This window comes from Pomacea canaliculata, linkage group LG8, assembly GCF_003073045.1.
Source record: "Pomacea canaliculata isolate SZHN2017 linkage group LG8, ASM307304v1, whole genome shotgun sequence".
In the NCBI taxonomy this organism is placed as follows: Eukaryota; Metazoa; Mollusca; class Gastropoda; order Architaenioglossa; family Ampullariidae; genus Pomacea; species Pomacea canaliculata.
The window spans coordinates 199,682-262,222 of NC_037597.1; the positions used below are offsets into that span (position 1 = coordinate 199,682).

Consider the following 62,541-nt stretch of genomic DNA (forward strand, 5'->3'; position numbering starts at 1 on the left):
AAGTTTGCGCCTGTGAAAAAGAGGTGCATTACTGAGCGTCCTGATACCGCGTGGTTTACTCCAGAGGTACGCCGAGCCAAGAAGGTCAGGCGTCAGGCGGAGCGCAAATGGCGCAAGAGTAGACTGGAGGTGGATCGTCAGATTTATCGCCATACAAGGAGCCAGTGTTCAGCCATCATTGTCAAAGCTCGGTCGCGGTATGTTATGAATATTCTAAGCTATGCAGTTTCTGATTCTCGCAAGATGTTCGCAGTTGTGAATGGTCTCCTGGGTAAAGATGTGACTCAGCCTGTTCTTCCAGAGATGGATGACCAGACCGCTGCCAGTATATTAAGTGCTTACTTTGAAGACAAGATAAAGACCATAATGGACAGCTTCAGTGACTCGGTTGATACTGTGGAGCAAACCAGTGACTTGTTTTGTGGCACGCCCCTCTCTAACTTTCAACTAGTGACAGAAGATGAACTATTGAAATTAGTTCGGCGTTGTCGCCCAACCACGTCTGTGGATGATCCTATCCCCACTAGTGTTCTTCTCCAGCACCTTGACATTCTGGTTCCTGTACTAGTTCGCATAGTCAATGCTAGCCTTTTCTCTGCCTCTGTACCCAGACAATTTAAAACAGCCGTGATCAAGCCTGTCTTAAAGAAGCACAACTTGGACCCGAGCTCGTGTAAAAACTATAGACCTGTGTCAAATCTGCCTTTTGTTTCGAAACTTGTGGAGCGTGTCATTGCTCAGCAGTTGACATTCCACCTGGACCGCTACAGCTTATTGGATAAATTCCAGTCGGCGTACAGACCCAAGCACAGCTGTGAGACAGCCCTTCTGTCTTATGAACGATCTTCTGTGCAGTGCGGATGCAGGGAAAGTGACTCTTGTGGTCCTCCTTGACCTGAGTGCGGCCTTCGATGTCATTGATCACTCTACTCTACTGACTCGTCTCCAGATGGAGGTGGGCATTGGTGGTTCCGCCTTGCAGTGGTTCCATTCCTACCTCAGTGACCGCACACAAAGGGTGATGGTTAATCAAGCTTCTTCAGTGACAGTTCCATTGCTGTGCGGTGTCCCACAGGGTTCTGTTTTGGGCCCGGTTCTATTTTCTATTTACACATCTCAGCTTGGTCCTCTCATTGAGAAGCATAATGTGAACCGTAAGATGTTTGCAGATGACACTGAACTCTATTTTTCATTTAGTACTGACAGTGAGTCGGTGCGTGAGGCAGTTTGTGCTGTAGAAGATTGTTGTTTAGAGGTCAAGTCATGGATGCTGAGGAATAAACTCAAGCTTAATGATGAGAAGACAGAGGCGATGCTATGTGGTTCCAAGCTTAGCCTTAGTAAAGTCTCTCTAGACTCCATCCAAGTGGGTCAAGCTAGAATTCCTCTCTCCAGCTCCGTACGGAACCTTGGACTCTATGTCGACAATCTTCTAACTATGTCTGATCATGTCAGTTCTGTAGTCAAGGCATGTTATTTCCATATTCGCACACATGGTCGACTCCGACCCATTCTCAATAAGAAGACTGCAAATGCAGTTGCTGTGTCCCTCATCGGTTCTAAATTAGACTATGCCAACAGCTGCCTCTGGGGGATTTCAAAGAGCGAGTTGTCGAGGCTTCAGCGAGTGCAAAATACGGCTGCGAGGATAGTGGCAGGAAAGAAAACAACTGACCATATTACTCCTGTACTACGTGACCTACATTGGCTTCCTGTGGAGAAGAGAATTGTCCACAAATTGTTAACCTTAACCTATGGCTGTCTTCACGACCTTGCGCCTGTCTATCTACAAGAACTCATTCGCCGTTACCAACCTCAGCGGAACCTTCGTTCAGCAGCACACTTCAGACTTGAACGACCGAGTGTTCAGTCAGGGAATACAGTGTTCCCTCGCTACTTCGCGGTTCATCTCTCGCGGATTCACTACTTCGCGGTTTTTTTTTTGAGTGAAGTATCGATCGATATTTTCGTGCTGGGAATTATCGTTGTACAGAATACCATAGATACTTCAACAGGAAAAAGACGAAAAATGTAGCTGTATTAGTATTTCTATTAAAATACCATGGTTATTTTGTAGATAGAAAGAAAGAAATAATTGTGTATGAGAAATCCATTGCTATGTGTAAGCGACGAGCCATGATTGTTATCTCCCATCTCGCAGCCAGTTCGTATCACTTTTTTGGGTTTCTCTGAGTACAGTTATAATTTTTTTTACACTAATTTGTTATTGTACTGTATTAATACCATGATTAATATATTACTTTACACTCACATGATATTGTTTTACATGTATATATTATTATTGCATGTATGTCCCTACTTCGCGGAAATTCGTTTATCGCGGCTGATCATAGCACCTAACCCCGCGATAAACGAGGGAACACTGTACTAACAAGAAGACTGCGGGTTTTAGATCCTTCTCCAATGTAGCCCCGCTTTTGTGGAACTCGCGTCCCCTCTCGACCAAGGAGTCTGATAGTTCAAGAAAAATCTTAAGACTCACTTGTTTATATTTGAAGTTATCATTTGACCTGCAGTTTAGTGGCTGCTGGGATCACCGCGCATTGAGCGCATCTTTGTGATGCGGATACTAGCGCGTTATAAAATTACATCATCATCATCATCATCATCATCATCAAGTAGTCGAGGCACATGAAATTTGAGTTCTGTGACCAAGAACAAAATATATTAATTGTGGATACATCACCCTACTTAAAATAAAACTAGTAAAACAAACAAAAAAGGAAGAAAAAAAATAGTAAAACTTACCTCCAACATTTGGTTCGCCGTTTTCCTGCTCATTAACTGCGTTTCCTGGCCAGTGAGTCTGGACACGAACTTTGAAAACTTCTCGTTCTCCAGCATGAAGAATTGACGTCTGCTTAGCTGACGGTACTCTTGTGTTCCACTTTGAAGAGCTTCGAGACAGAGGGTTGGTCGTCGTCTTCCCTTTTCCGCTTTCGTGACGTTTCCAAGTCTTGAGTCAACTGCCTGGCAAGCAGTGGATGTTTCCTCTAAAATAAACACATGAAAATGAAACAAAATTTTAGAAGTCCATTCACAATCACAGCAAGTTTCTACCAAGCTAATTGTCATATTAAATTACTAGCATTAATATAAAATCCTTCAAGCCACCATACTGTTCAAACGTCCTCCATGCTCTTTTCATACAAACAAACCAAAAAACACACACACACACACTTATGAAAAGACTAAATAGATAGTACAGAAACGGTAAAGACAGCAGTTTGATCAGTCGTCGCCCCTGCGGTAATCACGTTGATGCAACCCCTTACCTTTCCACAATCTTTACAACATGTACACTCCTCTATTCCAAAAGCAGACAAGCAAGAACATGAAGAATGAAGATCGATGAAAATCTCAACGAACTTACCTGCAAGTGCGTTCTCAAATTAAACGCCGACGTCTTGTTCGTTGAGTACTTTTTCGTGCTGTCGCACCCATTCTTGCATTTGAAACTATACCCACTTTTTGTGGCTTCGCAAAATGTAAAAAAATTCAAATAAGGCTGGAAATTGATGGGTACGTCCATCTTCGTTTTTCAAATCGCTCCCGCCACGTGGACGACACAGTACTTCCGGTTACTGAGCGTGCGAGACACGTGGTGTCTGGCTGTCACGACACCGAGCAGTGAGAGCAGTGGCTGTCGTCGTCTTGCTGACACGCTGTCGACGAATGTCAATGGTCGTGAAAGTAGCCAACATGTAGCCAAGCTACAGCTACTTTCTAAAATGTAGCTACGGCTAAAAGCTACTTTTTTTTAAATTTGTAGCCGGCTAAGCTACAAGCTACAAAATTTGTAGCCAGCTACAGTAGCTCCCCATCCCTGGTTTTCTCTTACAGTCACACACTCACATATAGTGTCTCCTTTCTCACACGCTTTTATATATATAATCTATATTGCAGTGTTGATTTTTTGTGAGTTTTTTCCCATGATACTTTGTCATTTTGATATTCCGAGCATCAAGCATACGTTTTGATTGTGCGTCTCACCCGCGCGGGACGATTATAGTGGCCGTGCACGCGTGTTGTGTCTACTGTCTAGCGTGACTTATGGTTGTGACGTTCTTACTTTTTATCTCTTTGAAAAAAATTGGCAGAAGTATTCATGTTTAGACCACAAGCTGATTTCATTGGATATTTTGAATTTTGCGAAAACAAACTTCTGTGATTGTCAGTGGTTGATATAGAGCAGTGATGCCCAACCTTTTTTGGCCTGCGGGCCATATCCATTTCGGACAGCCTCGTCGCGAGCCACTTCACCGCAAAAATACAAAAAAGAAAAAAAAAATAGAGCAGATACCATTTTTTATTAGAAACAAGTTGTACTTACCATTAATTATGTAGTAATTAGTGGGATGTTTGAAGTAGTTTTCACGAAACCAACTTCTGAATGTCCGGCCTCATCGTAGAGACACCAAGTCGGAGCACTGAATCGAAATGTTCGTCCATCGAAAAAAAGATTGAGAGACGCCCCTACGTGGGGATAAATACGTCTTCTTCCCTTTTTTCGGTTTTTTTTTTATAAAATTATTATTACTAACATGCCGATTTCCTGCACTGTGGGCAGAAGTTTCGCGGGCCGAAGGTTGGGCATCCCTGAATTATAGAGCATCGACCATAAGTTACGTCCCGTAGTCTCTATCGCTCTCTAATTGAGGAGTATAAAATAGTATACACTATCTTTCCTTTTGTTGACTTCGGTGTAAGTATTCGTATTTTTGTGCAATCTGGCATTAATATTTGCAAGATATCACATCTTACGTATTTATTTAGCTCTAGTCTTATCGGAGGACTCCGTGCAAATTAAATTCAGGTCTGGAAATATTTTTAAAGCAAACTTTTTAAATCGATAGTTGGGAGACGAGCATGAGAAGACCGTTATAAAAGCAGACGCTTGAGCGACAGCTCCGGCCACTGTGTCATCGATGTAACATTGTTTTGCGTCTTAGTCTTCGGATGAAAAATAACTGTTTCTGGAACTGATATAAATTTGCATCAATATGCCGCCGTATTTCACTGCAAATTACTGTTAATATTGTTAAAAGACTCCTATTATGGGTTATAGTTACTTTGTAAATCTATGCATATTTTGCAACTTATATTATTTAAACTACTAACGTCATTATCACAGTAATCCCACATTTTATTTCTCTGCTGTTTTTTGCACTTCTAAATTGCAGCGCATTGATCAGGATGTCTGGTATCAAGCTTGTACCAGAAGGAGGAGGGGAGGCGATTCCTGTGCCAGATGATTCCACAGTTATTGGTCGTGGTGCATTTCTCAAGGTGGGTGGCGTATGACGACTAAAATAAAAACTTAATTTGAACTCATTTAAAGCATTATAAGGTGACACAGTGAACGTGATTACTATGTTTACCTTAAATAAAATAAATAATGGATTATAAAATTATAAGATAAGTACACATGCATATGTACAGATTGAGTTGCTCATTGCTTCCAGGTGACAGACAAACGGGTATCACGGAGCCATGCAAAGCTGCAAATTATTGACGGAAAACTGTACTTGACCCCTGTAAGTAACTGCAACATACAAATACTGGACTGGAGGTTTTAGCGTATCTCTGTAATTGCAGAGTAGAAGTCTTTGCTGAGAGGCTGCAGATCATCTCTATAAATCACTGCAAAATAGAAGTATTTGAAGAGAAGGCGCAAAAAATTGCTGTTATAGTAAGCCTGTAATTACAAAATGGAAATAGGTTACCTCTTTCCCCTCAAATGTGTGTTACCTCTTTTTCCACAAACTTTAGCATGAATCATAAGAATAAGTATGGGAATTGTCTCAACTAAAAATTATTTTTAGTTGGACTTTTAAAATACAATTTTTAAATTTTCTGAAATAACAAATTGTCCCAGACCACACCAACCCATGTTTTCTTCGCCGTGGTGGAAAAGGGCGCAAGAAGTTTTACAGCGTGACATACGACAGTGTTTAGAAAATGGCGATGTGTTTGGGCTGCTCCCAGACCAACTCTTTTACACAGTCACCTACTCTGATGCACCTGTCAATGGCGTTGAAAGGTTTGTAAAATATTTTGTTCGTAACTCTTAATATTTCTTAGGCAATCATAGTGATAAATCAGTCTTACCAGATAGCTGGAAAGGGGCAACAGTGGTCCCCATTCCTAAACCATGATGATGATGATGATGATGTAGTTTTGTAACGCGCTAGTATCCGTATCACAGAGATACGCTCAATGCGCGGGGAACCCAGCAGCCACCAAACTGCAGGGCAAATGAACAACTTCAAATAATGTTAAACAAGTGAGTCTTAAGATTTTTCCGAAAAGATGCAATACGATCAGACTCCTTAGTCGAGAGGGAAAGCGAGTTCCACAGAAGCGGGGCTACATTAGAGAAGGATCTGAAACCCACAGTCTTCTTGTTGGTATTCCCTGACTGAACACTCATGAAAAACCATGAAAAACTGAACCTACAAGCTATAGACTAGTAGCCTTTACCTCTATCTAGGTAAAGTATTTGAAACAATTATTAAAAACTGACTCAACTATTTCTGTGAAGTGAACAATATCCCCCAAAATAGAGTGGCTTTACAAAAAAAGCATAATAAAATAGACCACATTACAGTCCTACAGCAAGAAGGAGTAGGAAACACTGAAAAATATGAAGCTATATGGTTTATTCTTGGTTATATAGAAGTTCTCAATGTTCTCTGCTCTGATGGCCTAATCCAAAAACTACACAGAGCGGGTGCTTTTAATGAGATACTTAACATAATAAAGTCGGGTTTAATAAGGTAGTTAATGTAAAAATGCCCTAGCTGACAAGCAGGAAGACACATGTGAGGGTAGAGGAACAAACATCCAAAGAAGTTAAATAATAGAACTTCCCAAGTAAGAGTTTTGAGCCTTTGATTGGTTAATATCATGATTACTGATCTTTCCCACAGTATCAAACATGTACAAATTAAGTTGCAGATAATTCTTTTTTCCTTGTTAGGTAAAGTAGAAATGTGTAAAACCAGCAACCTTAAGAAAACAACAACAACAACACACAACACAAAAATTACACTTTGCTAACAGTGGCCTCCTGTTTGCCCATACCAATTACATTTGTGAATTGCTCTTTCACACATAATTTAGCTGTGATTATCATCATTATTTTTAAATGTAGCATTCAGAAAGTGCAAGCCACAGAGTGTATGTAACAAACTAACTCCACATTAGTATAAGGAGTCTGGCATTATCCAAAAGTAAAGTTCCACATTAATGTAAGGAATCCGGCATTATCAACAAGTTAAAATGCAGAATGTACTGCTTATAATTATGTCCTTACATCCTTTCGCAATTCCCTGTAAAACTTTGATGGTGAATGGGTGATTTGTAAATTTATGGGTGTTTTCTTTAATAGAAAAGAAAATAAAATAGTTGTGCCTTTTCCTTATCTTGTCCACCATTTATTCGTGATGTGTGATGGAAAACGTTTCCTTGCAAGGTATTTGGTATTTCAGTTTCGTTTTAAAAATGATTTGGTTACTAGAGTAACTGACATGCTTCTTTCAGTAATGTTAGGAATTATGCTTGTTTATGTTAAAAATGGCGAGGAAGCTGTGTTTATGTCAGAAGTGCAGAGGGATTTTGTTTATGTCAGAAACGCATAGGGATTTTGTTTATGTCAGAAGTGCAGAGGGATTTTGTTTATGTCAGAAATGGGGAGGGGGGATGTTTATGTTAGAAACGGAGAAGGTTGTTTTCTCAGAAATGCTGATGCATCCCACTCCATCCCATCACTCCTCAGTAGTGAGGATACTTTGTTTTACACCAGGAATAGTGGGGATCTGTGTTTTTCAGAAGTTGCTTCTTTTTTTTTTAATTCTGCAACAGTGCAAGAACTTGATGTCTGTTTCAGAAATGGAGATGCAAAAGACAACATCAAGAGCCAGCCCTTGAGTCCAAGTTCAGTTAAGAATGGAGAAAATGATAAACAAAATGAATCTGTCAAACATGGTGTGTAATACATTTCTTGTTGATATTTCTTGCAGGTCTATATGGGAAATTCTTCTCAGTAGTAAATCAGGCTTTTTAGACATTGTAGCAAAATGCATGTCACATTGTAGTTACACATGAGAGAGAGAGAGTGATGTCCTTTCACCTGACTGGCTATAGTGTGACTGCTCTGTCATTTTTTTTGTCTTTGCTGGTTGATCTACATCCAGTTTTGAGTCAGATATTGATCTGTGCATCTGTTGCACCATTTGCTATGTTCCTGGATGGATTTTTGTGTCTGCACCACTTTCCTTTTTTAATGGACCGTTTTATTTCTATTGCCACCTCTGCACTATCTTGCTGTTATTTAGATTTTTGGTCTATGCTTCAGCAGTATTGTTTACAGGACTGGTTGCTTTGTGATAATATTGCATTAGTTGCGGGCTCTGTATAACATACAAATCTTCCCCTCACCCCTACTTCAGCAGTCAAATTGACTCTGATATCCTCTGTCCACCCCCACACCTTTTTTTTTTTTTTTTTGTTGCAATTTCTCCAGAATGTTGAGTTGTGACCGTTAGCACGATGCTCTTAAAAAAAGTTGTAATGAAACAATATTTCTGTCAGCAAAAGTTAGGCCACTGTACCAAAGATTATGAATTGAGCTTCCATATAAACATTATAATAACTTTCAGGTACTTTTCAAAACATTATTGACCTATCGGATTCCATGCAATGTCAAGGCTGCATATTGTATCTATGCTGATGGCATACACCTTAACATGAGTAGCTACTGCATGTGACAACGAACCCTTTACTTTGAGACAGTTTCCATCATCATCATTATTATTATAATTGTCACCAGAACAACAACATATGACTACAGGTTGTTTAGTTATTGTACATCAAAACAATGGAACTCTCTCCCTTTCCATATCCACCACCTACCCGCTATTGAATCCTTTACATGTGCACTGAAAACACACCTCTTCCTTAAACATTACTCCTAACAACCTTTCCCATAATGCTAGTTCTTTGTCACACCCTTCCTTTTGCAGTATCATGTTACTCTCAGCTCTTGTTCTTGTTATTTGGTTCGTCTTTGTGTTTTCTGTATTTGATTTTATTCTTTGTTTAGTATGGTTTTATAGTTCATATGTTATTTGTTTGTTTTCCTGTCCCTCGTATCCTGTCCATGTTTTGTTCTTGTTCTTAAGAGCTAAGAGCATGCTCCTTAGGAGTGGGAGTATGTGCTTTACAAATTTTGCATTTATTATTATGTCTGTATGCTGTTTTTGTCACGCACTTTGAGACACCCTTTGATGGTATGATAAAGTGCTCTGTAAATCAACTTTATCATTATTTGTGCAGCTGTTGAAGTAAAAATCATATGCTTGCTAATGAAGTTCCTAATGGTATGCTAATCATCTTTTGCTCTCTTTTTGTTTTGTTTTTCTGTTGATATATGCACACACACATGTATACATATATATAAATACATCTCTTCAGTTTGTATCAAGTCTTCTTGCAAAAAAGCAGGCATCGTCTCTGTTTTTCAGAATAATTGAACCTGACTGATTTGAGCAACCAGGCTTGTTTTGTCAGCAGTTTTATTATATAGTGCACTTTTTTTTTCAGATGGCATTAAGGAGGAGGAAGAAGAATCAGAATATAAAGAGGAAAGCAAGGAACAGGTACTATGTCAGAGACAGTCTGTGATGTGTACTCATCTCATTTTATGTGTGAGAGCTTTTGTCTAGAAGCCCCTGTGGACCTGGCTTGTTATGACAGACGTGAAAATCAGCCTCAGTTTTATCTTTCCTATCTTCTGTCTACAATGGTCTTTCTCCTATCTTCTTTTTACATCATGCCTTTCTTTTGATGTATTTCTTTTCTCTTTGGCCTTCTTTAGGCCCCCATCCTTCTTTAGGCGACCAGTGTCGCGAGGATGGGAGATTGAGGTTCCTGATGGATTGCGGGTCCATCACCAACACATCTCTTTGGCCTGGACTTCTCCTAGACAGGAGGTTGGTGTGGCCAATCCATTGGCTGGTCATGCATTGCCCTAGATTTGCTAGAAGACTGGGGCTGGGCTCAATCTGGTTTTACTTTCTGAAGGCCAGAATATATTTCTTCTATATCCCTGATGCGACCCTTTGAAAATGGCCTAAGTGATGCTGCTTCGTTGCAACCCCTTTTTGGATTCCGTGGTGAGTTGGAAGCAGAAGGAAGGAAACAAACTTTCATTATGGCAAAAAAAAAAATCACAACTTGGGAAGCACATGCCTAGCATCAATTTTTTTTGTTTTTGATTTGGAAAAGGTGTATGACGCTACCTGGGAGCAATGTGACAATGTGAAAGCAAGGTATTTTGTTGGACCTTCATGCTCTTGGCTTCTGGGGTCATATGCCACACTTCAGCAAGAATTTTCTATCTGATCACCTCTTTCAAGTTTGCATAGGGTCTGTCCTGTCTACCAGCTCCTCCTTGGACCCTTCCTGTTCCAGAGATTCGTCTATGGCTTTTAAAATAGGGGACACTAGTGACCCCATCTATCTTTCATAAACTACTTTCTGACTATCCTGGATTTTGTTCCATCTTTACAGATGGCTCCAAAGTCCCAAGTGGTGGCCCGGTTGCTGCAGCAGCAGTTCCATTGTGCCAACTGCAACTTGCTGCTTCAGTCAGTTTTCACTGGGGAGCTTCACGCCCTCTTGCTTGTCTTGCAGCATGTTCACTGCATTTCGGAGCACAATTTTTTGATTATTTCAGACTCTCTTTCTGCCCTCCAAGCTCTCCTTTCCAATGATTTTGACCACCCTATGGTGGTTCAGTTTCATAAAATTCATGCAGCTCTCATTCAGCAAAACAAGGACATTGTTTTTATTTGGGCTCCTGGCCATGCTGGTATCTCAATGTTTAAGTAGACCAAGCTGTCAAGACTGCATGTCAGTCCCCTGGCAAATTACAGTCACTTGTTTCATCAGACTGTAAGCCTTTCTTCTTGGCCTATGTTCAGTCCTTATGGCAACACCACTGGGACACTCTGGGCCAAAATAAATTATAAGCCACTCTTCCTTGTCTTTACAACCGCCTACCTTCGTTCCATCCTGTGAGGTGGGAGGATGTGGTCCTTGCTAGATTAAAGTTAGGACACACCTATGCCACACACGGACACCTCATGAGGTGAACCACCACCTATTTGTTCATAGTGTAGGGGAAGTTTTAGTGTGGTACATATTGTTTGTCCTGAGCTCAAGACTATCCGTCGGCAGTTTTTTTTACAGAAAATTCTTTGTTTTCTTTGTTCAGGTCCGTCCCATTGGCAGCAGTCTCTTACATTTTTACGGAGGATAGGACTTTATCATCAAATTTAAGAAACTTTATGTCCTGGTAATTGTTTTCTCTTGTTTTTTGGCTTGTTGGTGGCCTTTTGGGCTTCACCACTCCTTTTTACACTTGACCCACTCTTTAACATATTGCTTGTTTCTTGCGTTGACTTTTTAAAGAATGTTACGGTTATACTCGGGAGGTTTTTACCCTAAACTTGTTAAGTTAAGATTACCATTTCTTGTTATGCTAAGATTACCTTTCATTGCTGTGATATAGCCCTAGTTGCTAACATGACATTAAACACAAACAAATCCATCCTGTGGGCAATAATTTTTTTCATTTTTTTGTAGAGTGATGACCTCTTGTCCAACTGGGTATACATGCCAACTGCAATTATTATTATTTTAAAGAGGATTGGGCTTTACTGTCAGATTTAAGGTTTTTATGTCCTGTTAGATTTTTGTCTCAGGTTCTGCTTTGTTGGTGGCATTTTAGGCCACAACATTCCTTTTTTTCATATTACCTACTGCTTTTGTTGTTAAAGATGTTATCATATCAAATGGGATTTTTGTGTCTTAACCTTTTTTTAATGTGACATTTTTTTTTCTAGCCTTAAGTTGCTAGTTGCTGGCATGGCATAAAACCCAAACAATTTTGTCTAGGATGTGTGTGTACATGCCTCATTCCTGTGTATATTAGCTCTTCTTCGCACTGAGAACAATCTTTATTTTTTGTTAATTTCAACTGATTCTTTTTTAAATACCCTGTAACAAGGTGCGGCCACAGATTGTCAGTGTTGTGCGAGCAGACGGCAAAGATATGGCCCTTCCCTTGGAGAAGAAGCGCATTCTGCCTGAGTGGATGATAAAGACAGCAAAGGCAGCACAACCACCCACCAACAAGACCAGCAAGAACACACAGGCAACCAAACCTCAACATGCAGGTGTGTCCGCTTCATCTTATTCGTTACAACCATTCACCAACAAGTACATACAGGCAATGCAGCTTTACCTTCAGTCAGATTTACCTTTGTGCTTACAACCACCCACCAACAAGACCACAGACACAGAAACTTCAAGCTGAAAACAAACATGCAGGTGTGTCAACTTCATTTATTATAGTATATAGGAAGCAGATGACATTTTCCCAGAGCTTACCAATGAAAGGCTAGAAAAAGTATCTGAGTAAGAAAGTGAAAGAGTTTGATATATTGTATTGCTCTATGATTATGCTATCGTTCCACCTCTACTAGGTAGTGCAAGGAATTTGCATACTTTGCACACTTGTGAAGAATGATAATGTAACATATTCATTCTATAATTCATGAGTGTCATATGGTAACAGCTGGCTTGTAATCATTGTACTTAATGTTCCCCTGTAGGATTAAAGTGACTGGCATGTTGTGTTCCCCTGTATAATTATGTTAATGTGGGTGGTAAGAGTGGCATCATAGCTGTAACCCACATTCCCAGTTCCCTAAGACCACTGTTCTCATTTAATGTGAAGACCACATAGGAACATTGTAACAATGAGTGTGAAATGAAACTGGCATTCTTCCAGGATTTCACCACTATGAAATACTCCTATAATTTGTCATCAGTTTTTTTTTTTTTCTTTTTTGTGAAAGGACAGGTCACTTAATGACTTTTGGAGGATGCCATTTTTCTGAAAGTGTGTTTGATGGGCAGTTCAGAATTAATCAATCCTCTCTGTGCCATCTGGCACGTAAGGGAACAACGAGGGACCTCCATCTGGTTCTGCCTGCTGCTGTTCTGGGAACTGTCTCAAGTTAAAGGCCTCTGCTTTTGAGGTTCTTTTCAGTGGCTCGCCTCCATGTCTCTTTGGGCCTCTCTCTGTTCCTCTTTCCCTGTGGTGTCCATTGCAGGGTGTTCTGGGGACTGAGTCTGGAGGCATGCGACTCATGTGATCTAGCCATCGCTGCAGTTGGATTGCTTCTTCCAAACTGTGGATCCCTCAGAGATCTTCATTCGAGATGGTGTTGGGCTGAAAGATCTTTAGCACATGCTGCAAATACTTGGCTTAGAACGCTTCTAACTTTTTCTAAATGGAGGATGAGGTCTTCATGGGTGAACATCCAGCCTTTCTTTGGCTGGGGGACTAAGCTGGCCCACCCCTTTCTCTTACGCTTTTCCTTTTTCTCCTTTACCTGGTCCTTTCATCCCTTTTCTTTTTCTAAACGAACATCTCCCTGTTAAACTACAGTTTTATCTTTCTTTCTTCTGTCTTCACTCGTCTCTCTTCTGCCTTCTTTTTCTCATTATGCCTTTTTTTGACACAGTTTTTCTATGTGGCCTCCTTTTGCAAGTCCCAAGCTCACTGCTTTTGCTGTGGTGGTACAGGCCATATTGCAGCTGATTATTCTCAAAGCACCAAATATGCTGTGACGGGTCTCACGTTGCTTCTTCTAGAGACTTCCCAAAGTGGAAGGAAGTTGCAGCCTCTGTATCCAGATGGACATGACATTGGTTTCTTCTGCAGGGCCCTGTCCCAGTCTGTCAGGCTTTGCCTCCTTCTACAGACTGTGGTGGCACCCACACATAAAGATCCCAGACCACACAATCATTTCAAGCCACAGAAACATCACAGTCCAAGCATCTCTCTTCACTAGTGAGAAACACTGCACGCAAGCAAGCATGCAACACAAAATCACCAAAGAACAAGAATACCACACCTCAGGAAGACAAGAAGACAAAAACAAAATGGCCAGAAAAACTCACCACTCAGCATAAACCATCTGGGGCTGCCACAGTTGTGACATCGGTCCCAGTTTCTTGCCTCTCTTAGCGAGCAGGGGATAGATGTGGATGACGTTTAGCATCGCCTTCCCCATCCTGCTGTCCCCTGGAGGCTCTTCTCCTACCACCTCTTTTTCCTTCAAGGCTTTCGTGTTTTATGTCAGGACTCGCACACTGATGTCCCTTCAGGTGGAACTGGTCTTCTCATTCGCTCCAACCTTTTGTTTAGCCAGATACCACTTTCCACTCCTCTTCTAGAGACTATCACTACAGTCAAATCTCCCTACTATGCCACCTACCGGGACCGAGCAAAAGTGGCATAGTAGCGAGAGTGGCATAGTAGAGAGGGTTCGTAAAAACGGCTTTATTGTTCAAGTTACCCGTCAGTCCAAAGCAGGGTGGGCAATTAATTTTCCCAAGGGGCCGCATGAGAAATTGGGATGGTTTTAGAGGGCGGACTAATATAGTTTAACTCAGTTTTACCTAATACTGTATGTATAGTATATATACTGGCGGGGCCGGTCAGAGACAGGAGTCCTTTGCCCAGGTCTGGTCCAAAGCTCTCAAGAATCGTCAGCTTCGCTAGCTGTCTCCTCTCATTCTCCCCTCACCTCTTCATCTCCACCCCTTCCAACCACATCCGCGCACCTGCATCCTGTCGCTAGTCGACCCCCTCACACCTTCCCTCTGTCACGTGGCTGTCACCCGGCCAGCGACCACCACCCCCCCACATTGCCAGCCTCCACCCTCCCTGTGTGCGTGCTATGTTCCATCCCACCTAACTGCGATGTCCCACACTACGTACAGTATAATAATCGAGCACTGCACGGAATTTCACAACTTGTGTCTTTTAACAGTCACAAAAAAAGTGGCATAGTAGGTAGAGTCTGGGGTGGCATAGTAAATTTTTTTTTACATTGAATTTATAGTCGGGACCGAGCAAAAGTGGCATAATACCAAGAGTGGCATAGTAGAGGGGTGGCATAGTAGGGAGATTTGACTGTATTTGCTATCTGTATCTTCCTCCTTCGTTCGGATATCCCGACATGATCTTGAAGGTCTTTTCACCCAACTTCCTGCTCCTGTCCTTTTGGGGGACTTTAATGGGCACCACCCCTTGTGGGGCGGGGCCTTGGCTGACCCTAAGGGAGAGTTGCTGGGATCTTGCTAGCCTTGCAGCACATTCACCAGTCTTCAGAGCACAATTTTTTGTTATTATTTCAGACTCCCTTTCTGCCCTCCAGTGATTTTGACCACTCTCTTGTGGTCCAGCTTCATACAATTCATGCGGCACTCATTTATTACAACAAGACATTGTTTTCATCTGGTCTTCAGGCTATGCTGGTATCCCAGCCAATGTTTGAGCGGACCAGGCTTCCAAGGCTGCATGTCAATCTCCTAGCAAACTACACTCGCTGGTGTCATCAGACTGTAAATGTATGTTCAGTCTCAGTGGCAATACCAGTGGGCCAAAATGTTACATGCCATCCTTCCCTGTCTTTCCAACCACCTGCTTTCATGCTGCCCTGTGTGGCGGGAGGAGGTACTCCTTACCAGACTAAGGATAGGACACACCTTTGCCACGCAATCGCACCTCTTGCAAGAACCATCAACAGTTTGTCCGTGGTGTCCAGGAATTTTTAGTGTGGTACATGTTTTAATTACTTGTCATGGACTTCAGAGTGTCTGCCAGCAGTTTTTTACAACAGACTTTTTGTTTAAGTCCATCTTATCGGCAACTATTTTTACATTTTTAAGAAGGATAGGGCTCTATCATAAGATTTAAGCTTTTTATATCTTGATGGTTTTGGGTTAGCCTTGTTGATAGCCTTTGTGCCACAACACTCTTTTCTACACTTTACTCACTCATGTACATAATTCTTGCTTCTTATATTTACTTTTATTGATTAAGATTTTGTGATTATATCACTTGGGGGATTTGCCCCTAAACATTTTAAGATAAGATTACTTTATGTCGCCAGGATATTTCTTTAGTTGCTGGCATGGTATAAAGCACAAGCAACCAACCTTCTATAGTATAAAGGGTTTTACAGGATAGGGTTGCTAACCCTACTCCGGCCTTGGGACTGACAATGGTGGAGTCAGGTATAAGAATGCATAACTGTGTTACTTGACAAAGATTTAAAGAAAAGGTATTGTTGGGCTTTGAATTATTATCACAAATGGTGCTTATACCTATAAATGCCCTTCCACTTGCCTAATTCCAAACAGCATAAATGGCTGTGAAGTTGATTTGTCTGCATGAATGACTGTGTCCTGTATTTGCAGCTACAGCAAACCGCAGGCCGGCTATGACAGAATCAAGAAGACAGCAACAAGTGACTGAAGAAGAGGAAGATGAATTTGAAGAAGAAAGATCCATCAAAGCTAACAAGAGAAGAAAGCCTAACTCAGATGAAGATTATGAAGATGAATCTGAAGATGAATCTCCAAGAAGGTCCCGTAAAAGAAGTCGGAAATATGTTTCAGACGATGATGATGATGATGATTATGAAGAGGAGACACCTAAACGAAAGCGAGGAAAGAAGCGAAGGAAAGGTTCTTCAGATGATGATGACGACTATGAATTGTCCAGAAGAGGCAAGCGAGCAGGAACACGAGCACAAAAACATGAAGATGATGATGATGAACCGCGAGGAAAGCGGCCTCAGCGAGCAGCAAAACAGAAGCGGGGAAGTTATGGTGAGTTGTTCTCATGGCCATGTCTCAGATTTAAGTGTCTCTGGCAATCACAATGCAAATAGAGGTCCAAAAGTTCAAAGAATTTTGTGGGAAAAATGGATTTGTTTTTTTTTTCTGGTGATACATCTTAACATAATTGGCGCTGATATGATGCATTTTTTATGTGAAGAACCCACCTTACAAAACAATGCTTTAATCCTCTTTGATCAAGTTTCTCTGGTTTATGGCTTAGATCAGGGGTAGGCAATTAATTTTCCTGAGGGGCCGCATGACAAATTGGGATGGTTTTAGATTGCCGGACTAATATAGTTAACTCAGTTTTACCCAGTACAGTGGTACCTCGACATACGAGTTTAATTCGTTCCGTAACCTCACTCGTATGTCAAATTGCTTGTATCTCAAAGCAATTTTCCCCATTGAAATTCATTGAAATGCCATTAATCCGTTCCAGCCCCCAAAACACCACCTCAGTTATTTTTGTTAAGTGTTTTTGAATAGGAAAAAGTGTATTTACAAGAAGAAACATTTATTTATGAATAACAAATACATATTCTATAAAAACATATTAAATTCTTCGTTTTGTGAAGTGTGTGGGATCTGCTTCAGCAAATCACCGTAAAATCGCTCGTGCCTTCTCACACATGATGCTTTGTGTTAAGGTTCCTCCTTGAAGCTGCTTCTCTGTCACCCACACAATCAATAGTTTCTCCATCTTTTTCATGGAGAGAAGTCCGGAGCTTAGAAATTATTGTAACGCCCTTAGCTGGCGTTGTACCCTTTATCAACTCCTGTTTAAGCTCAGAACATATCATTGATGTGCTACACCCGTACATCCTCGCCAAGTCAATTACTCGCACACCTTGCTCGTGTTTTTCTACGATTTCGCGCTTTAATTCAATAGACATCATCTTCTTTTTCGGACCCATGGTTACAAAAATAAATGGGATAATGTTTTGTAAATGTACAAAAAGCAAAAAAACGCGAACCCAACTTATCAAAAATGCTTCTAAAACGAGGGAAACAAGCACACAGACTGAGGTCTAGTCTGAGGTGGGAGAAACTGTTAGACGCTGCACACGACCCCAACATGTTGGCGGATGTTGGGGTCGTGTGCAGCGGTGTAGTGTGCGATTCCTTGTATCTCAAATCTTGCTCTTATCTCGAAGCAAAATATTGCTCTCTCGGCGGCTCGTATCTCAAAACACTCGTATGTCAGGGCACTCGTATGTCGAGGTACCACTGTACTGTATATATAGTATATATACGGGCCAGCGGGCCAGAGGGCGGGCCGGTCAGAGACAGGAGGTGGGCCGGATCCGGCCCGCGGGCTGGCCTTTGCCCAGGTCTGGCTTAGATGATCTCTCATATTTCTCATCGCCATTTCATTCCTAAAGAAGAAGTGCAGGCAAATCCTTAGAAAAATTCAACACACACACATACGTACATACGCGTTAAACAATTTTTTATATGAACTGTTGAACCTACCTTTTTAGAGGGTAGCTTTGTCCTGTATGCCCATTGCTGATTGTTAACTTTTTGGGTATATGAAATGTCAGTGTGTATGCACCTGCTTGTGCTCTAGTAAGCTTCTATCTTTGAGGCCTACTAAAATCAATATATTTTATGCACAATACCCCACAAAAAACGATTGGCTTATCATGGATTGTAACTTTACAAAACTTTTCATGTTTCCAAATTAAATAGTCTCCCTTAACAAGTGCAATGGGCAATTAAGATGAAGAAGTACAATAGACTAAGTGAAAAAATGTGTAGATATTTCTTACACTTATTTTCTTTTTGATTTTCAAAAAAATGGTGTGTCAAGTATGAAAGAATAATTTTTGCATGCTTAGATCTGTAAATATAATTTATAATTTTTCACCTGTGATATATGTCAAATTATTTGTCCTTTTTTAGTTAAATGAGGGATTTACATATGCGCCACAGAAGGAACATCAATGTGAGGATAACAGAGAGATAAGGGTAGAACCATAAATGTCTAAAATCAGGGCACTTAACCCTTAATCAGGATTTGGAGTTGGAGAGTGATATTTATCACTCCTATTATTATTAACCTTCTGTGTGGCTTTTATATATGCGGTTCACTGTATGTAGCAAATGGCTTATTTCATTTTTATGACTACTTCTGGTCTTCAGTGACTATTTCTCCTACAAAATCTTTGACATTCAATGATATCTAGATTTGATGACCATGTTTGAGAACTCGAGTGATTTTTTCCTCTTTGTTCTTTTGCTACTTTCCAACTGGTCTCCAAAGCTTATTTCACAAATATTGTTAATGTCGGGGTAGGAGGAAAACAAACCCTTAATACTCAAGAAAACTGTAGCAGCCACTGGAACTTTCAGCATGTAGCGCATATGTTTAAAAATGCAATAGTGAAGCCTCCTGTTTAGAAACTCATTTTGCATCGGTGTTTTACACCACTGTCCAGCCTCAAACTTTTCTTTCCTCTTTAAAGAAAAAGGGATTTTGATAACAAGCACACTATCTCATCCACCAGCGCTCAGTGTGTTGACTTTTTGACACTTCAAGAACTCTCATTAAACCACTGACATTCTGTCTGCCCTCATGAGTAGTTATGCTTCAGCCTTAATTCTGTTTGATCTGTCTGCCACTTGCAACACTATCCATCATGTTGTTCACTTATGACTCTATCAGTCTTACCCTTCATGTGCCATGATCAATCAAGATGTTTGCTTGTGATCCTATCAGTCATGCTGTTTATGTGTGACATGATCAGTCACACTGTTCTCTGTCACTCTTCTTTCTCTGTGTATTTCTACCAGTGCACTAGCATGCCATGGTTTGTTGCTTTGATTCTCTTTTGACTGGCAGTTGATGGTCTGTCACACACCATATGTGGACATGAACATTCTTTCTAAAAAAAAAACAACAAAAAAAAAACAGCATGAGATTTCTTTAGCTTGGGGTGTCCCTTTCCAGTGACACAAATAATTATTAAAGAAATCAATTGCAATAACAGTCTTATGACACTTCATACATAAATATTAAACAAATACGAAGCAGTCAAATTATTCAGGCGCAAGTACCAAGACCAGCAATGCATGCAAGCACATCGTCAACTTCCTCAAAATTCATGTGAAGTCTTGTTCAGATGCACAAATATAAATGTAGTAAAGCAATTGACCATCACTTTTCTCAAATGTCACGTGCCACTGTGCACTGAACACCAATATTGACTAATCAAAATCTGAACAAAATCCGTATGACACATTCTAACACATTCTACTCCACTTTATTGAAGCTTGCATCCATGATGTTAAAGACTGAATGGTGCAAAGTAAACGGGAGTTAACCAACCATAAAACAAGGACTGTCTTAAACATGAACAGAAAAAGACTACCTGAACCTATCAGGGTGAGTGAAGGCAACATTGCCTTTGTTTCATCTGTCAGAAATCTTGGTTTTACTATGACTGCTGACATAATCCTTGACAATGACAGACATGTTGTAGCTATCTGTCTGCTTATTAATTATAATATTGCCATGTTCTTTCTGTACAAGGTGCTTGTCTTATCCAAGGGTGATTCTTTTATAAAGTCTAGATAGTAGTGACTCATAGGTGGAGAATGGTAACCAAATCAAGACTGTTACTATGAACTACAGGCTGGAAATGGGATAGGGCTGTCAGTTCAGAGAGCAGACGAGCTGTAGAGCGGTTGATTAAGTTTGTATCTGAAGAAAGGTTATTTCTCTATACAAAGACTGAGTTACGAACTTGAGAAGATATCACAGTGCTAACACCCTTGGCAAAGTTTGGTTACTATAACCTTGCTCTCAGACGCCTGGTTTATTCACAAACTGCAGAAAGTGATGGTCATTTGCACAGTCTTTTACTCACAGCAAGGAAAGGAAGTGGGACTGTGTCAGTGTTCTTGGTGTTGAGCACTGCTTACTCATTCATGTCCCCATTGATTACAAACTTTCAGTGCTCTGCAATAGTTTCTTTTCAAGCTTATGGTCTGACTGTGTCTCTAAAATTATTCCCTCCATTCTGTTCAGAAATGTCTGCTGCTAATCTGATGAACACAGTATCTACTCCTGTTAACAAAATGATAATGTGGTTTCTTCTTTTGCGCTACTATGCAGTAAAATACAAAAGTTTTTCCCTTTCATATCCACTTCATACCTACTATTGAATTGTTAAATATGCATTGAAAACATCTCTTCCATGAGAACTACTTCTAAAATCAACCCACATATTACTACTTCTTCTGCTAACCCCTTCTCTCTCTTTTCTTTGAATTATCTTGATTAGTCTGTCTGTCATGCTGATGTGCCTCTTGCATTACTTTACTCGGTGTCCTAACTGTATTTTCATAATTTACATCTTGTCTTATGTGTCTTCACTGTTTGCCTTCAGTATGTTATTCATATTGTTTTCTCTCCATTTCTTTTGTATACTTTCCACCTGCATCTTGTATTCTTGTCTCAAGCGTAAAGTGCATGCTGCTAAACACCATATATATATATGACACTTCTAAACAAGCATGACTTTGCACCATGTGTGTATATATGTATATCACATTTTTTCTTTTTTTTAATAATATAACATTTTATTTCCATGACATCATAACATTGCATGCCAGAGAAGCAAATTGCCGTCAATACAATCCTATGTCAGCTGAACAAATTGCATACTATGCTTCCTTCCTTCATCATAATTCCTTGAGTATACATGTGGGACATAAGCATATGCATTTATAATTTCTGAAATAAATATGACAGATGAAAAGTTCAACCCACTCCTATGAAACAGAAAGTTAGCCTCTCTGGTAAGAGTTCTTTACAAATATTCCTTGATATATATATATCTCATATTTGTTCTCCTCCTTCTCTTCCTCAGCGTATGGAAACTCCTTCTCTTCCTCAACATTTGGAAACTCAGTCATATGGATTTATCACCAGAAAGCAAACTACCATAAATTTCAGTCTATTGAGTGAACCTGTATATGAGCCACAACCACTAAATTAAAAAAAAATCTCTATTCACAAATAAGCTGTACTGGTTTATAAGCCACAAATATTTACAACTTTTTCAATAGCCAGGTTGATCGCCTTCAGATTGAAAGCTGCATCGTAGGCATTCGTCTCATTTTTGGCTTAATGAGGATGTGTTCTTGAGCAAATGATCTGAATGCTTCAGTTGTATGTGGCTTTGATTTTTAAATGTGAACAGTTAACACTGTAACATGGAGCTCATCAAAAAATTAATTGGAATCTAAAAATCTGCAAACAAGCTACATTGCTGTTTACCCCCTTGGGTTTAAAGCTGGAGAAAAAATGTTGCAGCCTATAGTCCGAAACTTATGGAATATCAGTCTATTTCAACAATCTTCTCAAAATAATCAAGGTCAGTTAGACTGCATCAGTGGATTTGTGTTTCACTGTCAAAATTGTAAATAATTTGATGATTAATTTTGTGTGTGTGTGTGTGTGCACCTGGTTTGCATTACATTTTCTGGGTTTCTGTACCTGTTACAGTGGATGATTTTATGGTGGGAGAAGATTTTGATGACAGTGATGAACCACCAGAAAAACCCGATACTGACAGCGACTTTGAGGTTGATGAAGAGGATTCTGGAAGTGATTGGGAGAGAGGTCGAGGGTCACAAAAGGTATGACATTTAATCAACCTGGGTAAGGTGTTCAAATGTTAAAATGGGACTGTCTTCAACAACAATAAAATATGGCTGATTTCTCATTTCACTGTGTGCATTATTTCATCTACATTATTTGCATGTCATGCATTATTTGCATGTCTGGTATATCATCATCATCTGATATGCAAAGTGTGGACACAAGTTTAATGCACTGCACATGAAAGACAACATGCTGTAGTGTTGTCATGTTAATCAGCTAAAGTAGAGTCTTTGTTAAAGGTAATTGATGAAATTACCAAGGCCACAAAAGTACAGGAAATTTAATTTCAGCTAAGATGAATAAAACACTCACAATCTTGTGCACATCTGAAGCACATGCAGGATAGAACTGGAAACTCACAAATTTTTATCTTTTTTCTTTTCCTGTTCTGTTGATTGATAAAGAAGCGTAACTCTAAGTGTATTTTTTCTTATTGTCATTTTGTCACGGCACGGGTGGCTTAACACACTTGCACCAGACAAATGCGCATTCTTCCAACACACAACAAAGCGATTGCCTGAGGCTGCCCACATCATCTTCATTTCGTTGTCAAGTGGCTCAGGACTTTAGAGACTACAAGACAAATACACATTAATAACAACTCGGCTCAACACCTCGTTCTAAAGGTGACAAACATCTAACGTTAGACACAATGTTCAGGGGACTTCCCCGATCAGTCTCAACTTAGTCCAATGTCTCACAAAGTATAAAGATTACACTCTTTGCACTCTCTTCTAGCAACGTAGTTCCAGTTCTATTTTATTGCTGATGACCGCACTAGCAATCATTGAGTACTTTACTCACAGTTCATCGTCCCTCTTAGGGTCGTCACTCTCCACATGTCCAACAGCTAGAATGCACTAACACAAATACACACACAAAGGCCGTACACACTGGCCGTGTCTAGAATCCACTAACACAAATACACATACACAAAGGCCGTACACACTGGTCATGTCGTGAGGCAGTTGCCGAGGTCACAGCAGGTACTCTGCGGTGATGTCACGGAACTCCTAGCCCACCTGCTGCTGGGTGCTCAACCAAAATCACATCGATCACGGAATGGTCCTTGAAGGCGATTCTTCCTCATCCAGAATGGCTCCAGTTAAATCCACGCATACCATTAAAACCTGTAACTTGAGGTTACACTATACTACAATTCTAAACACTTCTCCAATTCACACATCTTTCTCTCATATGTTTACAACTTTGAAGCATAAATAATAAAAATAACAGAAAAAGATATACCTCGTCTAGGTGAGGTTAATACAAAAACGGGTAACACACCGCATCAAGCGTCAATGGACGCTACCCTTCTACTATACACAAAATCTCAACTAGGGACATTTATAACTCGTGACTCACCCACGTCTTCTCTCGGTGTCTCGGGCCTGAGTAAATTTCCACAACTCATTCCTACCAAAACCTACTGGTGAACTGTGTTCACTTAAAACTTCTGTCACAATTAAACCTTTCCTATCTAACATTTTCATCCATTCAGCCATACATTCAACATACACTTTTAGTCCATGAGCCACAAAAGGGTCAAACACTCCAAAAAACATGGGAGGCACGGATTGGTTCGTGACATTTAGTTACTCATTCCCTGATACTCAAAACCTAAATGTCTGTCGTACCCTCCCCAGTACAAGTGTTTGAAGTCGTGGTTCATGGAATGAAGAATCCTCTCAGTTAAGACCTGATTTTGGTGGATTTGAGCAAGTCTTAACCCTCTTAGCACCACATAAAAATATAACATTACAATGAGTGGTTTATAAGTGAAGACTGTGAAGACGACAGTGGGTGAAGTTTTTTTTTTTTTTATTGCTGCTCTGAGGTAAACATTAGACCAAGGAACCTGTACATTTTTGAGAAGGAGAAAATTTTAACTTTGCAATAAAAGTTATGAAAATTACCTTCCCGTGCTTCCCGGCTAAGCCACGATAATGGTCCATTGTACTTAGAGCAGTGGTTCTTAACCGGAGTTCGATCGAACCCTAGGGGTTTGGTGAGACGGTCTCAGGGGTTCGGCGGAGCCTTCCACCAGAGGTCAAGACACACCCTCAATTCGTGATGACACTAAAGAAGGGTTCGGTGAATGTGCATATGAAACTTGTGGGTTTGGTACCTCAAAAAGGGTTAAGAACCACTGACTTAGAGGGTTAATAGTCAGATTTTGCTGTAATACCACAATTGGATGAAGAATAGGGCAGAACTTTACTCCGGATTATGCAAGATATTTATTAAAGAGAAAGTTTTTGATGCCAGATTTGAAGGCTTCAAAAGTAGGCAGTGCCTGAAAGGAGGGAGGAAGGAAATTGTAAACAGTGAGTTTGTTGACTGATCCTGAGTTCACACATTTGAGAGGCTACTGGAAGGACCTCAGTTTTGTTGCCACCTATTTTCAACTTTCTATACTTTCACAGAGTCTGCTGTATGTTTGGTGTCAGTGGCCCTGTCCTTGAGTCAGTATATCGCAGCCTAATCGAAAGCATCTTAACATTCAATATGTCAATGTGGTTTGGCATTCTCTCTGTCAAAGATAAAGTTTGTTTGACGAGGGTGGTCAAGAGTGCCAGTAAGATCATTGGTTCTCCACAAAGACCTTTAGGTGAACTATACATCAGGGCTGTGAGGTTAAAAGCGGTCAGCATCATCGCAGACCCTTCTCACCCACTACATCGCCATTTCCAAATGTTACCCTCCGGCCGTAGATGGAAGCAAGTGGTCGCAAAGAAGAGTGCCTTTGCCAAGTCATTCTAACCAACCGCGATAGCACTCTTGAACAGGTCTCACAAATGTACCTAGTCTGAATGTGTGTGTGTGAGAGAGTAAGAGAAAGTGTATCTGATAAGTGTCATATGAGTGAGGAAGTTAAGCATGAGTATAACTGCGTGAGTGTATGAGGTGTAATAGTAATCTCTTCAGTTTATTATGTATCTTTTTCTCAGTTGATTGTGGGAGCTCCCAGCAACAAAGGAAAATTTCTATCTCTGTTATGACCAGACATAGACAATAAAGATGCATCGTATTGTATGTTGTGTGGTGGTGCGGGCCTGCTGTACTTAATGTATAAAAGGCAGGCTCAGCATTAATAATTTATTTCATAATAAGAAATCTTCCCTTTCTTGTATAATTATAAAATAGCTCAAATAATATTAAATGTCCTTCCAGAATAAGAGGCAAGCAAGTCGCACGCCAGTGAGAAGAGGGAGAAAGAGGAAATCTAAGGTAGACTCTGATGAGGAGGAGGAGGACTTTGATATGTCTGATGAGGAGTACACACCCAGGCCATCAAGGCGTAGAGGGGGAGGCACACCAGCCAAGAAGGCTGCTCATAAACGTAAAGAGCGAGACTATGAAACGAAGAGAGGAGAAGAGGAAGAAGAAATGGAGGCAAGTCCCACACAAGGAAACAAGCCCAGAACACCATGTTGGTATGGCAACAAATGTTACAGGTAGGAATGTCTACAGTCATTTCATTGGTTTTTTATCAATTGCTTGTGTGAGCCTTCTGCAGCTTATCTTGGCCTGCAGTGAACTGCTTTATTTATAGTAACTTAATGGATAGCTTCCACCACCAGTTGGTGCAACTTACCTTCTGGTGGCTGGTGGTTTGTGCACCTTGTCGATCCACAGAGCGATGTTGGCGGGAGCCTTGTGCTCCTGTCAGGTCTAACCAAGCCAAACGGGTCTGTCAGGGTAGAGGCCAGACTAAAATGTTGCACCCTGGCCCTCCAGGTTGGGAGTTTTGCTTTGGGCTAACAACCCATTCATGTAAAAAAAAAAAAAAAGCTGTTACAGAAACGGCAACAGTACCACAAGAGGGGCCTGGTCGGTAAGAATCCTCTCTAGAGAAGCTTATGACATGTGATGGTGAAAGCCTTAGGGAAGCCAGCTCGTCAGCTCATTTTTTGACAACCAAGGTTTCAACGACCTGGAACATCAGAACCCTCTATAAAAGTGGCAAGTCAGCTCAAGTGGCAAGCGAAATGAGAATATGCAACATCAGGGTTCTCAGGTTATGAGAAACCAGATTGAAGGGAAGTGGCCAGACCAGACTAACATCAGGAGAATCCATTATTTACTCTGGCCACAAAGACCTGGACCATCATCACACCCAGGGAGTAGCACTGCTGATGTCAACAGAGGCAACAACGGCACTGATGGCCTGGGAACCAGTCATGCTGCGGCTCATGTCAGCAAGATTCAACATTAAAGGAAGAAAGATCACCATCATCCAGTGCTAGACACCAACAAATACAGCAGGTGAAGAGAAAAAAGAAGACTTCTACAGCTCCCTGGAGTCTCTGCTTGACCACACACCAAGAAGAGATCTGAAGATCATCATGGGAGACCTAAATACCAAAGTGGGAGATGATAACACCAACAGGGAACTCATCATGGTATTGTGTCGGCACCTGCAATGAAAATAGGAAGCTCTTCACAGACTTCTGCGCTTTCAATGATCACTTCATAGGGGGCATTGTGTTCCCACACAAAAATATACACGAGAGGAGGAGTCTCTAAGATGTGCGAATGAGGACAGGTGCAGATGTTGCTTCAGACCACAAGCAGTCTTCAAGATTAAGCTGAAGTCCTTCATTGATCCAGCAAGCAGACCACACCACAAGTTCCATACTCATTACCTCAAGAACAAGAAACAAGGGAAATTTATAACTATGAAGTTAAGAATAAGTAGGAGGCCCTTTCAGGACTGACAGAAGAATCAGTGGAGGAACACTGGTCAACACTCAAGAGCACGTGGAAGGCAACCTGTACAGATGTTCTAGGGAAGAGGGAAAGAAAACACAAGGAATGGATGACACCAGAGACCGGGGCAAAGATTGAATCAAGAAAGGGATTGAAACAGAAGCTCAACCAGTGTCAAGATCAACAAGAGAAGGAAGATCTCAGAGCTGATTATCGGGAAGCCAACCGCCAAGTGAAGAGGTCTGTCAGAAAGGAGAAGAGACGCTTCACCCATGAACTGACAGAGGAAGCAGAGACAGCAGCTAGACAGGGAAACATGAAGCGACTATAAGAAATAACACGAACTCTGTCAGGCAGGAACATTAACTCAAACAGCCAGTGAAAGACAGAGACGGCAAGACCATAACAAACGACTCAGGGCAAAGAGACCGCTGGATGGAACACTTTGACGAGATCCTGAATCGACCTCAAATTTACCTGACATACCACAGCAACTGAAACATTTCATGTCAACACCACCCTCCACTAAGACAGAAATCATCAAAGCTATCAAAAGCATGAAAAGTGCCAAAGTGGCATACCCCCAGAAGCACTAAAGGCAGACCCGGAAACAACAGCAACAGTTTTACAGCCCCTTCTGCACAAGATCTGGGAACAAGAGCTTGTACCAACAGACCGGAAACTAGGCCACGTGGTCAAGTTACCAAAGAAAGGAGACCTCTCCCAGTGCAACAATTGCGGGGGATCATGCTGCTGTCCATCCCTAGTAAAGTCCTGACAAGAGTAATACTACAGAGACTGAAGGAGGCACTAGACAAGAGACTGAGACCAGAACAAGCAGGGTTTCGCCAGGATAGGTCATACACTGACTACATTGCCACCCTCCGTATCATCATTGAGCAGTCTATTGAGTGGCAGTCCTCCCTCTATATAACTTTTGTGGACCTTGAGAAGGCATTCTACAGTGTAGACAGGGATGTCACCTGGAGGCTGATGATCCACTTCAGCATTCTACCTAAGCTCATAAACATTATCCAGGGGTTGTACGAAAACTCGTCTGCCAAGTTATCCACAACAGCAAACTCACTAAACCTTTCGTAATGAAGATTGGTGTAAGGTTGAATATTATCACACACAATCTTCCTGATGGTTATAGACTGGATTATGTGCAAGACAACAACACCAGTATCCAGTGGACCTTCACCAAACAGCTAGACTTAAGGACCTGGACTTTGCAGATGACATTAGTCTCTATCTCATTGGCAGCAAGATTCACAAACCAAACTGAGTAAGCTAGCCAAGGAAGCATAGAAGACTGACTTAAAGTTCAACAGCAAGAAGACTGAAATGATGAGAATCAACAAGCAGGAACTGAAATCCATGTTCTAGGAGAGAACATGCTGGAATATGCTTTGTGTATCTGGGGAGCACTGTCAACGACTGTGGAATAGACAATGACATCAAAAGCTGCATCAACAAGGCCAGCCATGCTTTCAACAGCCCTCACCCCATGTGGAACTCACGAGCATTGTCCTTCAGCAGTGAGATTGAAATCATCAACACCAATGTGAACGCGGTATTACTGTAGAATAGTATAAAATGAGGCAAAGGATGTGGGAACCACTTGTCCCAAGTGAGGGGTGCTGCCCAAAATCGGGTCTGCTGGGGAGGTGTTGCTGGTGAGCCCTATGCTCCTCGAGAAGTAACAAGGAATAAACAAATGGACAGCTTGATTTATACTAACATCTCATAGAGCAATGAACCACTATATATCTAGTATCATTTTGAAATGCAATGAACAAATTTATTTCTAGCATTATCTTGGCAATGCTGTGATCATTTACTAACAACTTGAAGCTTGTCTTCATGTTACACTTACTAAACTTGTATGTCACAACTTCAATAATGTGAATCAAAAAATTTATGTTTTACAGAAAAAACCCTTCACACTTCAAAGAGTTTTGTCACCCTGGTGATGACAGCTATGAAGATGTCTCTGGGGAGGACAATGGTGATGAGAAACAGGATGAAAAAAGGTGGGGACAAGCCTGATGGCAAGAGTATTTGTGTCTCTGGGCATGGTACAGGCTTTTCCCTTTCATGTTCTGATAGCAAGAGAGTGTGTGTGTGGGCATGGTACTGTTTGTATCATTTGTGTTTTGATGGCAAAAGAGTATATGTGTGTGTGTGTGGTACTGTTTGTATCATTTGTGTTTTGATAGTAAGAGTGTGTGTGTGTGTGGGCATGGTACTGTTTGTATCATTTGTGGTTTTGATGGCAAAGAGTATATGTGTGTGTGTGGGCATGGTCTGTTTGTATCATTTGTGTTTGATGGCAAAAGAGTATATGTGTGTGTGTGGGCATGGTACTGTTGTATCATTTGTTTTTGATAGTAAGAGAGTGTGTGTGTGTACTGTTTGTATCATTTGTGTTTGATAGTAGAGTGTGTGTGTGTGGGCATGGTACTGTTTGTATCATTGTGTTTTGATAGTAAGAGTGTGTGTGTGTGTGTAGGCATGGTGCTGTTTGTACATTTGTGTTTTGATAGTAAGAGAGTGTGTGGTGTAGGCATGGTGCTGTTGTATCATTTGTGTTTTGATAGTAAGTGTGTGTGTGTGTGTGGGCATGGTACTGTTTGTATCATTTGTGTTTTGATAGTAAGAGAGTGTGTGTGGCATGTATGTTTGTATCATTTGTGTTTGATAGTAAGAGTGTGTGTGTGTGTAAGGCATGTGCTGTTTGTATCATTTGTGTTTTGATAGTAAGAGATTGTGTGTGTGTGGGCAGGTACTGTTTGTATCATTGTGTTTGATAGTAAGAGAGTTGTGTGTGTGTGTGGGCATGGTACTGTTTGTATCATTTGTGTTTTGATGGCAAAAGAGTATATGTGTGTGTGTGGGCATGGTACTGTTTGTATCATTTGTGTTTGATGGCAAAAGTATATGTGTGTGTGTGGGCAATGGTACTGTTGTATCATTTGTGTTTGTAGTAAGAGAGTGTGTGTGTGGTACTGTTTGTATCTTGTGTTTTGATAGTAAGAGTGTGTGTGTGTGGGCATGGTACGTTTTTGTAATCATTTGTGTTTTGATAGTAAGAGTGTGTGTGTGTGTGGTAGCCTGTTTGTGGATCATTTGTGTTTTGATAGTAAGAGAGTGTGTGTGTGTAGGCATGGTGCTGTTAGTATCATTTGTGTTTTGATAGTAGAGTGTGTGTGTGTGTGGGCATGGTACTGTTTGTATCATTTGTGTTTTGATAGTAAGAGAGTGTGTGTGTGTGGGCATGGTACTGTTTGTATCATTTGTGTTTTGATAGTAAGAGTGTGTGTGTGTGTAGGCATGGTGCTGTTTGTATCATTTGTGTTTTGATAGTAAGAGAGTGTGTGTGTGTGGGCATGGTACTGTTTGTATCATTTGTGTTTTGATAGTAAGAGAGTTGTGTGTGTGTGTGGGCATGGTACTGTTTGTATCATTTGTGTTTTGATAGTAAGAGTGTGTGTGTGTGTAGGCATGGTGCTGTTGTATCATTTGTGTTTGATAGTAAGAGAGTATATGTGTGTGTGGGCATGGTGCTGTTTGTATCATTTGTGTTTTGATAGTAAAGAGTGTGTGTGTGTGGGCATGGTACTGTTTGTATCATTTGTGTTTTGATAGTAAGAGTGTGTGTGTGTTGTAGGCATGGTGCTGTTAGTATCATTTGTGTTTTGATAGTAAGAGTGTGTGTGTGTGTGGCATGTACTGTTTGTATCATTTGTGTTTTGATAGTAAGAGTGTGTGTGTGTGTGGGCATGTACTGTTTGTATCATTTGTGTTTGATAGTAAGAGTGTGTGTGTGTGTGTAGGCATGGTGCTGTTAGTATCATTTGTGTTTTGATAGTAAGAGGTGTGTGTGTGTGGTACTGTTTTGTATCATTTGTGTTTGATAGTAAGAGTGTGTGTGTGTGTGTGTAGGCATGGTGCTGTTTGTATATTTGTTTTTGATAGTAAGAGTGTGTGTGTGTGTGTGTAGGCATGGTGCTGTTAGTATCATTTGTGTTTTGATAGTAAGAGAGTGTGTGTGTGTGTGGTACTGTTAGTATCATTTGTGTTTTGATAGTAAGAGAGTGTGTGTGTGTGTGGGCATGGTGCTGTTAGTATCATTTGTGTTTTGATGGCAAAAAAGTATTTGTGTGTGTGTGTGGGCATGGTGCAGCTTCTACCACTCATGTTCTTTAAGAACGCAGCGGTCAACCACAGAATTAGGTTGTAGTGGTTTGTCCCTAACCTTATAACTTACACAAATAGAGATAGCTTTTAAAATATGGCAATAAATAACACATAATACATACATTTTTAAATACATACATTTTCATCCTTCCACCCTTATTTGAGGCACATTTCAAACATACACTCGACATATACTAATTTATGTAACATCGATCATATCAGGTAAGCCACACCTACATATCTTCTAGTATATTACATATGAATGTTAAATAGAGGGGACAAAACACAGCCACTCACACACACTTTCAAGTATTTTTCAAGCATAATTTCTTGATGCTGAAGTGAGCAAAACACATCTTTGCGCCGTAGGTGCTCCGTGTGCTTCCTGAAATTGTTTTGGAGCAGAGTTTCAGAGTCAATACATATCTTGTGATTTTCCCATTCTGGGTATCTCCATTTAGTTTTGTCTCCTAATAGGTTTGAAATAAGTGCCAAGTTCCCACTCTAACTGATCCTCACAAACATGTTTGTAAAGCAGTTTAGTGTAAGCTTACGTGGGATTTTTTTACAAGAACAAAATATACAGGGGCCAACATTTATTCTTGACTTGATTGTTAAAAGTCATTTGTAAATTTGCTAAAGCACGATGATATGATGGACACATTGCCTGATTTAAATCATCCAGCATTATTCAGAACTTAACTCAGTCTTTTTACTTTTTAGTTTATTTTTAGTTTATTTGAACAACTTTCTACAAATAACAAAAGAAAATTACATCCAAAAATGAAAGATGGAAAAAGAAAACATTTTTTTTAAATCAACAAAATGGTAGCAGTATTATTCAAGTAATATATAAATCAGTAAAATAGTAATTCTAATATTTGTAATATATAAAGTATTGTACTCTTAGGTTCAAGTAATATATAAAGTATTCACTGTGATGCTCAAGGAATTTCACCCTTTACTGCTGAGTGCATGAGTTGGTTTTTTGTTTATGTGGAATATTTTCACCTCTCACCCAAGTGGCAAGGGAGAGTTACTTTGTGTTTTTCTCTACAGGAATAAACCCAGCTCTTTAAAGGGGGCTAAGCTTCAGCCAGCAGCAGGTAGGCTTAAGAGTCAAGAGGACTGTAGATCAGACTAATCCCACTGACCTTTGTTGACATATTTTGACTGTACTTAGTACAGGGAGGTACATAGACTGCAGATCAGACTGATCCTGCTGCAGTTGACATGTGGTATTGAGCTGTGTTAACACGTGTTGACACATTTTGACTGTACTTAGTACAGGCAGGTATTCACAAAGATCTCTGTAAAATAAGAGAAGAGAAATTGTTTGTGCTTCGATGGAATCACTATCATTCTGCTCTTTGTCTCATTTGAGACACTGGGTTGGATGCATTTAAGGAGACATGATGCAACACTAGTTGCACAAACTGCTGGTGTTTGGTGCAAATAGAGAAGAGAGGGTTAGCTTGTCATGAACCAGATACCAGAGTTTGTTGTGAGCAAGGTATCAAGAGCTGTCATGAGCTAGGTACTAGAGTTTGCTGTCTGTACATCATGATCCTCAGCAGGGCAGGTAACTGTACATGCCAGCGTGACAGCCACAGACTTACTCAGACCATGCACTCAGCGTAAAGGTCTTTAGCTGTCATGGCAAATCGTTACTGGCTTTCGGTACAGACAAATAGCGTCAGCTTCGTAGTGTCTTAGTGATGTAAACACTGAGGTTACACTCCAGTTTTCTGTATACTTATGTGCTGTATTAGTCTCTAATCGACTTTCAAAAGTAGTCTGTCAGTTAATGTGAAGAAGGATCATGTTGTCAAAGGTTTCATTTATTTATTTTTATGATCTAAAGATATTGTGCTGTAGCCTTCAAAACAGGATATATATATATCATCTGCTGCAACACAAACATAGTCATGATCATGTGTGCAAGCTTTTGCCAAGTATAGGTTTTGAATGCTGCTTGGTTGTGATAAAAAAATACATGCATTTAGCTTATATAAAGAGAGTTGGTGCCTCGTGCCTGCACACGCATGCAAGTGAAGACCCAGCAAGTATCAAATATGAAAGTTGAAGATTTATTCTCTAAGTTTTAAAATAATGTCATACTTGTCATCATTATAAAGCTGTAATGCTAAGGTGAGTGATAAATATAATCACAGTCTTTATATACAAAACTGGAAACTGAATTTTGCATTTTTGATGCATGATACTTAACATACCTATGCTACATATTATTTACACAACTTTCACATGTACTGTATTCATACGATCCACAAGACTTTTTTATCACTGTATAACTGTTAATATATGTTTATTCAGTTTTAGACTGTTACAAAATAGAATAATGAAAGTATGTAATCTTTATTACGCCTGAACAAGTTTCAGCCACAGCTGCCAGCTCTAAGATACTGTTTACAACAAAGCACGATCAGATAAAATTACTCATACTTATGACTCTGGAAACAATGCTGAAACAATTTACATAATTATAAAACTTTTTATTAAGTGGCAGGTATTACAGCAAAAAATCTGACATAGCTTTATCAAGAGGCTTAAGGCATTATGAAAATGACAGTAGGACTTCAGAGGCATTGCTGTTTACCTTAACAGCATCTAACTATTGGGCAATACAGCTGTTACTTAAATGCAAACTGTAAATATCCTAGGGAAATGCAAGCACAGTTATTTGAAATTATTTATAATTCTGCTCAAACTATTAAAGACATCCTATTCCCCCAACAATAAATAAAATCCCTTACCATCTTTGTTAATTTGTGCCTTGTGCTTTCTCCAACAAGGCTGATACTGGCTAGATGACACAACTAGACCCATATTGTTTTTTAACTTTTAAAGATCATATGGACATTCAGACGTTGGTATGAGTAATTATTGTGAAAGAAAGTTCTAGCAAGTCAGCAGCTCATTATCTTTTTTCAAGCTCATGCATGTCCACTTGAGAATTATAGGAATTATTACCTATTATTCGTTGATAGAAAAACATAAACACAAAGAAAAGCACCCTACTTTGATTTTTAAATTTAATGAGTTAATGACATCTAGTTAATTTAAAGGCACCTGTCATTAAAAAAAAACAACTGCTGGCACTGCCAACTTTAGCAGCTTTGATGTGCCATTACCGAAAGATGCGAAATCCTCAAGTTGGAAATGATCTGGGCAAATTACTTCACTCTTTGATGATACCCATAGTTGATTGCCAGGATGAATCCTTCGTACAGCTTTTAGCAACAAGACCCATAGATGACAAGTAGGTTCAGAGAAGTGTTCGAAAAAACATCAGAATGTATATCAGTATCATGTACTTACACATGAAAAGACTTGTTGGAATCTTTCGTTTGTCAGTTGGTGCAGCCGATTGCACAGCATGACTTCACCATTTCTACAAATGATATAAATTGTGTGGGTGCTGGTTACATAAACATATTCGCTCACAGGCTCTTTTTTTTGCCAGTAGTGTAGCCCCATGCTTGCGCCCGAACTTGAGGACATGCTCTTCTAGAATCTTAGAAGTCTGTGGACACAGCTGACGTAGCAGAGGCAGGTAACTGTACATGCCAGAGTGACACAGCTGACTTGTAGCAGCAGCTTTTTGTAAGCCAGCGTTGAATCTGACTGCTTGTCTGACAAGACCATTAAGGTCAAATCATCAAATGCACCTTGTTACCCCATTCAGCATCATGGCTGGATTAGTACAGTCAAGCAAAGTCCAACCCCATCCCAAGGCCAGGCAGTTCCATTGGTCTGCTGATAATGAAATGAACTAAACACACTTTGGTTTTAGCATTGTGCATAAATTATTCATAGTCAGCACTTAGCACTAAGGTGTGACATGGTACTTTACACAGCCATGCAAGCACTTGTACATCACTGTGTGTTTGTGTGTACACAAATACTTCACTGCATGTGTATGTGCAAGCAGAAAGTAACAGCAAGCAATTGTGGTTCGCTGTCTTTGTGTGCTGTCGGAAGTTACAAACCTGGAAATGTGCTGTTATTGTGTATGTGTATGTGTCTGTGTTGTGAAGTGTATGGATATTTTGCAACAAATATTTTCTGCTCTCTGTGTCTTGGGTTCACTATAGCAATGACAATGCGAAGGTACTTGAAGTGTCTGCTTTGATTTCTTTGGATAATGTGTGTCTGTTATTTATGCTGTCAACTATACCAATGACATTTTTAGCTTAAGAACACATTTCACATCAAAATCGTGGGGAAAAAAGGTTTTAAGATTTTACATTTTCATACAGAACTGATGCATAGTGAATGTTTGTTATAGCTTGTTTGTCTGGGTTAGTTACACTGCTAATGTCTGTTATAGCTAGCTGTTTGCTAGCGTGCTTGCTGTGAGTTACACTGCCAATGTCTATCTGTTATAGCTTTCTTGCAGAAAGTTACACAGACAAAAAGAAACCCAATCCATTTGTCTGCTTGTTTGTTTCTTGTGATTCACTTACTTCCCTTCCCAGCTTGACACTGACAACTAACCCTAACCCTGACAGCTAACCCTGACACTAGGAATAAAAACACCTATTGGAAGCAGCTGTAACAGCACGTTCATTGAAACCTTATTGCACAGTGCAGTCACATGCTGTTCATCTGCATTTATACACATCCTTAAATTTACGCTAGTAATGTTAATGGAGTCCCAAGTTGGGCTTTTGTCAGTCAGAATTTGTTACAAGATAATTTTGTTAGAATTTCCAAGCTAGAGAAAAATCAGTAATTGAAACTTAGGTGTTATGAGGCATACTTGCGTGCTGAAATTTCTAGCCTTTCAGTCAAATATTGGTAATTCTTTTCTGACTACCTGCAAGGAAACTTCAGATTCTCGTAACTAAAAGTTAGTTTAAAAATGTTTTAAAGTGTATGTGTGTGGTAGTGGTAGTAATTAAGCAGTTGTCTAGTCATGTCACTGTTTTCATTCAGTTCAAATACACCAGTGTCTTTTTCACTTACATTTGAGATATCAATATGTTGTAGAGGTGAAAGCGAAGAAGACAAAGAGGAAAAGCGATGATGAAGAGGATGATGATGGCCTTCCCAACACATATGACTACAGGGACAGTTTTATTGATGATGCCAGTCAGAGCAAGCGACAGACGCTTGGCAGTGTGGGTGCTGATGAAGAGGAGGATGTCAAGTGTTTGGTGAAGGAGGCAAATTCTTTTATTGCAAACAAAAAAATGCAGCAGAATGTTAGGGATGGACTTTGACTGTCATGAGGAATGGCTTGGGCTGGTGTCTTTTTTATATTTCTAATGTTTTGTGTGTGTGTGTACACCAAATGATCGTGCAACAACTTCAAAGTCCAATAGGATGGTAGCTGAACTGGGCTGGCACTGGCAGAAGTGTGCCAAACTGTCATAGTGGTAAAATTCTGTGCTGTTCTTGATGATGTTACTATCCTGAAACTCAAACTGAAAGTGTTGTTAGTTTGAATTCTTGTTCATACTAGGTTACTGAATTGGTGCTACAGAAAGCGGCCTTGACCTTTGTTTCAAGGTGATCTTTGAAGTGGAGGCAAGGTGTCATTTCATGAATCATGTAAAACACTAGGACCTTTCAGGATTGAAAATGATTCTAACCTGGCCTTGCAGCACTTGTATGTCCAATGAACCAGAGCATTATATGTTCTGGCCATAGCATCTGTCATGTGAGATGAATCTGACAGGCTCTTTTCAAAACTGGCATGAATATTATTTGATACAAATATTTACATAACCATTGCATGTACTGGACTTCATGTAGAACACTATGAAATGCTAGTAAAGGACTAAGATGTTTGTGCACCAGCAGCTATGGTGCTGTGAGAGAGTAATGTAGATAACGAAAGGAGAGATGAGAGAAATACATTTCGATGATGGTAATAGGATCACATAGACCTGCGTTTCTCAACTTTTACTTGTGATGCTTTCCAAGACGAAAAAAAAAAAGTACATCCATTCATCCCTCTTATCCAGCTAATTTCACTAATACGGATATGAGATATGAGAAACTTAAAAAAAAGTGATTGCCTTCATGCCCCCCTTCTCAGCACCATGGCAGGGGCACAGCTCACAGGTTGAGAACCGTGGACATAGACCAACTTCCAGCACAAAAGCTGACACTCAGGACAAAGTCTGCATTGATGACTGCATGAGGTAACTGCATCCATTTTTATCATCCCTTTCTGTCCCCAGAAAATGTCTGCTTTTGATAATATGTTTCTTTCCAAAATTCTTCATAAGTTATATGCTTAAATGAGTCAAGATGAGTTGCAATCTTGGTAATGGTCAACCTAATGTCCTGAGTGAGTTAACTGTCATAAGCAAAACTAAATTGCTTAACTTGGCTTGCTCTTGAATTTGTAGTTAAATTTGACCAAGTCAAACCCATGAGCTGGTATTGGATCCCATGCCTTATAACTATCGTTACAGTAGTTTGGGATTTGGGAGGATGGAAAAAAAGTAAAAGATAATTTTCTACACTGACATGGAGGGCACATGAATAGTATGAAACACATGTGTAAAGACTGCGGTTATGTGCCCAATTCCAAGGTTAGTTTTTAAATAAAGTGATATCCATTTCCTCTCACTTGTGAATGTGAGGTGTAGTGAGAATACCTGGATACACAGGGTCACTTTCTACACTAAGAGTTGTCATGGCAGTACCCTCTTTTAGGTTGTTTCCAAGAGTAGGACTTGCTGCTGACTGAGTGCTCTCAGCAAATGACAGAATTGCTATAGCAGTAGAACATAGTCACTGCAAGCTGGCTGGCACACAAGTTGGTTGTCTGAAGGCTGACACATAAATTGCAAGCAGGGACAGAGAAGTGTGTGGTAGTCAGGCCTGTTCTTAGCCCCCACGGGGCCTGAGGCATAGGGTATGTGCGGGGCCCTTGATGCCACGGTTTTAATCAAAAGTGCAGGTCTCCTGACGACTATGTAAAGCGTGGGGGCCTAATGCGGGGCCTGAGGCAGATGCCTCGTCTGCCTGTTCCTAATCACAGCGCTGTTGGTAGTTGCTGCAGTTTGAAAAAGTTTAAAATGTTCGAAGGTCATGTAGGAAATGATTGTGAGATTAGACACATTGAATGTCAATTACAAGTATAGAGCAAAGTTTAAAAAAAAAATCTAAAACGCTTCTTATAGGTGAACAGGACACATTGAAGCCTTGTATTTCAAAATATAAAAGATGTCTTAAATTTTGGAATATGAAAAAAACGGTGGTTCTAGAGAGATCTGCTGTTCCTTAAAATACTTTTTACATTGCATTTTATCTGGTTCTGTACACATTTACTAGTAGTTTCTGAAAATTAACATGCTTTGTGAAAAATGTTTTATGAAATCATGAAAGCGTAAAATTATGCTGGTGTGTGTTCCTGCACCAGATTGTGGAAACATTTTGTGTGCACCCAACACACGAAAGTGAGTTGTTAAAGACTGGCGTTGTTTATAGTGTTTTTAAATGTTTCATTATATTTGTAATGTGACATTCTGTTATGACTCTATCCTAGTAGGGCTGCAATGTTTATGCATGAGGAGGCAGGGTTGAACCAGTGCTCAGCCTGTCCTGTTTCAAAATCCAAGGAACTTTGTAGTTCCCTCCTCATTCAGCTAACAACCAGCCTTACTGCCACATTTGATGCTAATCAATAATGCTGCCCTTTGTTCTTGACAGTGACCTTGCTTGGAGATTTCACAGGCTGAATGTTGTCAGCTTTTTTCTGTGGCCTCCAGTACACAGTGTAAATAACGCTTTTTGACTTTTTTGTTAGAGCAGTGCTTCAATTGGTTTTTATAGGTAAGCTGCATACTTAGAGAAGAGATGGTGGGTGTAGATGTCAGCTCTTGTACATCATACCAACACACAGTTTTTTAGTTTCCTATGTTTGTGGGTGAAAGCAAAACCAACCAAGCAACCAGAACCTAACTTTTGTTTTAAAGTTCATGGTGAATGAGACCATGTAATTGTGCACATTTGTAAAAAGTGAAAACAAGTGGAGAAGCTGGGTGAAGACTGCACAGTGTTTGCTACTGCTATTTGTGTCATTTGGATTCTATGCATCTCGGCTTTCTTCACTGCACCAAGGAATCCTTTGGAAGAAAAGAGAATGTGCCTGGTGCAAGACAGTGCTCAAGTGATCACGACTGGTTTCAGGGATTGGATCAGGTAGTTGTTAAGCAAGCAGTCCTGCACTAGATTTTAGATTATTCTTTACTTATCAGTTGCCAGTAAACACGAAGAAACATCTTTATACTCAACCTTGCATTTACAGATTACAGCCAAAACAATGCAAGAGAAGTTTGCTCAGAGAAGATTGTAAGTCATTCAGAGATGTGAAAGGAAGATGCATGCAGAGAAACATGCATGCTTAAGCTTTTGCAGGGAAATTAAAATTCACATCAACAGAGCTAACTCTGAAATTTCAGTAAAAAGTCCATGCAGTTGTGTGGCAAGCGGTCTATCAGCAGCTTCAAGTGAAAGAGCAAAGGACAGCCTGTATAGTAGGAGGTAATCTGGACCTAAATGTTTTAAAGAAGTAGCTCTGTGACTAGTTCAAAATCACTTTTGCTGTTAAGATGATGTTTAATTTGGTAGAAGAGCCCACATGGATTGATCTGAATTGTAATTAGTATCACTGAAGGTGAACAGTATATACTGGTGCTGCATGGCCCCATCAGCGACCCTAGTTTTGTAATGTTGCAGAAAATACGGGAGGGTCACCTTTTTTTTTTTTAAACCCAGGTGAAAAGTACGATGTTCAAAGACTTGTATCTTATGAACACATACAGGAGTTGGTATCTTTATATGAACTATGAAAATAATTTTCCACTTGGGTGGACATTTGAATTGTGTGGCAGTATCCTTAATGTTTGGTGTTACGAACATTGCCAAGAGGCTGGACATATTGGAATATTCTAGGCAGCTTAAGTCTTCTTGGATGTCATGTGGGAAGGGCTCTTCAGACACACAACATTGAACAGAAATTATTTTCGCTTTGTGGAAAATCCCAGAATGACTTTCCCTGCGCTCTAAGATTAGCTACACCCTCTCAGCCATGAAAATGCTGTTGAAGCATTGTACTATGTGAACTTGTCCAGTAGCATGTGTGCACAAGGCTGAACTGTTGGAGTAGACACTATTGTAACTGTGTTTGGCAGCTATACATCGCAGACCTAAAAACAAACTTTTCTATTGTAGTCTTCTGTTCTCGTACAGTTGAAGGACTCTACTTGAAAAAAAAAGATTTCCTTTTGTCATTAAATTACCACAAAAATTGTAGCTGATTGTTTTTAGTTTTAACGACTATGCAGCATCAGCATTTTCCAGACACTACTAGAAAAGCTTTACGCAGCCCTGGGTCTCTTGCTTTGTGTGATGAAACAAGTAGAAGTCAGTCAGGTCAAGGATGCAATGAAAGCCGTGGGTACCTGCTGCTTAGCTTACACATTCACTACTTGCACAATCTTGCTGTCTCTTCTTAGTTCATGGGAGTAAGATTAGAATGTGTCGTGGAAATAAACTGTCAAATGCAGAAGCATTATTAGTTGGACCATTTTTGTATGGTTATTACATAAAAATACATGTCAATAAACTGATGTATCCCTTTAACTGTTTTTTTGTTGTTGTAAGTTTACAAAAGACAGACAGCACATTAATAGCACAGCAGTTTAAACACTTGACCTCACACTGAGAATTGACAGGCTCTGAAATTACAGCCTGTCTCAAGAACATATTGTTCTCCCTGGGTGTGAAGATTTTTTGGGAGGAAAGGTTTGGAGGGGGGGAACAGTTTAACCATATGCCTCTGTCTATATGATACTTTATTGCAAGAGGGCAGAAAACCACTAGTAAAGTATGGCAATGTATATAAAAGCCTGAGCTCATAACTCATTCAAAAGAGGTGCCTGCATGCACTTGAGCTATAGGCATGAAGACGTTCGCATTCGCAGGTGTGAACTTCATGGGAAGAGTTAAACATAATCAGTACATCTGCTTAATCCGAGCATTTACAAGCGCAAGTTGTATAAACATCAGTACATCGCTACTTGGAAACAAAATCTTGTCCATCCAAAATAACAGTTCCTGTCATAGTGACAAGTTGTGAAAGAATCAAGAATCCCAGAATCTTTACTACACACTAAATTTAATCTTTACCTTCGTGCAAATACGCACTATTAGGTTAATTATATTTAAACACTCCTACCTACTCATTATATTAAAGCCTTGAAGGCCATCCTCTGATGTCTTACCACTGATGATGTATTTGCATTGGCCAGAATAGAAATATGAAGGAAGTGACCCTTCATACCCGACACAACTGTTAATTACTTCTGGGAAAACAACAGCCACAAAGACCCCACTCAACAGCCATTCAACATTGAACTCTAGCTGAATAAAAACATTTGATGATCAAGATATGGAAAAGCTGATTCCTGTTGCACTTTATCGCATGACTGGCATGGCTGTCGCTGAGCCCACGGACATGGCTGCATCCTCGCCACGCCACATCTGTGTCACAGTCTTGACCTGGGTGTAGAACTGCACACCCTGTGGCAAACAAATTCTAGCATGAACAGCCCCCATTCATGTAAGTATTGTAAGAGCTTGCATGACAATCAAGGTGTGCCTATAACATGGATTATCCTTGCATCTTTATTAAAATCTCCACATGTATACAATCTTGTAAACAGCCTGACATTTTAAGATCCATGTTACCAAATACTTAAAAAGGAGCTTTTCAATGTCCCTTCCAACCAACCCTTACCTGCTTGCCGTAGAAGTTGGTGTCACCAAGAAAAGAGCCTCGTGATCCCGTGAAAGAAAACATTGGCAGAGGGACTGGGATTGGTACATTAACACCAACCTGAGATACACAGTAGTAATAAGTACAAAACGTGCCTTCAAATTCTATGCAAGGTACATCAGTAACTACACTCAAAGCAAGGCAGATACATTATTAAAATGCACCTATACACTCATTTTTAAATATATATAAGAATTCACCTGCATACACTATGGTGAACACTCATTCAAATCCCTTGAAACGGACGTGTCTATAAACAGTAACAGTGTTTTCTATTAAAAGTGTACTTGAGATGGTGTCAAAGACCCAACAGAGTTTCCTGTCTAACCCACACTTGAGACTGGGTGCCAAAGATTCGGCACAAGACTCATTTATCTTGCCAGATGATTTATCAAGGTGTACTTCATACCTGACCGACATCGCAGACCATGGTGTATTTACGGGCTGTTGCTCCATTAGTTGTAAAGATGGCTGTCCCATTGCCATAAGGGTTAGAGTTGACAATCTTGATTGCATCATCCAATGTTTCTACTTCCATACTGATCAACACAGGCCCAAAGATTTCTTCTGTGTAGCATTTCATCTGGGGCTGTAGAAACATCTACAGGCATGAGCACACAGCTGTGACCATCAATACATAGTTAAATAATCAGACAATCAATTGCTTCCATCTGAATTACATCTGTACCACTCCTTTTAAAAAAAAACAACCAAACTTGCCCACCATTATGGACTTTCAGTAACCAAAAACTAAAACTAAAGTATTAGTGCAAGTCTTTAATTGTACTAGAAATATTTCGGTCTTCTTTTTTTTAATGAGAAAATCTGTTAGACTCACGGTAACTCCGTGAAGGATGGTAGGCCCCACAAAGTTGCCCTTCTCATACCCTGGTACCACGATGTTACGACCATCCAGCAGCAGTTCGGCTCCAGCATCCACGCCTGATTGCACAAGGTCGCATACCCGCTTCTTGGCCTCAGGGGAGATAAGAGGACCTAGGTCAGCACCTTTCTCAGTCCCTGCACAGAGATGTTCTCCCTTGTATATCAGGTTGCTTTCAGTGGTTGGTTCACCATAATACTGTAAATTTCAGACATCTTTCACATAATGAAGTTTTACACACCTGCAGTGACCTTCAACTTCTTTGCACGTTCAACCAGTTCTGGAATCCACTGCCTCGACTCGCCGACAAAAATGGCCGTAGACAAGGCCATGCATCGCTGACCAGCAGCTCCAAAAGCTGCACCAATCAGCTGCAAGAAAAAAACAGTAAGGAAAAGGAAACCAGCCAATCAATTGAGAACCCTTAACTCATTGCCCAGTTGTATGCCATTCGTGAACTGCAGCACAAATGCAATAATATGCCTTCTATAATATGCTTGACTTTTATTTTTTTTCAAAAGCAAAATGTATGCAAGTGAGCTGAAACACTATCATTGCATTTACCTGAACATTTGAAGTTGTATCATCTTACTAGTAAAGAGAATGGCAGTTAACGGAAGTGTACATATTTTCCCAAGTCTCTTTCCCAAAATATTCAGACAATACAATTCATGCAGGTGGCTCAGTGCAAAAAAAACAAATGAGTTTAGTTATAAACAAAAGTAGCTCTGAAGCAGAATATATCAGCAAATCAGATCAATCTGATCTTCCTGGCTATGTTGACAAATGTCAAGAAGAATTTATAAAAAGTGACAAAGAAATTGTGGATGAGCACAAGGCTGATTAAGATGATTGTGAGAGTGCTATAGAAATTACTCCCAAATCCCAAAAATCCTGCTTGAGTGTTGTTACACAAGAGTGAAGATATTTCTGAATGATTTTAGTAGAGAATGATAAAACAATATTTCAATATTTCATAACTTCATCAAGTTTACATAGCCAGCCACCATGGAAGGTATGCAAGCCTGTAAGATTTCACCACCTCTTTATCAACAAAGCTTAGAAGAGTCAGACTAATCTTTATGCATGGCAAACTATAGGCAAAGAGACTTGAAACTTGGACAGTATCGATAAACATATTTTGTCAAATCAAATCTGTTAGTTTTAGCACATGAACAAGACAGCATGCATAACGCAGACTTGAACAGCATTGGCAGATATATGCATGTTGTCAAAATTAAATCCAGTAATCGTTTTCAGCACAAGAACACAATACAATGTATAACACAGATTTGCATACCCTGTATTACGAAGGGTAAAAAAAAAAAGGCAAGTTAGATGTTACACAGAGTATTGTAGTTTCAGACAGTAGTAAAGTTTTAAGATGCTTAATGTAGATACTCAACATTTAAAGAAAACATGGAACTTGAATTGTTTAAAGTGTTCAAAGTCATGATTCATTAACTGAAAGGGTTTGGGTTAATTTCCCTATTCCCTCTCAGCTGACTTAATTTTGGTAAGACTTAACAGGGAGGTTGCATCATGTCCTGGTGCCATCAGAAAGTTTTGCTGATGGCAGCTCTAGAAAAATACCTGAAATCATGTCTCTCACATGGAAAGTGCCTGCCTATTGCTCAAGATACCACAGCTGACGTGCAGGTTATACAGGTGTGTATCATGCTGACTGTGCAAGTGTATGTGTTACTAAAGTCCTGAATATATGTGTCACTACAGACCTGAATATGCAAGTGTGTTACTACAAAGCAGTATATGCAAGTGTGTTACTATAATGCTGAACATGCAGGTGTGTTACTAGAGTGCTGAATATACAAGTGTTACTGTAGTGCTGATTATGCAAGTCTGTCTGGGACTAGGCTATCCTCAGTTTGGAAGTGGGACCAAACCGCAAACCCAGCGCATCTCCAGGTGCCAGATAGGAGAATAGCCCCAAGGTATTCAGCTTAGCTGCAAAATAAGCCTGGTTCTTTCTGGTTGAATATCAGTCATGGACCTATTTGCAGTACTTCTACCAGGATGGGGCGGGGTAGCAGATAGCACTGCTGCCCACAGTAGGAAATACTCCATGTGTCCAAAGACATGTCCACCACAGGAGCTGTGTTATAAGCTGTGGCCCTGGGCAGGATCCCAACAACAATCCTCTTTGTGCTCACAGGGCAGAATGTACAGACCATGAGCTAAGAGCAGGTAGCCCTGAAAAAAAAACCTGCAGTGCTGATGACAGAGGTGGTGGGCCACATGGTGCAGTCTAATCAACTAAAACACCATGCAACCACAGCCTAATGACACTTGGAGACAGAATTGACAGAAATGGTGCTCGCCCTGTAAAGATCCTCCATGCAGGTGCAGTGCCAGGCTCCATGCCTCAAAGGAGCCCACCCTTAGTGATTGCAGGTTCCTTCAACCCATCCTGTGAAAGTGGGGATAGGGAAGAGTGCAGGCTCCTCCATCATCAATGGCCCTCAACACCAAGCTGTATGGACCTGCAGATGCTTTGCAGATGACTGCCAGTTTTATCTTGAAAGCTGGCCTCCAAGTGTGATAACAAAATAGGTGACCAGGAAAAACAGCATGCAAAGTCTGTATTAAAAAACAGTATATATGTGTGTTACTATAATACTGAACATGCAGGTGTATTTTATAGGAAAGTGTGAGTGCATGTGCTAGCTAGTCTGTGCAGTCTCCATCACCAACCAAACAACAGCAACTCCTGGACACACCTGTGTTAACGTGCTGTCTTTATTTGCATCAGGCATGATCACTCCATGGTTTTTGGCTCCCTGTAACAACCAATCACCCAATCATATAAATACATCAAAATTACATCACTTAACCAAACACAATCATATTAACTCCATTGGGCCTTAGTCCTTACTATTTCATTAAAGAGTGGGAAAATCTAAGTGCACCTGTTTTGACTTTTTGTCCAGCAGCTCACACTGCAAGATTTATAGAATGGATGAAAAATGGAAAAATATTCAAATACAAATCTGGTCTTGAGTTGCAAAGAACATATCAATAAATTATGTATGTAAACATGAGCAACAGACATGGAACAAAGCTGACACATACCATGTTTGACTGAACTCTCTTGCCATTCTTGGAACCTCTCTCATAGATGTACTTGCCCTGTAAACCACATAACCAAAGTCCTAAGTTCAATCATGCAAAGTGTGTAAGTAAAATAACCACATCCACATCACTCCCTTAAGCTAATCATTTTAATACACTGCTTTCTCATTCTCATTAAAAAATGGGGAAAGGTCAAACATTCCAAATAACTAAGCAAAAGTAAACAAGAAAACATTACTATTTTTTGCACAATTATTCTACAGTATTTAAAATGACGTGTGTTGTTTTCAGTTTCAGCTGTAAAAGATACAAAAGTGATCAGATTTGTGACATCATAGGCGTACACAGACATGCTTCATTCACATGTGATCCTAGCTTTTCCACTGGCTGAAACAACATAAATGTTTCTATGCACAATTCTGACATGTTTTACTGACCTCTACCTGTGCAGGCTATTTGTAGATGAAGATTTAGGGGAGATTTATTCAGTGATAAGTAAAAAAAATTGCACCTCACTAAACATTTGAGATAAAGAAAGCTTTCTTTTAATGTGAAGAAGCACCCTCCTAAAAGATAAGAGTAAAATCTCTTATAAACCTGACATTAAAAGAAACACTGGCAGATGCTGGTGTCCGCTGTAAAGGCAGCTGGAGATAATATTCAGCAATAATGCTCAGCTACTATTCAGCAATAATGTTCAGTCAGCAACACTTACTGCCTGATCAGATCCCACAAATGAGATAGCCTTGATGTCTGGGTTGTCACAGATGAAGTTGACAGCTAAACACAAAAATTCATTCATCATTATCTCTAGAGCTGGAAACAACTCCTGGTAAATTACCACCACTTCTCACACAAAGTCTGCAGAGGTCAACCATCAGGTTAGCATTTTCATCTCTCTGTCTGTCAAGTGCTTGCTCATTTCTCTCTTTAAAAAAATGCATATTTGTGATCTTATCAAAGATATCCCTCAAATAAATTGTTAGGACTTCAGTTAGGTCACATGCACAAGCTTTCTTCTTCTAATCTGTTTGCTAACTGAAAATCAAATGCAAATTAAATGGAAATTATAGAAGATTTCTTAGTTGTACAATTTATTTCAAAATAAACCTACTGAGCAATGATGACAATACTTTTTTATAAACGTTTTTTTTCTGTACATAGAGACAACACACCTTCATGCCGGCCCTGAATAACATTCACAACTCCAGGGGGCATGCCAGCTTGACGTGCCAAGTCCATCAGAATCATGGTTGCTCCAGGGTCACGTTCAGATGGTTTGATAATACAGGTATTCCCACAAACAGTCGCCAAGGGAAACATCTGCCCACAAAATAATTCAAATCCTTTTCTGTTTGCATTCACTGGGCTTGTCAGAGTAAGAATACTGGCATATATCGCCCAGGAGAAACATAGTGTCAAAGTTGCATACCCAAAGGGGAATCATGGCTGGGAAGTTGAAGGGTGTGATTCCGGCTACGACACCAAGAGGCATGCGAAATGTGAGAGTGTCCATGTCTTTGGCAATACCATACAGTGTCTCGCCAAGCTGCAGGGATGGGATGCTACAGCAGTGCTCCACCACCTCTGGCAAACAGAGAGATGAGAACAGGTGTAAACCTGCGCCAGACTTCAAGCACTAAAGCAGCAAGACACAGTTACTAAAGCATTAACATGAACAGAATGTGTGTGTCTATATATAAATAAAAATATACTTATAAATCCCCTAATTATATATGCTTGGTAGGTTTCAAAACTATCCAGACATGCAAAAGCCAGCAGTTGTCTGGAAGATATAGAAGACTGCACCGAGACCCATACCCTCATTGAACCCAAGTCTAACAAAATTGGAGGAAACCAGATGGAACTGAGAGGTCTCTTGGACCTTGTGATGGCAGCAGACCACCATCTTCTACTTCTGCCAACTGCTGTCATATATAGAAGCTAAGGAGGTTCACATGTATGTGTGAGAAGGTCTAGGTGTGCAAGTGTTGAATGTCTGCCCATTATGTTATATATATATACACTCATATTATGTTTGTATGTGTGGTTGGGTTTGTGAGCAAAAGAGAAATTTCTGTCTTGGACAGACAATAAGTTTTATTTGATTTGATATGCCACTTTCGGCTGTCATTACTGCCAACTGCTGTCATAAATACCTGTCACCTACCAATGAATGTCTGCATGTCATAATCCTTCAGAACTCAGAACATATTCTAATGCAACAACTGAAGTTGGGGGGGGGGGGGCAGAAATAAACTACCAAAAAGGTGATTTTTATGAATGGCTTAAAAGTCTCAGAATGATGCTTGTGACCATACAGCAGTGGTTCTTAACCTGGGTTCGATTGAACCCTAGGGGTTCGGTGAGTTGGTCACGGGTTCGGCGGAGCCGCCATGGAGGTCAAGACACACCCACAATTTGTGATGACACTAAAGAAGGGTTCGGTGAATGTGCATATGAAACTTGTGGGTTCGGTACTTCAAACAAGGTTAAGAACCACTGCCATACAGAATGTACAGGAATCTGGGGCAGCCCACCCCTCTCCATCTGCTACCTTCAGTCAGTTGTCCTTTGACTGGCACCTGTTGTTAGGGGATAACATGGATAGACATGGCAGCTGACAGTGACAGGGCCTGCCACTCTTGCCTATTCTGGGTGATGGCAACCAGCTCAGTCTGACATTCGTAAGCCAGCTCTTTCTCTGGCCATCGCAGTGTTGACCACCCTCCAGGGTACCTTGCAGGATAGTCTTCAACAGGGGTCATGCTAGGTCACATGGCCAAAGAAGATCAGCTTATGTCGCTTGACAGTTGAGAAATCTTGTTTTGTGCAAAGTTGTTGGTTCTTTGTTCTCCAATGGCTGGATTCTCCTTTTCGTCGCAGAGTCCATGTGTCATATCCACAGAGCAGGATTAGCACTATCAGAGATTTGTACAGCTAGTATTTGGTAGTGAACCTTATCTTATGGCTATGCCAGATACTATCTAGCTTAGCCATTGCTAATGTTGCTGATTTGACCTTGATGTGGATATCTGCCTTATTCCTTTCCTGATAAATTTGGTAAAGCAAGGTAGGTTTCAGAAAAAAGATATTCTGCTTGCCTCGTTCAAACTTGCTTTTGTTATTTTGCATTCCCCCAACCCCACTTTTAATGCATACATTCTATGATGCTGAAAGGCCATCCATTTTGAACGTTCTATGAGGACTAGAAAAGATAGTAGGCATTGTTAGTGAATTGTACAAGTTTATGTCCAGTCATCCAGGATGAAAAACACCTTCATTTCCTCTGATCACATTATTTCTACCATTATGCACTTTACCAAAATATTGTTAAGGTTTATTTGGATGGACATAGCAAACCAAAGGATGACCGCAGAGCTATATAGGTGGATTGCTGTCTGTCTGCCAAGACCAACGCTTAGCCTCTTGCAAAGTTCTCCGCTGTCAGTCTTGGCGAGCCTAAACAATGAATGTAACTAAACTGGAAGCTTTGTATACATCAGCCTCGTTTTAGTAGTTAACTGGAAAAAAATGTCTGCAAGCAGTCCCGTCATAAGTAATACAAGTTCGTAGATCAAAATAGTTTGTAGATCAAACTATTTAGGAAATCTGTCAGGAAGGCCACCAACTTCATTCAGTTCATTTCTACCAGTGGTTACAGGTTTTCAAGCTCTGTTACTCACGCAGTCCACGAAGGACATCCCCTTCGGCATCAACCAGAGTCTTTCCTTGCTCTTGGGTTATGTTGGCTGCAATTTTTCCCTGTCACAAGAAAGATCACATACCTAAAGTTATGTCTCAACTTTCCCGTCACAATAAAGGTCTGACACCTAAGGTCAAAGTCGTGTAACAACTTTCCAACATGGACTGAAGAGGAAGTGCTTATAAACAGCTCATTCCCCATCTAATGTCCACTCTTGCTTGTTCACCAGCCAGTTTTTTTCTTTGTCCTGTCAGTGTCAACACACTTCAAGTTCCCTGAAGGATAGTCTTTGCCAAACTGAAGTAGCTTTCTTCACTTGACCTGTGAACTGCTGGGTTGGCAATGGTCACCCCACTACCCACTACCACTAGGCAGTCCTATTGTGACCATGGTGTTATCAAAGCTACAATCTGTAAGCTATCAACTGTGGACTAATTTGCAAGTCTACCACAGAATGAGACTTCTGTGCATCCACGTGAGCTCAGTTAAACTGGTGGTCAACATCAGCAAAAGCTAGGGTTCATGTTGCTTATATGTATGCCCATACCTTGCTTCCCACATCATCAATAATAATAATAATGCATAAACCTGCATTTTCATTTTAAAAGCATGAATAACAACGAGCAAAGAAAGTAGCATAGCACCAACAAACCTAACATAAAACAGCAAGCTATCTATAGCCACCATAGAAAAAATGTTGGTGATATTTAGTAATCTGCTGTTTATTACAGCTTCATTTCAGTTAAATCTGTCATTTATTACAATTCAAATGTCAGTGACATTTGGTAAATCTACTGTTTACTACAGCTTCATGTGAATACCATGTTGTCTTTGATGAGCTGTTGGAACTTGAACATGATCTGCTGGCGAGTCAGGATGGTCGCAGCTGCCCAGTTTGGAAATGCTGCTTTTGCTGCATTCACTGCAGCTTGCATTTCTGCCTGAGTAGCTTCAGGCACTTGGGAAATGACTTCATTGGTAGCCTAGCAGTAGCCAATATTGTTTCTGTTAGAAGTTGTGTATGTTGCAAGTATGATCACCACCAGCATACACTTATGCTACATCTTTCTCAATCATAGCAGGTCTTCATACATATGTTGCAAAACATTCAACACATTATTTTTGTAATCATTAGTAAAGGAAGGGTACAGCAAATGGAAAAGGTGGGAAGATAACGAGTGATATGCATAGACATGCGAGAGTATGTATCTGTGTGAATGGGAACAAGAATCTCATAATGGCCATGTTTTCTGATGTAATGGCATCATTGGCAGGCTCCACTCATGTAAACTGTGAAAGTGGCTTTTGCCAGGAGTGATTTTTGTTGCTGCTTTGTTCATCTTTCTGGAGTAGTCTCCTCCTTGACCAAACTGGGGGAGCCTGACGGTTTCCTATGGTGTTAAGTCCTGACCAGACTAGGTGGAAGAATATTCACTTTAAAAATCAGCTGAGGTGAGTCCAAGTTCACTTTTCTTTAGAGTCAGTGAATCTGTGAGCTTTTGTGAATCTTTAAGTTTGTGTGAGCTGCGTACATGGAGTGTTACCCTCTTTGTACGACATAAATTGCTGAGTGTAAATTATTAATTGGGGAATATTGACTGGTAATCTTGTAAATTCAAAGTTGATTGTTCGGTTTTATGAATTCTACTTTTCTGTCTACGATTTTCCCTATTGTGCTGCTTTGTATGTTGGTGCATCAGATCTTGCAGGGCTTCAAGAGGGGTAGAAAAATGGTTGTCTGTTCTGTTTATGCTGGAGCTCTGAACCTAAAGGAGAGGGCTTATAACAAGAGACTACAATGATAGACTTTTGTCTTTGAGGTGGAAATTATCTTTTATTATTGTCTCTTAATGTGTATCTGTAAAATATGTCAATCACTTTGTTTGCCTAAAATGTTTGTAAATTTCTTAAATTCAGATCTTGTTGTTTTTAGCTCACCTGAAAGCCAGTGTAGAGTGTGCAGATGACAACTATTTGTACACTATGTGTCACTGCCACTGGCAAATAAGGCACAGTTGAAATAACAGACTTAAAGATGTAACTATACATGAAATACTTGTAGTTTGCAATGATACTGCTTTGTATGAAGCAACAGGTGTTAGTTACAGGTACTTACTGGGTTGTGTAGATCCACCCATTTGCTGGTTTTTGACTCAACAAACTCATTGTTGATGAAGAGTTTTGTTTTGGGCTGTAACATACACTTATACAATAAGAAATAAATGACCGACTGCAAGGTACTCCTCATATAAAAAATAAAAATATGGCACTGTCCACACAAACACAGCTTAGTCAATAAACGAATTAGTTGATAAGCTGGGTGAGTATTAGAGTTTTACACCAAGCTAGCAACTAAGGCTATATCACAGTAAAGCAGCAAGCCCTGTAAACAGTGGTGACAATCGATCAGCTAGGAGCCACTCTCACTAATATTTCATGCATACTATTAGTGGGTTTGTCTGCTATCTTTAGATACTGTTGAAATGTCACTGTTACATCATTTATGAATTTTAATGCATTTTTTTAATGTTTATACAGCAAAGTACTATATATTATTTGGTGTTGCATGACCCAAGTTCTTGTACAGCGACTGGTAAGAGTTATTAATTTAGCATGGTCACAAAACAAGAATGCAGCCAAAATAGACATGTCTAGTCCCTGTCAGCCCTGTGGCTGGATTACTCCCCCTATCCACGCTTTCTGGAAGAAGGGTATCTGATTTGTGGGTGAAAATAAAGGTGGTTTATTTGTAGTCAACTTGGTTAATTTAGTAAATCTTTGAGTTCACTGGCGCTGTGTATGTTGTTAATATGAGGACACCTGACAACTGTCCAGCAAACATGTAAACAAGGAAACAGGGTTGATGTCTAGGTTGTCTTTCACATAGGTACTAACTTGGGTCACTTTACATTCATGTATAATGTCCCTTAGATATAAAAGTATGTAAATAAAGGCAAGTATAATGATAGGTTGTCATTCACACAGGTATTAACTGACATACTTTACATTCATGTATAATGTCCGTTAGATGTACACGTATGCCAGGTATCAACTTAGGTCACTTTACATCAGACCTGGGCAAGGGCTGGCCCGCCTCCTATCTCTGACCGGCCCGCCCGCCAGTATATATACTATATATACAGTATTGTGCAAAACTGAGTTAACTATATTAGTCCGGCCCTCTAAAACCATCCCAATTTCTCATGCGGCCCCTTGGGAAAATTAATTGCCCACCCCTGCTTTACATAATGTCTCTTAGATATAAAAGTATGTCAATAAAAGCAAGTATAATAGCAGATTCCCTTGTTCATTCAGATGTGTTGTTTCTTAAGACCTCTTCAGCCATATTTACTGGTGTTCACATTTGTTATTGGATGTCATAGTTCAGAGAACTTTGGAATAAAGTACTTAATGCGCTTGTGAGATCTTTGTGCAGTTTTGAAAACTTACCACAGAGGTGCCATAGCCTCTCTTCAAAGCACAAATGAAAGCCTGAAAAAAAAAGCATGACACCTGTTTGTTCTAGTTTTTAGACTACCGACGGGAAGGTCGTATAAAAAAAGAGCAACTGGAATGCCACTGAAGCCTCATCATGTAACTTTCCATATAAATTAAATCTCTAACCAATATCTTCCATATTAATTAATCATATTACATCATATTTCATCTGTTCTGCGTTCCTATGGCAGCAGCACATACTGTGTTGTTGGAGGCAAAGCTAGGTAATAGCAATGACGCTGAAAGTTGACTTTAGCTGGGGTTGTGCATTTAGAAAGTACTGGGTCAGTGGGTGAGACCATTACTCACACAAACGTCATGGTGTTTACTAAACAACGACAAGCCTACTGTCTTTAAGAACTGTGCTTTTTGACCCTACTTGTCTCAGTGCCCACGTATGTGTTGTGGTAAGCATGGCGAGGACGACTACAGCGCTGTGGTGGTGTCAGGGCGCTGATGGCTGCAGCACACGTCGTGGTCTCTGTGGGCCTTGTCCCAACAGCCATGACCTTTCACCTTTCACATCTCAAACTTTTACTTCCGTCATATTTTTATGGCCCATAATGAAGAGATGAAAGACTAAAAAAATAATTGTCGTCTTGTGTTTAATGCAAAGCCCTCGGCTCCACCCCACTAGGCCCTCTCACCCCTGCCCTCTCACCCCCGCTATGCCCTCTCACCCCGCTACATGACGTCACCAACCGGGCGCCAAATCAAAATCAAGATGGCTGCGAACTGCGGCAGTGGCAGTGCTGGTGGTGGTAAGCGTCCACAGCTGACAGAGCTGTGTGTATGAGCTGTGTGTGTGAGAGAGTAGATGTGGCTGACGACATGACGGAGGACGAGTGACAGGAGACATCGTCTGTCATGTCTTGAAAGACTGATTGCCGACACTAAACACGACGACCCCCTTGTCACTGGCTGCTGACGGTTAGGACTCGTCGACTAGTCTGTGATGGTTCGTGTTTACACTGGACTCGGTGTCAGCGACGACTGTGTTTGATGATCAGTAAATAAACAGTTATTGACGGTAGCTGCTGCTGACTGTGACAGCAGCCATTGTGTTGTCAGACTCTCAGCCTGTTCTCTCTCTCCTGACACAGTGAACTGTGAGCCTTGTGTTTGTAGCGCCAGTCGTGTCGTTTGTGGCACACAGTGAATTAGAAAAGTGTTGTATTTTCTCTTGTGGCCACTAACTGCCTCTTTCTCAGTAAATGAGAATATTTGAAACCCTGTTCTGTTATGGTTTATAGCATACCCGATAATACTAAACCCTGTTCTGTTGTTATGGTTTATAGCATACCCGATAATAATACACCCTGTTCTGTTGTTATGGTTTATAGCATACCCGATAATACTACACCCTGTTCTGTTGTTATGGTTTATAGCATACCTGATACATACTACACCCTGTTCTGTTGTTATGGTTTATAGCATACCTGATACATACTACACCCTGTTCTGTTGTTATGGTTTATAGCATACCCGATAATACTAAACCCTGTTCTGTTGTTATGGTTTATATCATACCCGATACATACTACACCCTGTTCTGTTGTTATGGTTTATAGCATAACCGATACATACTAAACCCTGTTCTGTTGTATCCTTGGGCTTTTGCAGCTTACCAGTCTACAGACTGTGATCGCTTATTGAGCCTAGAAAAGCTAAGGGCATCACCAGAACTATGGCCAGAACAGAGTAAGCTTTTTCTGCCTGCTTGAATAGTTATTCGAATCCTAGTGGATCTTAATTTGTGAACATCCTTTGTTGAGCACCTCATGTACCGAGCACTGGGTCAACTTTTGTTTGGAACATTCTCCTCGAACCAGAAAATGGGGTTAGAATTAGGGTTTGGGTTAAGGTTATGTTTAACATTGATTTCACCTCCTTTGCTAATTCTCGCTCCCCTTCTGGGTTGATCATGTTGCCGGAACCTCCCCAAACACTTGTCCACGAACTGTGCAGTCATGAACTTTTTTGTTGTACAGTTGAACTTGTGGTTGGTTTGCCATTAAAGCAAGGCATATTTAACTTCCTTAGCTCGAATCGGCCTAACCAAAAACTTCCATAACTCGAATAATTTTAAGCCAGTCAGCATGTTGAAACCATTTAAAAATACATCGGAGAGTGTAAAATCAAGTACTCCTTCTGATTCTGAAGGAAGCAAGAACCATGATGAATGACGTTTGCTCATTGATTGAGTTTTGTGAAGATGTACCCATGAACATTTTTGACTTACTCTCTGTCATCGACAAGTTTATTTTAAAAATAAATGAAGATAAATTATTGTCAGATGTCCTTAACAGACTTTTTGCTGGGAGCAATAATGTGTAAGCACATGCATAAGTAAAGATAAGTCCACAGTGAAAAAAATGTTCTTTTTTTAATGAACTTCCTTAACTCGAACCTTCCTCAACTCGATTCTTTTTTTTTTATCAGTCCCTTGAAGCTTCGACACAGAAGTTTGACTGTATTTTAAAAAGTTGTTTATTTGCTTACACTTTTTTTTCACTGTATAGTGTTGTCTTTGCCACACCATCCCCTAATTGAAAACTAATTTTTATTTACTGGACAATGATTTAACATGCAGTATTTGAGTCAAAGTTCAGCTTAAATTTTCTAAATTAAAAAAAGAAAATTCCAATTTCTCAGCTGATGCCATTCCGAGAGCATGCAATTGTTTTTATTGTATCAATTGGCTTACATTATGAACTTATTCTGAGAGCATGCAGTCTTTTACATTGACACTATTTCCTCTGTTCTGTAAGCACTAGAGTAGAAGTATGAATTCATGACGCTGTAGTGGATGTGTGGACTTAGTTCTGGCCAGTACATATTTGTTACTAGCTGAAAAGCAATGCAATCAATTTATTGAACAAATAATGAGCATCATCATTGTTTCACATGTTGCAGTACCAGGTGTGGCAGATTTTGCAACAAACAGAACTGTATGTAAATTTCACTCAAATAGTCTCACTGTCTAAAACTTGAAACAGTGTTTCTTGTTTATCAAATCAGACAATTTCTACTCATCTAATCACTGTGTATTTGTGACCTAGTTGTATACTTTTGACTATCCACTGTAGTAGACTGTGCAAGTAAGTTGTCTTCTTCTGACAGTCTAGTATAGTGCACTGTGCAAGAACATTGTCTACTTGTGACAGAACACTTGAGTACACTGTGCAAGAACATTGTGGATCATCCTTTTAGTTTATAACCAGTGGTGGTGGTGCGATGTTGGTGAAGCATAACTGCCTCCACGCACTTAATCTGCCATAGGACTTGCACCAGCAAATGTCACAACCATTATTCTTGACAGTTTGACCTGTTCTACCCATGTCTGCGTCTCTCTTAACAAACTAGTTTTTGATGTCTGTCGTCTCGTCAGAGTTCTGCCCTTACATCTCCCTGACCTCTAACCTTCTGAATGCCCCCCTACATCTTGTCACTTATTATTCAAGTCACTGTAATTAATCTGAAGATAGAATGCAAATAATTCCAGAGAAAATTGGATGGCAAAATGTTTGAAATTTGTGTTTCTTTTTCTTACCATGGAGTCTGCATCAAACAGCAACTCACCACCTAAATGGATGGCAGACCTTGAAAAAGATGACATTAACCTTTTGCAAGGTAAGCTTAGTGACAACAGAAAAAGATGTTCATATATTGCTGGTCTTCATATATGTATTCATTGTTTCAAGATCATAACATTGTGGAAACACTTTCACATTCAAGAGAATGCCAGGGTGTCATATTTAGATATTCAAAGGAAAGTATATTTAATAACTTTTTTTCAAAAAAAGTTCTGTTACTTGTTTTAGATTGGAAATCCTGCTATAGGGGCGGGGCAATATGGGCAGCTGTGAAATAATACCCATTACTGGACTTTCAATGAAAATAGCTCACTATATAGAAGGAGCAGACCATAAGCATGCCTTAAAAACCAACCTGAAGGGTTTGTTTTTGCAGATATCGGTAGACATGGGTGATATAAACCTAACCTGTAAATTTCAGCCTTCAAAGCCCATCTGTTAACAATACATTTACACATAAAAATAAGCATGTTGCTGACGCTAAGCACAAGCATACATATACACATACACATACAAAGGCACAAGACCACCCAGAATATAAGAAATTCTGTGGAGAAATTATGAGAATGTCTTTGCTGCAGAGTTTGGGAGCCTTACAGCATCTCAGCTGATGGAGAAAGTGCGTGGACTACAGAACTTGGCATATCAGCTAGGTCTAGAGGAATGTGAGTCCTGCTGCTCAGGCAGATAGTCCTTGTTGCTCAGTTAATAAAACAAAATTAATACCCTTTCCTTGCAACATTCAGTTTAAATTTCAAACTCTAATTAATTTGCTGTGGCATGCAGTGGAGGGGAGCTAACCTTAATATGCTGGAATACTGTACCAGGGATGCCCAACCTACGGCCTGCGGGCCATATCTGGCCCGCGACGCGGTGCCGTCCGGCCCACGAAACTTCTGCCCACAGTGCAAGAAATCGGCATGTTAGTAATAAAAAAAGACCTAAAAAAGGGAAGAAGAAGTATTTATCCCTAGGTAGGGGCGTCTCTCAATCTTTTTTTCGATGGACGAACATTTCGATTCAGTGCTCCGACTTGGTGTCTCTACGATGCAGCCGGACATTCAGAAGTTGGTTTTGGGTAAACAACTTCAAATATCCCACTAATTACTACATAATTAATGGTAAGTACAACTTGTTTCTAATAAAAATGGTATCTGCTCTATTTTTTTTTTCTTTATTTGTATTTTTGCGGTAAAGCGGCCCGTGACGCGCATGTCGGAAACGTGTATGGCCTGCAGGCCGAAAAAGGTTGGGCATCACTGCTGTACACTAATGAAATTAGATTCAGTAGATTGTGAAAATATTGTCCGTAGGTGACCAGGTGTTTGAAGACTGAGAATAATATGCTTTCATTATTTTCAGCTCATGAGATGACAAGAGGAAAGTTTCTCAACATCCTTTCACGGCCAAAGGGAAGAATATGAAAGAGTAAACTATTTTATCAAAAGCGTTATGTATTACTGCTCCATTTGAACAAACTGTGGAAGCTTGCAACCCATTCTAGCAGAATAATGAACTTGTCCTAATTTTAAATAGAAAAATCTGTCATGGGTGCACACATTTTAAGAGTTTGCTGCTTTTTCTACATCCTTGTTCACATTTTCATTCCCATAAAAACGATGTTTTTCAGTAATAAGCAATGTACTTTGAGTCTCTACTACTGCAAGAACATGAAAATGCCTAGTTCAAGACTTCTTGAGGAATCAGTGAGTTGCTAAATATGTAATCCTTTTCCTGGCCGTCTGATACATGCAATTGTACAGCGATCCCTTACCTATAGTGGGGCTCCAGAGATCTCTGTGATAGGTCAAAATCTGCGAAGTGGCAATGTTGTATTTATATTTTAATGCTTTATAAACCCTTCCCACACTCATAAACCTTTCCCCCACTCATATTCTTTCTCACATCCTTATAAACACTTCATTCTATTATCTTAAACCCATGTAATTTTAACATGTAAAATTCTATAAAATTCCGTGATTCAGTGAAACCGCGATATAGCGAGGGATTACTGCACTCAATTTGTGCTGGCAGTAAGGGGAAGTAATGAATGAAAAATTGTTACATGTTAAAACAGCATAGTGTGAATGAACACATGAGTGTGATGTGACATGAAGTGTGAGTGTGATGTGTATAAACACATGAAGTGTGAGTGTGATGTGCATAAACACATGAATGGAGTGTGAGTGATGAAATGTGTGAGTGTGATGTGTATAAACACATAGTGTGATGTGTATAAACACATGAAGTGTGATGTGTGAGTGTGATGTGTATAAACACATGAAGTGTGTGATAAACACATGAAGTGTGAGTGTGATGTGTATAAACACATGAGTGTGATGTGTGTGTGATGTGTATAAACACATGAAGTGTGAGTGTGATGTGTATAAACACATGAAGTGTGAGTGTGATGTGTATAAACACATGAAGTGTGAGTGTGATGTGTATAAACACATGAAGTGTGATGTGTATAAACACATGAAGTGTGAGTGTGATGTGTATAAACACATGAAGAAGTGTGAGTGTGATGTGTATAAACACATGAAGTGTGAGTGTGATGTGTATAAACACATGAAGTGTGAGTGTGATGTGTATAAACACATGAAGTGTGAGTGTGATGTGTATAAACACATGAAGTGTGAGTGTGATGTGTATAAACACATGAAGTGTGAGTGTGATGTGTATAAACACATGAAGTGTGATGTGTAAACACATGAAGTGTGAGTGTGATGTGTATAAACACATGAAGTGTGAGTGTGATGTGTATAAATACATGGAATTGTGAGTGTAGTGTAATGTGTATAAATACATGAATTGTGAGTGATATGTATAAACACAAAAATGTGTGATGTATACATTAAAAGGTCATAAAAACTGGTAAAGGATTACTTTTTAACTACCGACAGAAACATCACTTCAATAGTTTAATTTATACATCACATTCACTTCTCAATAAAGTTCTGTAAGTAGAATACCTAATAGAAAAATGATTGTAAGTGAATATGCTTTGATTTATTGACTAGGTGGTTGAGCTAGCCACGTTGCTCAGCTTTTGAGAACCTTAGTAAGCCAGCAGTGATTGAAGTTACCAAGGATCAACTTAGGAGCATGTGAACAGATAGTGTCTAATGTGTGTCGTGTCCATAGGTGAATATTGGCCTTAGCACTAGTACATGGGTGGGTGTACACAGGTGTGAAGAGAAACCGAGGGATTTTCCAAGGGAGGTAATAGAAACTGGGAAATTGAGTTTGCATCCTCTCAAGGCAAACACTTTACAAATGCAGTTATCATTAAATAGCAGTTGCAGATAGTTTTGTCCTGACCACAAGGGTGTTGCAGCACTGGTTGTTCACATAAAAGCACTAGATTTTTGTGATGCTTCGAGAGCCATCCATGTGAGTACGATTTCTGATGTATAAGCCATTGTCGTCATCACCCAGCTATATCTTGGTGAAAGCAAAGACATTTCTTTAAACTCCAACAGACATCTGATGTGAGCCTTGAGCTCATCAACTTAAGGCAAATATAAAAAAAAAAGTAAAGGTCATCACCTAACCTCTTCAGGTCGTTGGGGGATGAGGTGTTTGAGACCTCACTTTTCTTGGGGCCAGCTTTGTGTGAGAGCAGTTGTCACGGACCAGTCTGTGCCTCCACATTTTTAGGTTAGTTTAGCCCCTTTGCTGCTTATGAACTGCAAGAGTACAAAGCATGTAAGGGAGAATGTCAGTGGGAAAAGGGTTAACCGCGACACGTGGTATTTGGTGAACACTGTTCAGCCGTAGAATTTTGGGTGGGAACAAGGTTGAAAAAGTACTCAGGCCCGAGATAGTGAAGGAAGAAGACGTGCCTGAGTCAGGACATGTAAATCTCCTGAGTTGAGATTGGTGTATAGTAGACCAGGGTAGTGGCCATCGATGCTGGATGCGTCGCTGTACTGACCTCTTGTGGATTAACCTCGCCTAGACGAGGTCTGACATCTTTTTGGGTTTTTGCATATGGAATTGTAATAGAACTCACGTAGGTTTAAAAGTTGTAAACACGAATATATGAAAGATGTGTGGATGAGAGAATATGGTTTAGAATAATAGTATAGACTTGAGCTACTGGTTTTTTCCTGTATGGGTTAATTGAGCTGGAGCCCTTCTGGAGAAAGAATCCCCTCCCCAGACCATTCCTAGATCGCCTTCGGTCCAACACCCAGCAGCACTCAACAGTCTGGGTTCTACCTTCTGCTATTCTTCACATCCTTTTCATTGATTTCAGGATATCAATGTGTCACACAGTTCAACTTGCAGTGGAGTCTTCAATATTGCCTTTATCATCATGCCTCCACACCACCAGTTATTGATGAACTCACACTGGCTCAAATTTCTTGCTGTGGGACCCAGCCATTAAGATGTGCATCAAACCATCTTCATCCATCACTGATCAGTTAATTTCTTAAAAATTAAATTTAATAGTTGGTCAGCTTATTTTGTTTGAATATGGTTGGGACTCAGCATGTTCACACCCAAACAGGCACGTTTTGCAAATACATGTACCACCACATATCAACTCTGCTCCACAAAAATACAAGTGCTTCTCATGATTTTAATATTCCTACCCCCCTCTCACCCAATGTTAACAGCTGTCACAGATAGTGTAGTCAAAGCTCATCACACATCTCTAACAATACTAGAGACAATAATAATACAATGCTTCTTTTCAATTTCAATCACAGCAGTTAGGCCATGGTCCATGCAAATGGCAAATAACTTAGTTTTAATCAAAACCTGGCTGCTTTTCACTGGATAAACAAAGTATTCCACATCCATCTCTACAATTTATCCTTATAATCAATAATGGATTTTCATATCGCTTCTATTTTCATCATGTATACAGTCTCTTCTTTCAGTTCTACCTCTGTTGTATGTACAACAGAACAGCAGAAACAGTAAAAAAAAAAAACCCAAAAAACAACTGAAAATATAATAAAACATCGAAGCAAAATTCACTACAGTAAAATTTGGAAGATAAAAAACAAAAATGCATATATACACACACATGACTGGCGAAACAAAGGAACAACTCCAGGCTTATTCAATGCAACAACATAAATATGCACACAGGATACAAATATAGAAATACACATGCAAAACACAAATTTATGCAAACAAACACAAGAGACCATGCTATAGCTTCAGAGATTCTAAAATGGAGCAATAATAACACCTTTTGAACACCTCTGGCCCTCAAACTTGATAATTTACACATCATGCAAACATTACTGTTTCACATAAAGCTATAACAAACATGAATTTTTTGCATCTCAACTAAGATTAAAAGTTTGTAATTCTAAGCATAAGGACTCTCCAAAAATATTCTTTTTATAACCTCTTCTTGTGCTTTAAAAATCATGAATATGAAAAGAAAAAATGTAAATCAAACCAGTCTGATGCAAATGTAAAACTGTTACTATTGAAAGTAATTTATTATTATTTTAAGACTGAAAATGTTGGAAGACTTTCAACAATTGATCTCTTGTTTGTTCTCTGACCATCAAACTTTCATAAGATAATTTT

General features: G+C 40.0%; 3 protein-coding genes across 3 annotated transcripts; 2 read left to right on the plus strand and 1 right to left on the minus strand.

The window, feature by feature from the left end:
* Nucleotides 1-4,660: 4,660 nt before the first annotated feature.
* LOC112569741 (ABC transporter F family member 4-like) lies at nucleotides 4,661-41,011 on the plus strand. Its single transcript, XM_025247611.1, is given in 14 exon segments — nucleotides 4,661-4,726; nucleotides 5,205-5,310; nucleotides 5,487-5,562; nucleotides 5,900-5,929; nucleotides 5,932-6,064; nucleotides 7,913-8,010; nucleotides 9,628-9,683; nucleotides 12,098-12,266; nucleotides 16,369-16,782; nucleotides 22,310-22,443; nucleotides 25,643-25,926; nucleotides 29,116-29,217; nucleotides 32,444-32,490; nucleotides 36,398-41,011. Coding segments are annotated over 13 exon segments (1,869 nt in total). The 5' UTR covers nucleotides 4,661-4,726; nucleotides 5,205-5,217; the 3' UTR covers nucleotides 36,631-41,011.
* A 194-nt stretch (nucleotides 41,012-41,205) lies between these two features.
* On the minus strand, nucleotides 41,206-53,919 carry LOC112569739 (probable methylmalonate-semialdehyde dehydrogenase [acylating], mitochondrial). Its single transcript, XM_025247609.1, has 15 exons — nucleotides 53,763-53,919; nucleotides 53,336-53,377; nucleotides 52,002-52,076; nucleotides 50,707-50,868; nucleotides 49,866-49,944; nucleotides 47,612-47,766; nucleotides 47,355-47,502; nucleotides 46,895-46,959; nucleotides 46,180-46,236; nucleotides 45,828-45,887; nucleotides 43,331-43,460; nucleotides 43,045-43,226; nucleotides 42,616-42,795; nucleotides 42,168-42,266; nucleotides 41,206-41,950 (listed from the first exon to the last, which is right to left on the minus strand). The coding sequence occupies exons 1-15, from the start codon at nucleotides 53,796-53,798 to the stop codon at nucleotides 41,846-41,848; spliced, it is 1,575 nt and encodes a 524-aa protein (XP_025103394.1). The 5' UTR covers nucleotides 53,799-53,919; the 3' UTR covers nucleotides 41,206-41,845.
* Nucleotides 53,920-53,951: 32 nt separating this feature from the next.
* On the plus strand, nucleotides 53,952-59,056 carry LOC112569740 (protein lin-52 homolog). Its single transcript, XM_025247610.1, has 6 exons — nucleotides 53,952-54,144; nucleotides 55,007-55,084; nucleotides 56,300-56,334; nucleotides 56,944-57,016; nucleotides 57,561-57,644; nucleotides 58,342-59,056. The coding sequence occupies exons 1-6, from the start codon at nucleotides 54,072-54,074 to the stop codon at nucleotides 58,401-58,403; spliced, it is 405 nt and encodes a 134-aa protein (XP_025103395.1). The 5' UTR covers nucleotides 53,952-54,071; the 3' UTR covers nucleotides 58,404-59,056.
* Nucleotides 59,057-62,541: the final 3,485 nt, after the last annotated feature.

Excerpts from the sequence above, each read along its gene's own strand:
- LOC112569739 (XM_025247609.1), bottom strand. The coding sequence starts at position 53,798 with ATGCTTACCACAACACATACGTGGGCACTGAGACAA. Across the intron at positions 53,378-53,762 it reads ATACGTGGGCACTGAGACAA|GCTTTCATTTGTGCTTTGAA; the intron begins GTAGGGTCAAAA and ends TTTTTTTTTCAG. Across the intron at positions 42,267-42,615 it reads TGGTCTGCGATGTCGGTCAG|GTTGGTGTTAATGTACCAAT; the intron begins GTATGAAGTACA and ends TGTGTATCTCAG.
- LOC112569740 (XM_025247610.1), top strand. The coding sequence starts at position 54,072 with ATGACGTCACCAACCGGGCGCCAAATCAAAATCAAGATGGCTGCGAAC. Across the intron at positions 55,085-56,299 it reads AGAACTATGGCCAGAACAGA|TACCAGGTGTGGCAGATTTT; the intron begins GTAAGCTTTTTC and ends CACATGTTGCAG. Across the intron at positions 56,335-56,943 it reads ATTTTGCAACAAACAGAACT|TCTGCATCAAACAGCAACTC; the intron begins GTATGTAAATTT and ends CTTACCATGGAG.